Source organism: Solanum pennellii, chromosome 7 (genome assembly GCF_001406875.1).
Source record: "Solanum pennellii chromosome 7, SPENNV200".
Taxonomy (NCBI): Eukaryota; Viridiplantae; Streptophyta; class Magnoliopsida; order Solanales; family Solanaceae; genus Solanum; species Solanum pennellii.
Genome location: NC_028643.1, coordinates 44,573,010 through 44,645,098, shown reverse-complemented (window position 1 = coordinate 44,645,098; position 72,089 = coordinate 44,573,010). Strand labels below are relative to the sequence as shown.

Genomic DNA, 72,089 nt, shown 5'->3' with positions numbered 1-72,089 from the left:
TGCACTTTCTCTCCTTTTGGCTATTTATAATTTCTCCAAAAATTAGTCTGAAATTGCATGTGCGGCCTAATTTACAACATTAGTCGAGCCCTTGTTCATGATTCAATAGATTGTCGTTCTATTCTCAACACACCCTTTCTTGGCCTCAGCTTCAGGTGTTCGAACTTCAATAGAAAAGTCATCAATTAAAAACTCTCTTACCCATTCAGTCTTCAATTTAACTAAGCAGTCTCTCACCTTCGGTGCTGGAAATTTAGCCCAACCAACTGTTTCGGTGATTCACAATTTTCATTTTGTTTAGCTGACCTGCTTTAGACATTTTTAGAGTTTCCCACAATCAGTTTAGGTGAGGTACCTATTGGATGATCCACGCACCCATTGTGCTATGAGTTACTCAACCAAGATTTTTACACTTTTTCATTATTTTATTTTACCTTTTTCCATAGATTAACTTTTTTCTTGTCCTTTAGCCATCATATATACAGAATAACAATAGATAAGAACATAAATAGGCATCAAAACTACTATTTTCTGAAATAAAAAGACCTAAAATGAGTCAAACCTCAGACTTTTCTGCACTCAATCAGCACGTCTTAACATAGATTATTTCAGTGCTAGTAGGAACGGAATATTTTAATTCACAAGTTTTATTAAGATAGTTTTTATTTGACATATGTATTAGCAAAAGCTCATTAGTATCGAATAAAGGAATTTTTGGTTTAAAATATTTACTTATATGGTATAGCTTAGTTTAAAGTCCTAATTAATCTTCTTTGGTAATGGTTAAGCTTAGAGTTAAAATAATCAAATTGACAACACACACGTTTATACATAAAGTCGATATAGGGATTTTTAATATTAATATAATCATAATATTCATATAAACACATAGACTATATTTAGAAATATATATAACCTCCCACAAGTGGACATATAATTTCTTTGAAAAGTATATAAAATTGTTTAATGAAAACAAATGATATTTATTTATTAAAGATCAAGTTTTAAAATACAATAACAGGAGGAGATCAAATAGTCCAACTGGATTTTTTAAATATGCTCACGCAGTGACTTTAGTCCACCTATTATATTCGATCAAGCTATTGAAACAAAGCCTGAAATGATTCAGAATCATCACTGGAAGCAATCTTCTTTCTAATTCCTTCAGGTTACTGCTTCAACAGTAGAGCTGATTCAAATTTTGATACTCTTCAACATCTATACCCTCCAGCCAAAAATGCAAACTAATCTTCTGTGGGGTCGATGATGATTTCAACCCCAAAGATCCGGCAGAAACAACAAAATAAACATCAGAAGTAGAATCATGGAAATTCATCCCTGATGTTGATCATATAGTGCAAATAGTTCTAGGAAAACGCCTTCTGATAGCAGAGTTAATGTCTCCATAAGCATAAGGTGTTTTAGTAGATGAAAACACAATAGAAGACACTGTATAACTTCTTAGGGTTTCAAGTTCTTCAATTTTTTTGAAAAGTCCTATCTTTCTTTTGGAAAATGTATACATTCTAGTTGTTTTGTCTTCAATATTTTCAATCCTATTTTCTTCTTCCTTTTGCCCATTCTTCTGAATTTTAATTCTTCTTTGCGAAGAAGAATTTCCTTTGGAATATTTTTATGCTTTTTAGGATTAGAGGGGAAATAATATACCATTTATCTAAGGATTAGTAAAGCTATAAGAATTGATACTTTCCTTTTGGAAATTGATAGAGTCGAATCAAAAGATGGTAGTTACCTAAAATACGTGAGTGAATATGCAAATAATCTAATCTAAAAAAGTGAAATTGACTAATTTGTTTTTTGATGCTTGACATGTGTGAATTGTGATTATATAGTAATTGAAAGTATGTATGAGTAATGTGTTACTTTTATTCTCAATATACTTTGCTTGATGAAAATAGTCTTTAATGAATTAAACAAAAAATATTCATTCTTGTCCATTACCATAAACCAAATAGAATTATAAAAAAAAGTTTTAGTTTAATTATATTCCCATGTGACTGACAAAATCCACCATTATTTCCTTGCTTGTTAACTTCAAAGAAAATCTTCATGATATCTAATATCATTATCTGTAATCCTCTAATCATATTGAATTACTTATCTTGCTTTAAATTTAGTAATAAAATTTAAGAGTAAGATATCATTTTGGTTTATTTTAATTTTAAGCTAGAAGAGGTTAAATACCAATAAGCATTAATGGTGAAGTAGTAGTATTTTATTCTCAAACTTTAGGTGTTTCACAAAAGTATGAAATGCAGTTTTAATGACTTAACACGGATTTAAAAATTAGATTTAATTTTGAGAAAAATAGAGCTAATTAGTCATACCAAATTTTTATCGTTTTTATACACTATTACATAAAAGTATGTTTATGTTTTTTAAAATGGATACTTTTTGTGTAGGTTAAACTTAATTGACAAAAAAAACTTAAATATAAAAATAATATAAGTTACGAAAAACTTCTATACCAAGAAATTTATAGTGGTCAGCAAATTACGCCCTCCTTCAAAAGGTGAGACAAAATATTTGCAGTTGTCATCTAACTCCAGATGAGCTTTTAAAGCAATTTTGAATTGAGGATGACTTGGTGATATTGTTTGTCTTCTATCCTCTCATTGCATTCAAAATTTACAAAGCCAGAGATGATTAATTTAAGTGGCATCCATAGGCAACAAAGAAATTACAAAGATGATCCATCGCATGTTTATACGATCATTTCATGAACCTTGTTTATAGCTACGACTTGTTCACAACTTTTTCACATTTCTTATCAAGCTCCTCATACACAGTAGAGGAGGTCACTCCCAAAGTACCCTCAGCTCCCGACACATTCCAATCATAGCTCGTTCTAAAATGTTCTCTAACAACACCTTTTAACTTCCAAGAGATTAATTCATAAGTGGTTTTCCTGTCAAACCATTAATGTTCTGTTTGTTTTGAGGGCTTAAAAATAGAAAAATTAATGCAATAGGAATGTCTGTGATAGGTCATGTCTCAAACGCATTGACACCTTCTACATAAATCTCAACCACACCTCATGAATGTTAAGGGTCCAGCCCATTGATGGGTGGCCCATATATTTTGGGCCTTGTTGACTCCTTCTAGAAGTCTTTGGCAGCTGATGTTAAGGGGCTGGGGTTTTGTTTTGGACGTGCAGAGAGAGAAAGAGAGAGAGAGGAGATAAAAAAAAAAAGCAGATTTTTGAGAGAGGGTTGGAGTGCAGACTTTCTGGACAGCCTTGACAAAATTTCAGTTTTCCGGAGATCCGACCGTTGGATCGTTCTGAAATTTTCACAGCTGGTTCACAACACATAGCACTACATCTTGACCGTTCAGATCGTCAATCGGAGTTCTTGATCGTCTGTTATTGCTGCTGGCGTAACCTGCGTTTTTCTTGGTGATATTTCCCAATTTCTCTTCTCTTTTGTGTTGGCTCTTATGTATGTTGTTGTTGGTGGGCTGTGACATCCTTGTAGACTGAGTTGGGTGTTTTTACCCTCAATTTGCATAATAAGAGAAGAAGAAGGGTGGACTCCTTCAAGTCCCGTGGTTTTTATCCTTCATACCGAAGGGGTTTTCCACGTATAAATCTTGTGTGTCACTTGCGTATTTATAATTCATATTTGCTTGTGATTCAATTGATGTGTTGCTGATTTGAGCTTGGTTAATATAGTGGTGAATTTCTTTTGGTAAATTGGTGAAGTATATTTGGTTGATTGTCTTGAAGTCGATCCTTGTAGGTGTTGTATCCTACTTGTGTTGTTTTGTGCCTCCCCCTACATTTGGTATCAGAGCTGAGTGTTAAACCATAGACATGGAGCATGGAAATAACTCTATGGTTAAACTGACATCAACCAATTATTCCATTTGGCGTCCGATGATGGAAGATTTGCTATATTGCAAGGATTTGTTTGATCCAATTGATGTGGATAAAACAAAGAAAGATGACCAGCCCACTAAGCCAGAGAAGATGACAGATAAAGAATGGGAAAAGCTGAAGAGAAAGACCTTGGGGACAATCAGACAGTGGATTGATATTAGCATATTCAATCATGTATCCCAGGAGACTGAGCCGCTTGAGCTATGGAGAAAATTGGAGGGTCTTTATGAGAGGAAGACCGCTCATAACAAGGCCTCGTTGATTAAGAGGCTTGTTAATCTCAAGTTGAAGCCAGGGAAGTCTGTTTCTGAGCATCTTAGCGACTTTCAAGATATTATTAACAAGTTGACTGTTATGAAAATTGTCCTTGATGATGAGTTGCAGGCTTTATTCCTCTTGAGTTCTTTGCCAGACAGTTGGGAAACTTTGGTTGTGTCCATCAGCAACTCAGCTCCAGATGGTACGCTTTCATTGGATGTCATCAAAGAGAGCATGTTCAATGAAGAGCTTAGAAGAAAGGAGATGGGTGTTGATATTTCGCAGGCACTTGTGGTAGAGAATAGAGGAAGAAGCAAGAGTAGAGGTCCCAAAGGGCGTGGCAAGTCAAAGTATAGGTCAAAGTCCAAGGATGGGAGAGAACCTACGATATGCCACTATTGTAGCAAGCCTGGCCACATTCAAAAGTTTTGCTACAAGTTGAAAAGAGACCAGCAAAATAAGAAAAATGACCATCATAAAGAGGGTGATGACAAGAATACAGCTGCTACAACTTCTAGTTCTGATGATCGTGTTTCTTTGATATGTGCTATTGGAGAATGTTGTCATGTTGATAGTTCTGACACTGAATGGCTTATTGATACAGGAGCTTCCTATCATTGTGTTCCTAATAAGGAGTACTTTATTGACTACCGAGCTGGAGATTTTGGTAGTGTGAAGATGGGGAACCAGAGCTCAGCAAGTATTGTTGGCATTGGAGATATTCGAGTCCAAACCAATGTTGGGTGCTATTTGACGTTGAGAGATGTTCGCCACATTCCAGATTTACGCCTCAATTTATTGTCTGCTAACGTACTTGATGAAGACGGTTACAAGCACACTTTTGGTGAGGGTAAATGGAAATTGTCTAAGGGTTCCTTGACTGTTGCTCGTGGCAAGCTTTGTTGCACATTGTATAAGACACATTTGAAAGTGTGTAGTGGTGAGTTGAATGCTATTGAGGAGAAAACTTCTCCTAACTTATGGCACCGAAGATTGGGGCATGTTAGTGAGAAGGGTATAAAGCTGTTGGCCGGTAAGTCTCTTATTCCTGCTGATGTTACTATTTCACTTGACCCTTGTGATCATTGTTTAGCAGGAAAGCAACACAGAGTTTCTTTTCCGAGGACATCTACAAGAAAGAAAGTGAAGTTAGAGTTGGTTTACTCTGATGTGTGTGGTCCCATAGAGGTGGAATCACTTGGTGGTAACAAATACTTTGTTACTTTTATTGATGATGCTACTCGGAGAACTTGGGTTTATATGATGAAGCACAAAAGTGAGGTGTTCGGTATCTTCCAGAAGTTTCATGCAATGGTTGAAAGGGAGACAGATTGCAAACTGAAGCGTCTTCGAACTGATAATGGAGGTGAATACACTTCAAATGAGTTTAAAGCATATTGCTCAAGATATGGCATTCGACATGAGAGAACAGAACCGGGTACCCCACAACACAATGGCGTTGCCGAGAGGATGAACAGAACCATTATTGAGAAAGTGAGATGCATGCTTAGAATGTCCAATCTTCCTAAGTCATTTTGGGGTGAAACAGTTGGAACTGCTGTATATTTGATAAATAGAGCACCATCAGTTCCTTTGGAGTTTGATATTCCCGAGAGAGTTTGGTTTGGGAAAGACCCCTCTTATTCTCACTTGAGGGTGTTTGGATGCAAGGCTTTTATGCATGTGCCGAAGGAACATAGATTGAAGCTTGATTTCAAGACTTCTCCTTGTGTGTTTGTTGGATATGGTGATGAAGAGTTTGGTTACAGACTTTATGATCCAGCAAAGCAAAAAGTTGTGAGAAGTAGAGATGTTGTCTTTTATGAGCACGAGATGGGTTTTCATCTCTTGGGTGCTGATAAGACTTATTATTCTAATTTCTCTCATGATGTTATTGATATGCCCATGCCTCATGTTTCTGCTTCAGATGATCAATTAACAGGTGATGCTCCAGAGGATGGTCATGAAATTGCTCATGAACATGACCATATTGAAGAGGTACAACCTGATGTTGTTGTACCACAACCTGATGATGAAGCTGTAGATGTTCAACATGGAGAGTCTTCTAATCAGGGGGAGAAATCCAGCCCACAGGTAGAAGAGCCAACACTTAGAAAATCGACCAGAGTTCGTCAACCTTCAAGACTTTATCCAAGTTCAGAATACATCCTAATCACTGATGAGGGGGAGCCTGAAAGCCTTCAAGAGGTCTTGTCACATTCAGACAAAGACCATTGGCTCAAGGCTATGCAAGAGGAGATGGATTCTTTGAAGAAGAATGAAACCTATGACTTGGTGAAGCCTCCAAAAGGGAAGAAAGTCTTGAAGAACAGGTGGTTGTTTAAGAACAAGAAAGTTGACAACAAGCTAGTGAAGCGGAAGGCAAGATTAGTGGTGAAGGGATGCCATCAGAAAAAGGGCATCGACTTCGATGAGATTTTTGCACCGGTGGTGAAGATGACTTCCATTCGTATGATTTTGGGACTAGCTGCCTGTTTGAATCTTGAACTTGAAGAACTTGATGTTAAAACTGCTTTCTTACATGGTGATTTGCATGAGGAGATTTACATGGAGCAGCCGGAAGGATTTGAAGTTAAGGGAAAAGAGAATTTTGTCTGCAAGTTGAAAAAGAGTCTCTATGGACTCAAGCAAGCACCAAGGCAATGGTATCACAAGTTTGATTCCTTCATGAATAGTAATGAGTACAAGCGGACTACTGCAGATCCTTGTGTATATTTTAGAAAATTCTCTGAAGGTAACTTCATTATCCTTTGCTTGTATGTTGATGATATGTTGATTGTGGGACAAGATGTTGAGATGATTTGCAGGTTGAAAGAGGATTTGTCAAAGTCCTTTGATATGAAAGATTTGGGTCCTGCGAAGCAAATTCTTGGTATGGAAATTGCTCGTGATAGAAAAGCTGGTAAGCTTTGGTTGTCACAAGAAAAGTATATTGAACGAGTGCTTGAAAGGTTCAATATGAAGAATGCCAAGCCAGTTAATACACCACTTGCAGCCCATTTCAAGTTGAGCAAGCGTTGTTGTCCTACAACCGATAAAGAAAAGGAAAGTATGTCTCATATTCCTTACTCCTCTGCTGTTGGTTCATTGATGTATGCCATGGTGTGTACAAGACCGGATATAGCACATGCTGTTGGATTGGTTAGCAGATACTTGGCAAATCCGAGCAAGGTTCATTGGGAAGCTGTAAAGAGGATCTTAAGATATTTGCGAGGCACATCAAATCTGAGTTTGTGTTTTGGAGGTGGTGAGCCTATTCTTGAGGGATTTACGGATGCTGACATGGCTGGAGATCTTGATAACCGGAAGTCTACCTCGGGTTACTTGTTCAAATTTGCAGGGGGAGCCATTTCATGGCAATCCAAGCTACAGAAGTGTGTAGCGTTGTCTACAACCGAGGCAGAATATATAGCAGCAGTGGAAGCAAGCAAAGAAATGCTTTGGTTAAAGCGTTTCCTTCAAGAGTTAGGTTTGAAGCAAAGCGAGTATGTTGTGTTTTGTGATAGTCAAAGTGCTATGGACTTGAGCAAAAACAGCATGTACCATGCTCGCACAAAGCATATTGATGTGAGATATCATTGGTTGCGTGTTGTCATTGAAGAGCAACTAATGAAGTTGAAGAAGATTCACACCAACAAGAATGGTGCTGATATGTTGACAAAGGTGGTCCCTCGAAGCAAGCTTGAATTTTGTTCCAAGCTTGCAGGTATGTCTTCTTGATGACCTTTTATGTTTGGTCTCCCCGAACTGGGCTGGAGGGGGAGATTGTTAAGGGTCCAGCCCATTGATGGGTGGCCCATATATTTTGGGCCTTGTTGACTCCTTCTAGAAGTCTTTGGCAGCTGATGTTAAGGGGCTGGGGTTTTGTTTTGGACGTGCAGAGAGAGAAAGAGAGAGAGAGGAGATAGAAAAAACAGATTTTGAGAGAGAGGGTTTGAGAGAAGAGTTGCTGGTTTTTTCTGGACAGCGAGACAAAATTTCAGCTTGCAAGAGATCCGACCGTTGGATCGTTCTGAAATTTTCACAGCTGGTTCACAACACATAGCACTACTTCTTGACCGTTCAGATCGTCAATCGGAGTTCTTGATCGTCTGTTATTGCAGCTGGCGTAACCTGCGTTTTTTTTTGATGATATTTCCCAATTTCTCTTCTCTTTTGTGTTGGCTCTTATGTATGTTGTTGTTGGTGGGCTGTGACATCCTTGTAGACTGATTTGGGTGTTTTTACCCTCAATTTGCATAATAAGAGAAGAAGAAGGGTGGACTCCTTCAAGTCCCGTGGTTTTTATCCTTCATACCGAAGGGGTTTTCCACGTATAAATCTTGTGTGTCACTTGCGTATTTATAATTCATATTTGCTTATGATTCAATTGATGTGTTGCTGATTTGAGCTTGGTTAATATAGTGGTGAATTTCTTTTGGTAAATTGGTGAAGTATATTTGGTTGATTGTCTTGAAGTCGATCCTTGTAGGTGTTGTATCCTACTTGTGTTGTTTTGTGCCTCCCCCTACAATGAAGATGTTCTTCTAGCTTTTTCCAAAAGATCGTGATTTCATCCCGCAGTTTGAACACAAGAGAAATCCCAAAGTATCTCTCAACGATATCCTTATTTGATGCAGTGCAAGACGTTATTTACCTTTGGTGAAATTCCACAAGCCATGAGTTGTCTTCTTCAGTTAGTGACAAAGGGGACATCCTTAGCTAGATAGACTATTGGATAATGATCTGCATTGAATAAGGGTGACAAACATCCACAAAAATTTTCAAGTGAGGTAGATCAAGAATTCAACCTGTCACATGAAATACAACATTCTCTCCCACTGGTGGTAGGTGAATTTCTCTTGCCATAGCCAAATCCATGGTTTCCTCATCATAAAGATTGTCGGAAATTAGGCACACTTTCATCTTAATCTGATTGTTTTAAAGTGCCCAATTATTAGCAATAATCAACACAAAACAGAAAGTAATAATATTACAATATGCATGCGAGTTCGAATCTACAAATTTTTTTAAAAAGAGATAACCAACTACACTTCAAAATTTGATAACACTCAACTACACATCAAATTTAGAAATATAGGTTGTCATATGTGACAACTTATATGTGTCCATACCAAGTCAACAGACCAAGTCGCTTAAATCACCGCGTACAGTGTTCAACGTAAAAACTTTAAAGTAATGAACATATAAAGCATACGTAGAAATCCTCTAACTCAAGGGGCAAAATACCATGACATTGACATTGTAAAATTTCGAGAAGATTAGACTATTAGAATTGAACTAAAATTTCTCTTTTGAGAAACTACAAAAGTAAAACAATGTTTGAAAGCATTAATTTATCTACCCATTTTAATTAATATCCCTCAAGCATCAATCAAAGATCTAATCTAAAATTTAGTTTGCAACCTTAACCAGTAAACAACCCCATAGAAAATATCTCAAATACATGAATGAACAACTAAAAAATATAGCCATACACTAGACCCACTAAATTAAATCAACACCCAACTTCATATTAAGACCCCTAGAATTGGGGGTTAAGACAAGAATCATAAAAGGGAAAGAAATACAACCAATTACATTTTTTGCAATTTAAGTGTTCATAATCAACAATAATCTCGAACAACCAAAAAAAATTTTACCCTCAATAGTCAATTTTGAAGATTGCTCTAAACCAAAAAACTCGGAGAAGATCTCGAAAGTAAAAGTTCTTCTCTTCAAAGACAAAAAGATCAAAGATAGTCAAAATCTGAAAAAAGATTAAAAATAGTCTGAAGTTGCATTTTCTCTCCTTGTCGCTATTTATGATTTCTCAAAAATTAGTCCAAAATTATATGTGCGACCGTATTGACAACATTAGTCGATCCCTTCTTCATGATTTGGTAGATTACCGTTCTGTTCTCAACTAATCCTTTCGTCGCCTCAGGCTTCATGTGTTAAAACATCAATAGAAAATCATTAAATACAACCTTACTTACCCATTCAACCATCAATTTAACTAAGAAGTCTCTCACCTTCAGTGATGGAACTTTTAGCTCGCCCGACTGTTTCGAAGAATCGTCATTTGCATTTGCTCCGCTGACATGCCTTAAATAAATTTAAAAGTGAGAACTATTACTTTAGGCGAGGTCTAGACCTATTAGGAGATCCGCCTTTTGTGTTGTGCGTTACTCAACCAGGATTTTTACACTTCTTTAATATTTTTTACCCTTTTTCATAGATTAATATTTTTCTTGTCTTTCAACCTTAATAAATGCAAAATATAATCAGATAAGAACAAAACTAGGCTTAAAGATACTATTTGTTTAAGTAAAAAGACATGAAATTAGTTAACTAGACTTATCAGCACTCAATTAGCCGGTCTTAACATAGATTATTTTAGGGCTGGTAGGAATGGAAATTTCACTATTAAGTTCTATAAAGATTATTTTTATTTGATATATGTATTAAGAAAATATCATTAAAATTGAATAAAGGCCTTTTTTGGCTTAAATTATTTACTTGTATGGTATAACTTAGTTTAAAGTCCTAAGAATTTTCTTTGGTGATGGTTAAGTTTAGTGTTACAATAATCAAATTAACGTAGGCACACGTTTAGACGTATAGCCAATGTAGGGATTTTTAATATTCATATATTCATAATATTCATGTCGACACGCATAGACTATTTTTGACAATATATATATATATAATAACCTCCCACATGTGGACATATAGTTTCTTTGAAAAGTGAACTATTTAAATATGAAATTGGTTAGTAAAAAGAAAATGGTATTCATTGAAGAAACATCAATTTTAAAATACAATAACAAAATAGCTTATCTATGAAATTCAGTCATTCTCATTCATATAGTAAATCTAATTATTAAAAATAATAATGAAGGAGTTCTAAAAGTGCAACTGGATTTTTTAAAATATGCTTATGCATTGTCCTTAGTTCACCTATTATATTCAATCAGGCTACCCAAAGAAAGCCTGAAACAATTTAGAATCATCGGTGCAAATAATTTTCTTTCTTGTTCCTTCAAGTTGCTCCTTCAACATTAAGAGCTGATTCAAATTTTGACATTCTTCAACATCTATACCCTCCACCCAATCGTGCAGACTATTCTTCTCTGGGGTCGATGATGATTTCAATCCCAAAGATCCGCCAGAAACAACAACATCAACATCAGAACTAGAATCTTGGTAATACATCCCTGATGTTGATAGTTTAGTGCAAATAATGCTAGGAAAATACCTTCTGATAGGAGAGTTAACATCTCCATAAGTATAAGGTTTTTTAGTAGTTGAAAAAACGAAACAGGCCATTGGATAAACTGTAAGGGATTCAAGATCTTCAATTCTCTTGAAAAGTACTTTCTTTCTTTTTGGAGAATGTGTACATTTTTACTCTCTTGTCTTTGATTTTCTAAATCTTTATTTTCTTTTTCCCTGTGCCCATTCTTCTGAATCTCACTTCTTCATTGAGATTAGAATTTTCTTTGGAATTTTTTATGCTTTTTAGGTTTGGTGTAGTTACTTATATACAGGGGAAATCACATACCATTTAGGTAAGGATTACTAAAGCTATAAAAATTGGTACTTTCCTTTTGGAAATTGGTAGGTTCCAATCAAAATATGGTAGGTGCCTAAAATATTTTGAGTAAATGTGCTCTATACTCTAATCTTATAAAACTAAAGTTGACTAATTTATTTTTTTGATGTTTGAATTTTGTAAATTGTGATTATACGATTATTGGAAGTATATATGAGTAATGCATTAGTTTTATTCTTAATATATTTTACCTGATGAAAATATTTTCTAATGAATAAATAAATAAAAAATATTTATTCTTGTCCTTTACCATAAACCAAATAGATTTATAAAAAAAAAGTTTTACTTTAATTAACTACGAAAATACCCTGAATTGCCAACAAAATTATCCGTCGGCATATTAATGAAATTGGTTAGTAAATGATTTTTCCAATCGAATACCAACTAATGTTAATATGTTTTTAAAAATGTTCTTGGTGAATTTTACCAATCCATTTCAGTTAGTTGGTACAATTACCTACTCGAAATCAGGTGGTAATTCTTGAAACGTGGCCTTAGATTTTTCATTGATAAATTCACTAACTAATTTTTGATTGACAATTTTTTGGTAAGTTAACTAACAAAAAAGAAAAAGAGTTAGTAAATTTGATTCTTCATTATTCAATTTTGTTAGTGATATGTTGGCAAATATAGTTAAAACATAAAATATTGTTAGTATTCTGTTAGCAGTTCTCTAACAGGTAACAACTTAGTTGCTAAGTTCATTAGTAAATTCACCAAAATACATTGATAATCAATTAGCGCTTTCAATTAAGAAAAAATGTATTGGCATTTCGTTGGAAAATTTCCGATGGATGTTAAATCAATTAGTAAGTATGACTATATACTTTTTCAACTAATATTACTAATTGGTTAGTAATTTTTTAAACATAAAAATCTCATTAGTTATTCGTTAGGAAGCTTACTAAAGTTGAACAAATTTATACTATTTAATTACTCATCATAGCTATAGTTTGATATAATACCAGTCGCGACTAACATTATACATTAATTATAAGGGTCGACATCAAGTATGTATAATTAGCTACGTTTTTATATGCATAATCCGTCAAAAATATAAATACATATGTATAATATACAGTTATCTAATAGATATACATATACAATTCACATCTCTCCCACTCTTTTCCCTCTCTCGCTCGTCTCTCTCCTTCCTTTCCCAATATCTGCCGTCGCTCGCCTCTATCCTCACTCTCTCAATCTCGCTCGTCTCTCTTTTCCCTATCCTAATCTCTCTTGACACATATACGGATGCATATGTATAATATATAATTATCTAATTGATATACATATACAATTCGCCTCTCTCTCACACTCTGCCCTCTCTCACTCACCTCTCTCGCCTCTCGCCTCCCTCTCCCAATTTCTCTTGCCATATATACAAATACATATATAAAATGTACAATTATCTAACGGATATACATATACAATTTACCTCTCTCCCCTAGTCTCGCTCGTCTATCTCCTCCCTATAACATGTAGCTATGAATTGTAATTATCGAAATATAGCTATGGAGAGTAGTTAGGCTATCTATGAGTGGCTATATGTGAAAATTCCTCATAATTAAATTGTTATTCAACTAAGCCCAAAAAATTACTGCACAATTGTTCCTCCCTAACACAAAACTGAAAAATTAGATCAAAATGATTAACATGAGTCGTTTGGGAATTGTTGCTGGTATTGTTCTAATTTACATTCAGAAAAGGTGATGATCATAACTACTTTTCTAGAATCAGGATGATCATTAGTGATGTGCATTCTATAAAAATAGTAACACGCCTAAGTAAATCTAAAAAGTTTCATCAGTTAAACATTCTAAAATCTTCGCATCAATGCAAAGACCTTCACCCAACATTACAGGTATACAATTATTTAATTGCATTCTATTACCTACAGGCAAAAGTTTCAACAATATGAAATCCAATTGTTGGTTTCATTGGTAATAATGAAATATTGCATTAAAGATAAGCGTTCACATAAAATTTGTTAATATTGTGAGTAACACAAAGAAACGAGCTCCATTGCATAGACAAATGTTAACACCTTTTGATATAATTTATTCATTTTGTCCCCTCTTTATGAACAGTATTATCCGCAAAAGTTTTTGTTTCAGGTTCATCTTTCATAGAATTATGTAATTAGGCTTTAAAAACCTTGCGCACGCATATTTCACCATTCCCTTGAGAATTGTAGTTGCTTCTATTACTGCAAGTTGTGAACAATATGAAACTTAATGTCGCCAATCAAGAGTATACTAAAGAAAAATAATCAACTATTACTCTGCAAAATAGTTATTAGATTGTCAAACAATCACAAAATTGTGAAGTACAATAGAAGAAAATTTAAAAAAAAAGGCAAATGGATAGTATAACTAAGTACATTTGTAAAATTCTCATGTCACTATATCAAGCTCAAAAGAACCATACCTTTTTGACATATAAAAACAGAGATAAAGGAGTGTGAGTAAAATGTTTTGACTTACTTCTTTTTACCCCATCTCACAGAAAGTTTAAAATCAATTGCCTACTTCACTTGTAAGAGAAGATGTTTTCAACAAAGAATGTTTTAGAAAACTGTGTTCATTTGTTACAGATTTATCTGAGCAATTAGTCTTAAAAGGACCTTCACCCAAGTGCAACGACTACTATTCATGCGCATTTCACTTTCTTTTTCATAAAAAACAACATCCTTTCTAATGTTCTATTTTTGTTACCATTCTTATAAGTTTACTTGATTCACACGCCAAAAAAGAAAGATCTTATAGCAACAATACATATTACCAATGGAGATATAGTAGCATATACTTACTTCAAATAGATGTATGATTCTAAAATCATCATGTCCTTTTCAAGTCTTACTTTCTCTTTTTGATTGCGAAGAGGCTGAGCAACTTAAAACCTAAAAATACATTTCAAGTTATTTTTCAGCTGGTCTTGTAATAAGCTCTCAAACAAGTCAAACGAATATGCCCTTCTACTCTATAAAAATTGGTAGGAAAAGAGAAAGTGTAAAAACATCTTGGTACATAAAAAAATGCTCATTATTTTATCAAGAGTACATAAAAATAACTAATGCTCAATTTTTTGTGGTAGATTACATGGTTACTTTGTATGTCATTTATCAAGACTTCATAATATCATATCATATTAGGTATTTCTGATCAAGCATTTTCTCTGGTTACAACAATAGCTTCTTCGCTCACGTAATAAACTCTTCTTCACTGTGAGAAAGATACAGTAAACACTGAGAAAATTTATGTTTTTTTTAAAAAAAAAATACCTAAGTCTTTCCTTCATTATTAAGGCAAGGTCCGAAAGTAAATTGAACTTTTTAATCTCTTCCGACTATGATTTTCATAGTAGCTAGAAAATGTTCAAGATTCTACTTCCTGGTGGTTTAGTAAGGACTTCAGGAAAAGGTATAACTGCTAGTCGGGAAGGCAGGCCTCCTATACTATATCGTAAAGATAGAAAACAAAATAGAGTTTTATTACTACGTGGAAAATGCTAACCTGTATGAATTTGTGCAGGGAGTTTCAGCAATAAAAGCTTTCTATGAGCTTCTCAGTCTGTCCAGTTTAAATGTTTTGCATCTTGATGAAAATTATAAACAAACATGTAGCTCCTGTTGAACTTTGTCCTTTGTTGAAGACATTGTACAAAATACTAATAATGAGGTACATAAACTTATTGCCCTGCTTCCATCTTATGTTTGCAGTTCTTTTATAAGTAAGAATGTAATAATTCGACTGTTGTTGCATTGAAACATACAGGGCGATTTCATCAGAGGCAATTCTTCAGGACGTAAGAGACGAAAATATGAATGATCCATGTGATCATATTAATATTGCACAAAGCCATGCCATCAGACCTTCATCACTTGGGCAGTAGCACAACAACATCACATACTATTCAAGTTCTTCCCTTGGCAGTGACGTGAAGTTGCTATTGAAATTAGGTGTTGTTTGTTCAGCCAATTTTGTAACACGGTCTTTAGAAATATGACAATTGGACGAGCTATCTTGTAGCATGAGAATTGATGTTGTATAATCTTCTTCAATTGATGCAATCTTCCACACAGTACAATTAAATAGTATTATAGTAATATATTTTCACTATTCATTTCATAATCTCATAAAAATAGTATGAAGTAACAAAAGCATCCACTTTCACTTATGCTTAGGGTTTACCTATGTTGCTCGGACTCTTCAAAATGTCAACGGGTGCGTGTTGGATTCGTCAAAAATAGTGTATTTTTGAAAAATTCGATACGGGTGCGGCATCAAAAGTGAAGAGTCCATGAAACTAAAGGTTTTACCACTTAAAGAAGATTGTCTTTTGTCGTTTACATCTTCAGCATCACATTTATTTCTTTTTGCACACCTCAATTTTTGTGATTTCTTAATTTGGTATTCATAGTTTTACATGTGTTCGGTCAACAAGTTATTTTTTACTTGCACATAGTTTCCAAGTTAATTGACATTTTATTTTTCGTCCAGAGTTGTTGATACTTGATAGTAAAGTAAGAAAAGTCTTATTAACGTAACCTATTCCTAGGGAACCCTTTCAGTTCATTGTCACCAAAACATAAAGATCATCTAGAGTATCTCACAACTATCTCTATCTTTGCACATTAATGTTTGACACAGACATATATTTACCTTGCTACTCAAAGCAAAAGCTCATGTGCAACACAAAATACTTTTTATTTTAGGTAGATCAAGTATGTGAAAGAAATTAACAGAAGAACAAAATATTATGTGATTATAAGCAAAATATACACTGATTTAAAGTGATAAACACAAATATCTTTAAGTTACAGACTCTAAATTCAAGGAAATTTGTGCAAAAAAAAGATAGAGAAAATAAGACTTGTTGATATATTTTAGTAACCTGCAAATTAATAGTCCAAAGATTCCAAATTTTCTTGGAAACTCTTGCTCCCATTGGACCACTTGTATTTATATGCATCAGGATCTCGATTAGAGAAATCAAAATAAGAGGCTCGAACCTTTTTAGCTTTACTTCCCAACAAATCCCAAAATAGCATAGTAGAATGCAGGCAATCATCAATTTTTAAAATTGAAAACCCAATAGAAAAAAGTGCTAAATGAAAGACGAATTACACGTTTCATATATATTAACCTTTTCATAAATTCATAGAAAAATCAAATGGAGTTGGGCAATAAATATACTCACAAACCCCAAATATGAGCGGAAAAGGTACACAAGACGAAAATAATTTATTAAAATGATTAGTACCAATTAAACCAAAATTCTCGGTTCAATTAAACGACATATTACTTACTAATATAGTCTAGTAGTTCTCAATAAGATAGAAGCCCTGTTTTAATAACAAAAAAAAAGGAAAAGAAAGAAAAACTTCTTTAGTTACATTAGGAATATCAAACATAAAATTAATTCATAAGAAGTGTTTAAAAACAATTAATCTCCTGTGAGTAATTAACAAAGAAGCATGACGTAAGATAAAAAAAATATATGTATCATCCATTAAAATTATTAACTGATAGATTTGATTGAATGAAAAATAAGAAGAACAGCTCAAATATCTGAACCGATATAGTTTGAGTACTTTTAGAGATTTTCGAACAAAATATAAGCAAGAATTGATAAAACACTTACACGCAGTAACTTTGAATAGCCATTTCATAATCTGAGTCTCCTGAAAAATACCTAATTAAAGAAACTTCAAACTGTAAGAGGCCATGAAAAATGGAGATACATTAATAACAATGAGAGAAGTGCTAATTTATCAACAAAAAAAATGTTCCATTACCCTTATACGGAGCGAAGTACTCTCATCACATCCTCCATCAACTTCAAAACATAACCAAAAAGTTGATTTATATCCATTATCAATATAAAATTGGAGAGACGGAAGAATTCATTGTCGGAGAGAAAAGATACGACCTAGTGAGGGAATAAGAGAGAAGTTGGAAGAAGAGTATTTGGGGTTTAAGTGAAAAAGAATGTGGAGACCAGTTGTTGCCCACAAAGGTAAAAACAAATACGTGTCTGCGAAAAAAGGGATAGTAAATTCAAATGCATACACGTGGTTAAGTAGAAAATAAAAAAAAAATAAGTTCAAATTTATGTACAACTTACGGAACGTTTGGTACAATTATTTCATGTTGTGTTCGTCCTTCTGACTGTCACTTATTTATATATATATATATATATATATCATTTATTTTTTATATTCGGTCAGTGATTGATTGATAATGTCTTTTGTCATATTACTGATTAAATGGTAATTGGATACTATGGTTTCACTTGATATATTTATATTAATCACTTGCTTTCATGAATCTTTAAAAAAAAATTGATAAATTATAACTTGAAATAAAACAATGCAAATCCTAAAATAAAGAGTTCAAAGTATATCCAAATACGAAAACAAAAAATTAAAGCTCTTCCAAAGATGCTTCGGAAATTTTGAATAACATTATTTATTATGAATCATGTCTTAGAAAATCTGGTGCATCAGTGCGAGGTTTACCAGGGGATGGATTAGGTAGGCCAACTATGAGGATAGACAGACGTTCTTGGAGAATCTTATCAACATGCTCTTTCATTTATAGCTGCATTTCAAGTTTCATTTATTCATGTAATTCAGGTCTTATCTCTTTTCCCATCTCCTCCTTCATTTATTTAACGTATTCCTCAACTCAAGCATCAAAATCACAATCTTGAGGTTGAGATGTTGAAGCAGATGATGAGTCAATGTTCTCATAGAAAGTTGCTTATGAGAACCAACACCATATATACATGCCTTCTGAACCCCACTAACTTCATATATGTGAATCATTGAAAAATCAATTGTCGGAGACTCACCAGATTCATCTACAAGTTGAGATGCAGATGTGATCTTAGACATTGAAGCAACCAGAAAAAAAATATATGATATTACGTGAATGAAAAAATGTCTAGCAATTATAAAGAGACAACACGGTTGTTATTAGCGAACAATATAATTGGTATAAGACATTTTAAACAAACATTAATCATAAGAGGCATGATGAGTCCCTAAATTTGACTCATTTAGGGTTATATTTTGATAGAAATAGTGTCATTAATTGCTTGTTTTATCTTAATTACTAATGAACAACCACAAGTTTCAGGTATTTTGAGTTTGAAACAAGGCATGGACACTACTTGGCAAAAAGGAGCAAAAAAGATGAAACGAATGAAGAAATGAAAGCTTGAAGTTCGCCGAGTCAACTTGGAGACTCGCCGATAGATCTTAAGATCGCCTTTTGTTCCAGTGTCCTGAGCCTTGAAAGAAATGATCAAATCAGTGGTAAAAAAAAACATTTGGTGCATCACCAAGAAGATCCCGAAGCAGTTCCTTATCACCCATTGATCCAAAACATGAAGATGCTTAATTACGCACAAGACAACGATAAGGGTGAATCCTGATTTTTTCGGCGATTTCGACTAATCCCGTCGGGCATCCCACTACAACATTATTTTGTGAAAACTATAAATACTTCTGGAGTGATTTATCTTAGATATTGGATTATTTTTGTTAGAATACATTATTATCATTTTTTTCCAGTTTTTATCTTCGTTTATGAGGTCTAATTTTTTGAGGGTTTTGGTAGAAGAACTTGAAGACCAAAAGGGTTTCAACTCTAAGGATTTGGACTTAGGTCTTTTGATTTCTTCATACTTGGGTTTTAACAGGACTCAAATCTTCATACACACTTGAATGTAGGTTCTATTTGGTATAGTTTTCTACCTCCTGTATATGTCTAGCTAAAACCTAAATTCTTGGTGTGTGATTTTATGAATATGAGTTAAGATTGTAGTTGGGTCTTGGTAGCTGATAGAAAAATTGTAGTTTGATTGTGATTTTGTTTAGTAGTTGTGGATGAATCTAATGAATTTGTAGTTGAAAATACAAGTTTATTTATGTGTTTTCGTCTTGCTCGAGAGAGAAGTCAATAAACTAAGACTACTATTTTGATGGTTGGTGGAAGTGGGTTGACATGAGACTCTGCTCGAAAGAGTGAGCCCTAGTCTCATTCCCACACACTTAGCTCGAGAGACTGATTGAGTTAAGGTGTAGGCTGGTCTTCATGAGGCAAATGAGTTTTGGAGAGGAACGTTTTTGAAATGGGGTAAGTTGCTTGAGGGAGAGCTTATCCCCTTTAAAGCTTATCCTAGTGACAATTATTCTATTAATCCCCTATTGAAAGCATGTACCCAACAATTTAGGTTACCTCGTATTCTTATACATATCCCAGAAATTCCCTCTCTCATTGCTTAGATTCTCTTGTTCATTTTGTTATTTTTACCACTTGTGATAAAAATCCTTATTGATATTTGAGCTTGCATCACCCTATCTTTAATTTATAATGCTTTTATTCGTTAATGTCTTTAGCTACGACTAGTTAGAACGTAGTTTTACTTTTTCTATAAATTCTCACTACCGGTCCTTTGGGACACGATCACAAACCTTGGTTGGGTTATTATACTATTGCACGATCGTAGACACTCATACCGGAATTTTTGTTGTTGATTACACAAGCATGAAAACGACACCGCTGCCGGGAAGTGGTTTCACTTGAGAAGATGTAGTGAGTAGAGTTTTCGTTCTTAATTAGTTGTAGTTTTACTAACTTTGCTTTTAGTTTTGTTTTATCTTGAATTGTCATTGTATGCAGGAACCCTGAGAATGGGTGAGGGAAGTAGTGACAAGAAGGATGAGACGAATCAAGAAGCCGAGAGTGGCATCAAGTTATCTGCATTGGTAACCCAGCTGAACGACTTGACCACCAAACTCACAGAGGTGGAAAACAAGTGCAAGATCCAAGGGAGGTACATACATCTTTATGAGCGAGTAAGGTTTAGGACTAATTAACATAAACGTAATGAGGATACGCTATTGGTCATCCTCCAAAATCTTCATGAGCAAGATAAAATGCTAAAAACCATGAAGGAAAGTGTGGAGGAACTGAGTTAGATGAGTGGCTCTCACTCAATATCAATCAAGTTAATCGAAAAACTCTTAGACCACACGTTACCTCATCTCTACCCTATAAGTAAAAGGGGTTTACCTAACAACATTAGGTCTAACCTTAGAGACGAAAATTAACTGATAGCTCACGTCGAGCCACGACATTTAATAAGGCTCTTTTTGGGATGCAACCAAGGTTTTCACACTTTAAATTAGTATGTACGAATAACGGTGTGTTAATTTTGTAGGTTAATACGAGGAAGGAGTTGAAAAGTGCAGGTTGGAGAACTGAGGATCCGGTTAACGCATCGCAGAATTGGTCGGTGATCTCACCATTTTTTGCCGTTTGGACCTCCATATAAACTAGAGGACCTGTAAAACTTGGCGAGGTAAAAGAACATTCGGCATATCACCAATTACATCGGCGAACCATATTAACGTCGCCAAATGGACACGAATTGGGCAGTTTATATTGGCCAAAAGACTTGGAGTTTGAAACTCTTCACCTTCCCTCACTTTTAGACTTCACAAATTCACACCAAGGTAGTATTTTGTATTTTTGGCTTTCAACATGTATTTTAGTTGGTGATTGGTGCTCAAGACTAGGATTTCTTAGCTGCCTAGCATTTCAATCATATTTCAATCAGTGTTGAAGGTTAGTTCCTAAAACCCCAAATTCATTGTCAAACATTTTGAACTCCTTTGCAATATTAGTATTGTATTGACGAGTGTTGAGCCTCTCTACTAGGATTAGAATTCTTACATGTATATTTTAATTTGAAAACATTGCCCCATATTGTTCTGATCGTCAAATGGCCGTAATGTTTGGGCTTTAAATTGAATAATATCTCACTAGGTTGTGCTTGTGTGTCGGTTAGATCGTTTGGGGTGAAGTCTTAGTAGCCATTGTTTGTGGCAAACGATGAAAATTACTTAATGATAGAGCGGGGAAACCCCATTATTAAGAGCAAATATCATCAAATGGCCAAATTTGGTAAAATATGGAGAAATCTGAGTATTCCGGAGTGATGGGCACTATGGGTCTGTTTTTTCAATTGTAGTTTTGCATGATTCAATTTTGTTTTCGGAATATGGAGGGTCAAATTGGAAAAGGTTTATGGAATATAGGCACGTTGGGCAGTTCAGTAAACTGGGTCGGGCTCGCCGAGCCACTTAGTGGTTCGCCTAATACCTACATTTTTCCCTTAATGGCGTGTTAAGTTAGATGCGTGAATCTATAAATTCCCACAGGATAACTTAAGCTTTCCAAAAGTAGTCGGCGTAGTAACAGAACCTTTACCATTGCCAACTTTCTCTAATTTGAAGGCAACCTCTTCGGTGAGCACGATTTACCTCGCCAAAGAAGTTGGACAATTCTCCGATCTAGTTGGCAAGACTGTTTGTAAAAGATTTTTTGTGCGTATGTTTGATTTTATTTTAACTATTTCTGATCTTTTGCATATAAATTACATACAGATTTCAACATGCCACCCAAGAAAACAACACATCGCATTAAAATCAACGAAGGGGGGGAGTCAAATCCTCCAAAGAGGGGAAGAGAAGAACTCCCACTAGGAGACAATGGCGAGAGGAAGAAACATTAAGCAAAGAAAGAAGTAGTTTTGGAGTTTGATGTTAAGTTGTTTGAGCCTGAAGATGATCAACCCTTCATTCACCGACAAAATAGGCTCCGAGATAGAGCTCAACCCTGATCCACCGGGGTTTCATCAGCTACAATCTAATTCCCTAAAACGAACTAAGGTGAACTAGAGCTTCGTAAATGTTTCATGAGTTAATTTTGTTTTAAGTTGGTTTACAATGATGTTCTTAGGCAGTGTGTGAAGTATGGTGACGTTCGGAGGTCAAAATTCCATGACTTTCGAAAGGTGTGCCTTAGAAAGTGATACTGTGTCTTCATGTGTTTTAGTGAGTTTTACGTGTTTCTTTTAATCAAAATTGATGTGGGATGTTCTTAAGACCTAGATTACTTTGTATAGGGGTTTAAAGTTCGGTTACGACCCCACCTAGGACCCACGAGGGGCCTTAGAAGAGGACCCCATCCATTTGGCAGGATGCTGCCAGGCAGTGACCATCGACGGCCACAAGGGACGGACCGCTGGTCAACCAACAGCCCGTCGACCTTGGGCATCGACTGGCCCTGCAAGGCTAGCAAAGCCTGCACCAATTATAGACTCAGACCTAATCGACGCACCCCATTTAAGGGACGTCGATTGGGCAACGACCCATCTGTGAAGGGCGTAGGTGGCCTGCCAAAAAGATGTAATTTTTCTACCTTGGCTTGGGGTGTTTGGTAAATTCACCCCAAGTTTTTTATGAACCATGTATGAATATTTTAGGGTCTTTTAGGTATATTAATAGGGTTCAAACACTAAAACCTAATTTTATACGTCTTTTCCTAAAACTCAAAACCCTCTCTCAAGAAAGACTCTCTCAAAACTAAATGAAAGCTTGCACTCAAAGAAGGGCTTGGAGGCCTGGTGGTGGACGTTTCTTCATAAAAAATTACTGGGTTTCCTTCTCATTGAGGTATGGTAGTCATCCTTGAACCTTCTTTCATTCAACGAGCCACATGAAAGAGATTTCTGAAAGGGTTTTAAACTTCAAACTTTTTCATTCCTTGACTCTAAATATGGGTCTTTTTATGAAAACATTTTAATGGTTAAAATGAGTTGTTTTTAGTATTAAATGATTATTTAATGTCAAAACCCCAATGAAAACATGTTTATGCTTTTTATCAACTTTTAGCTTATAAAATGGGTTTAATGAGCATGATTAGTAAATGTTAGGGTTATGGTTTCTTGATGGTTTAAATGTAGTTTAGATACTGCCCTAAGGGCTATTTTATGATGAATTGTTGGATAAATTATGAATAGGTGTGGGAAGTTTTGATGAATAGTAAGTCGGTTACATTGTTTATCTCTTATTATGAAATGCTCTTGAGTGGTATGGTCCACCTTTGGTGGCGGTGTTTACTTGAATATATGAATGTGAATTTACATGTGTATTGTGAATAAGGCCATGAAGGCATATTATGTAAAGTATGATGATAACGATGTTGTACTTGTTGATGTGCTTTATGAAGCTTGTTATGTGAAGTATGCTAGAAATAATGTCTAAAGGAACTACATGAATATGTGAAGCATGTTTAAATGTGAAATATGATGAATACAGATGTAAGCATGTTTAAATTCGATGTTAATGAAAATCGTGATTATGTGAAAGGTGTTCTCACATGTACACCCACACTCACACTTAGAGTGAATGAATGAATGAAGCTAAAGAATGTGAATGAAAAGGGGAGTTTTGGGGTGAACACTTCGTGAGTTGAGATGGACGTGTTTAGTAGCAACCTCACTATTGCCAAGATATTTCTACCATAATTTGGAGGTTGGATACTGTTCGTGAGTTGAGATGTGGTATTCCAATGTGACATCTAGGGATAAGTACCCTTCGTGAGTTGAGATGTAGTGCTAATTAGATATACCTTAGCCTATAGTTAAGAATGTTTAAGACTCAGTGGGGGAGTTATGCCTAGCATCGATAGGATATGAAGAAGAGGTGGTTACACTTCATGAGTTGAGATGTTGTATTTCAATGTACCTATTGATATGAGTACTCCTCTTTAGTAGAGAATGAGTTACTCAGTAGCAACATCCTTATCCCTTAAATATGCGCCCATATAGGTGTATCTATTGGAAAAGCCATATAAAAGCTAAGAAAATGACCCTACCCTAGGCATGTGGGGAACCCTCGTCCGATAAGGGCAGTATCAAGATTCCATGTCTAGCTCTCATGGTCTATGTTGGTTAAAGCTATTCCACCACAAAAGAAAAAATGAACTAAGTCTCCTAAAAGAACGTACTACTTAGGGTAGGTGGTGGTATGGGACGCTATCTATCCATTGCACTAAGTAGACCTTTCAAAAATGGAGCCTTGGTGTGTTTTATATGAAGTGTATGAACTAAGTCTCCTAAAAAAAGGTACTACTTAGGGTAGGTGGTGGTATGGAACGCTATCTATCCATTACACTAAGTAGACCTTCCGAAATGGGAGTCTTGGTGTGTTTTATATGAAGTGTATGAATAAGATATCATGTGTTGCAAATGAAGTTAGATGACTTAAGGTCTAATGTTAAATACGCATGTTAAAGTTAAGTTTTATATTATGAAGTTATTAATGACTAATGTAGTGTGCTTGATCCAAGGGAATCCTCAAGGAGAACTAAGTGGGAGTTGCAGTATGAGATGCTACTATCACATTTCACTTAGTGTAACTTACAAGTCCCATTGGAGTAGGGCCCTCACATAAAGTTCTTAATGTATGAATGTTATTCTAATGTCTAATCTAGAGTGTGGACTTGCTTCCAGTGTGAGGTAAGCCTATGGTTTGTAGTCTTAAGTGTCACTTAGGTGTGTATTAAAGGGGGTGTATGGCGGTTCCTTCATGTCTTACTTTAGTGAATCTTATGATAACTTGGTTAAGAAAACTTCAAAGGAAATGAATTGACTATGTTGTGGTTTGATTGAGTTCACTGTAAAGTTGGGTTCATTGTAATGTTTTTGGAACTTACTGTAAAATGGTCTTCTATGCTAAATATCCCAAAGTTCAGGACACCATGTGCTACCATGAGTTCGAGCAATTCATGAAGTCCCGAGGCCACTATATTCCTCCTGGGTTAGGGAATTTTACACAGTTTATGGGGAGTTGGTTTCGAAGAACCAGAAGAAAGCGAGCAAGTTTAGACCGGTAAAGTTGGTCATGGTCAGAGGTAAGGAGGTGAAGTTCCCAACGAGTATATTAACGACGTATACGTCCTTATAAGGGGTTTTCTATTGTTCCATCCATAGATGACTTGTAGGGTTCGTTGAACCCTATGATTTCTGCCGCTACTCCGAGGTAGTAGCTCTTTGAGAAAAGAGGCATGAACATCGCTGTCAGGTTCACGTTTGGATTTATCAGGAGCAGTATTATGCCATCCCAAAATGAATACATCTTGCATCTTCCCAAAGTATCTTGTCTTGGTTTCATCATTTCTAGGAGATGTATCAACCTGGGCTGTTGATTTCAGAAGAGATGGTCATGAGGGATAAATAAAAGCTGAATTCTCTGCCTATACAAATATTGGTGACTAAGTGTTGTGTCAGCATGTTGGAGTACCTTCGAACACCACTAGGGATAGTGAGGTCATCCCATCTTCCTCCACTGACATCCGGCGTATAGAAACTGAATACACACGAGAGGAGGTTGATAGGAGGAGAGCAGCTCCAGCGGACAGTACTCTAGAGGTCGATCTAGACCCGCTACCATTAGAGAAACCTTTACCCACTCCGACCTCTAAGCCTTCAGGTACATCTACTCCGTCCTCTTCTTCACAGGTCCCAGGTGCCTCTTTTTCCTCCCAGCAGACCAAGATTACTAAGGTCATGATTGTGAATATGGGGCACTTAGAGCAATCAGTTGATGCATGGGCATCTAGACTAGAGAGATCAAGTCTAGGAAAAATCCTGAGTTCCATTCATTTTTCCCTCATACCCCTTTAGTCTGCTATTGATACCTAGGCTTTGAGAGTCAAAACCTGTGAAAACATACAAGGGATATTCTTCGAGGTAGCGTCTTTGAAAGTCGAACTCACAAACCCGAGGAATCACGTAGACTACCTAAAGTCTACCAACATCAGTTCTCTATTAGAGAATATAGATGAATTTGACGCGCCTGAGACCTCAGAGATTCCTTTGGTTCCCACGAAGATGTGCAGATTGATGGCACAACTGATGAAGAATTGGAGGCAGAGACAGGCGAGAAGATGATAGCAGTACAAGAGATGGAGATCAAATTTGGTAATTTGACAAATCTGGTGGAGACTATTGTGCAACAGGTACCCAGAAATTAGTAGTCGGGACATCCACAACAACCACTAGAGGGTTTTACACTGCTATTTCTTTTAAGGATACTCTTGGCTCTGATCCCCAAGTACCAAATGCTACAGCATCCACTAAGGCCCAAACCACAGGAAGATACTACTTGCACATGATCTTTCTTTACCTCCCTCTCTATCTTATTATATATTTACTCTGGGATACTTTTATTAGCATTTAAGCACAAAACATTTTGATTGTGGTGGGGTGAGGCTATAATACCTCGGAAATGAATAAGGTGAAGCTAGAGTCTAACATGATTTTCATGAGTGTCTAAGGTCCTAAATTTATCTATAATGTGGTATTGAGGCAGTGTCTATAGTTTTAGGTAATTTGGAAGTGAAACGTCAAGGGACGAATAAGACGTTCAACCACTAAGTCACCTATGCACCTCATGTATGGTTATATGCCTATATGTGTGTTTCATGAGTTAACGAGGAAATTATATGATTTATTATTGTGTTTATAGGTAGTCTTTCAAGTTTAGTGATGTTTGGAGGTCAAACGTCCAAGAACGTCCATGACGTTCGAAAGGTTAGCCTTGAAATGACATTGTGTGTTTTGGCATGTTTTGTCAAGCATTACGTGTTTGTTTTTGATGAAATTGATATGGAAGGTCCTAAACTCGTATACAAACATATTCAGGTTGGAAACGTCAGGTAAAACATCCCCAAGGAACATCCAAGGGTCCTTGAGGAAGGATCCGACCCAAGAGCCAAAGCTATCAAAACCAGCCCAATCTACGGATGGCAGTCGACAACTCGTGGGTCAATTGATGCCCCGTAGGTGGGGGCGTAGTTTTATACTTATGCGTGGGAGGAGATCAGCTAAGGACCAGCCTAATTCCCAAACCACGGACCAATAGGACGATCCGTTGGTTGGGAAATGGCCAATCGTTTGGCAACCATCAATGAGATGTTTTCCTGCGCAGTTCACTGTAAGTGAAAGGGGTGAAATGGTAATTTCATCCCATGTCCAAATAAGATAAATAGCGTTTACTTAGGATACTTTGGGTATTTTAAACATGTTTATAAGTCTTAAACACTTAGGAGAATTCATTCTTCAAAAATCAAAACCCAAACATATCCTAAGAAATCCTCTAGAACTCCATTGAAGCCAAAACTCAAGGAAGAGTTTGGATTGGATATTTGAGTGGTGATTCTTCATCAATTTCGTGCATTAACATCATTAAGGTATGGATTTTGATCCATGAAACTCTATTCATCAAGGATCCAATCTTCAAAGTGATTTTCAAAGGCTAATCAAAAGATGAGTTTCAAAATTGAAATCTATCCATGGGTTCTTGGACTAAAGGTTTTAAAGCATTGAATATTGATTGAATTGTTGGTAATTAGATGATTTTAACTCAATTAACCTATGAACCCATGTAATTGATGAACCCTAGTTTTTGACTACTTTATGGGTTAAGTGATATTGACTTAATGCTTATGAATTCTAGTGTAGTTTTCTACGGGATATTGAATAATGTAAGAATTTTATTCAATTGATGTCTAATTGGTCTTAGATTGATAAATCTATATTGAGTTGACTTAGATTCATATAGTATTATGATAATTGTATTGAATTGATGTTCATGGTCATGGTAAGGGTCTTATGATATTGAATTGGATGACTTAGCTATGGATTGAAGGGGTGAGAATGTATTGGTGGTACTCTTCCATAATTATCTTTATTTTATGTTAAATTAGTTTTAAATTATGTTGTGATTGGTATGATCCACTTATGGTGGTGGTGCTATGTTCTTTACTTGCAATTGATGTGGCCTTGTGGGCGTTACTTTATGTATTATGATGATCATGGCCTTCTCGTTACTACTTAAAGTATTATGATGATTTGTGTAGTTGATTATGTGAATTATGATCATATCTACCTGCATGTTAGTAATGTGAAAGTATGTGTTCTTCTATTGATGTTGTTAGGTAATCATGTTAGACTATCAATAGATGTCTTTGTATGTGTAGTCTTAGAGTTGATGCATTATTATTCCTAATTGGTTATATTAGTATATAATGGTTATATTGATGATGTTATAGTAATGTATAGTATGGCATAAAGATGATAAGGGTCATTGATAAGTGCTTCAAAGAATGATATGCTATATGTAATAAAGTAAAGTATGTTGTGTCTTGTTTTGGTAGACTTGTGTCCCATACTTGATACGTGTATGAATTTTATGTGAATATGATATATCTTGACTAGGTAAGATTAGTTAAACCTTGTCATGTATGAATGAATGATATGTGATCCCCTAAATGATGTTAAGAAGGTCATGTACGTGGAACCTTAAACCTAGTGGTAAGGTTATGAACCTTGAAGTCGAGACCCGTAATGGTATTCTTCATGTAATGAATGATGGACTTAAGTGTGATTGGCTGAAACAGTATGATATCATCTTTAGGAAAGTCATGATGAGCTATCTTTGTCTCCATTGTAAGGTAGCTCTAGAGGACCTCTTTGGTAGGGTGAATGTGGTTGGGTTGTGAACTACATATAGAACCTCTTCATGTGATCTTTTAATGTCAATTACTCTATGAGAACAAAGGTTAGCATCGAGTGAGTATGTTATGGGAAGTAGCTATACTTGAGATGGAGACTAGAGTACAATGTATATCTACTTGAGAATGAGACTAGAGTACATAAAATTCCTTCATATTCCTTAACCATGTGCCTATATGGGATGTGACCTAGTTCTACCCTTGGCAAGTAGAACACCCTCATCGGAGTAGGTTAGAACTCCAGATTCCATGTTTATCTATCATGGTCTATGTCATTCATTGCCTATTCTCATCATGTGGGATACCTACTAGCATTAGAGAAATTCTATGAAGTTTAGGTGGTGGTATGGGACACTATCTAGACATTGCACAATAGGCTTTGAAGATGTTAGTGAGAGTCCTTAGGTCTTGTCAAGGACCATTACTTGAATGTCCTTATGTGATGAATGAGTCTTAAATGAACTAATGAATGTAATGACTTATTAAGAAAGTAGGTTAAATGAATAAGTACTTATCTTGAGTAGTTAAGGGTTGTCTAGTTCAGGTGTGAAGGGGGAATAGGAATGGTCACTTCGTATCTTACCTAGATAAGTTTTAAGAATGACTGTAGTTTGGGTATTTGGTTTATTATGTAGACATGATCTAAGTCTTAGGTAGTCTTAAAGATTATTTAGGTAATCTTGAAGAGGTCAATCATGGACGTTATCTTCTTGATTTACTTGTGTAAGTCTTTTGATGACCTTTGGAAAGAGAATGTCATATCATCTATATATTGTTGTATTAAGTGATAATGGTTCTATATTAGTTAGTCTATACGATCTCTTAAGTGTGTGTGTAAGGGATTGTATGGGCGGTCGCTTCACAACTCACTCAAGTGAACCTTAGGATCACCTTTGGTTGGAGGATCTCATGTTCATGTGGTTGTTGTATTGTCAGTGTGTATCTCATTATGGGTGGTCTTAAGGATCATTTAGGTATTCCTAGATAGGGTGTATGAGTGGTCTCTCTTTGTCTTACTTAAGTGAGTCTTAGAATAACTTTTAGTGAGAGAATTACATGCTATAAAGTGTCTATGGTGAAGCTAAGAAACTTTATTGTATAGTGAAGGAGCTTCACTGTAACAGTGACATAGTTCACTGTAAGGTTTCCTTAAAAATTTCATAAATTGTTTAAGTGATTTAATTTCTTATGTGTCTCTAAGGTGTTAAATGTTGTTGTTATGACTATATTATGATATTTAAATCAATAGATGCATAGTTCCAATATATGTCCGTTTTCATGATATTTATGAATTATGTCATACTTAGTACATGTGTTTGTACGAATTTCATGCTTTCATCTATCTCTAAAGTGATTCATTGGTGATGATGCTTTTGGAGAACTAACCTTGGATAAGAAGATTGTTCAAGCAATATGAAGTATGTCCTCATTTGACTCGAGGGCATAGATGTCTTTTTCTCTTATTGAAGTATTGTAATAGACTTAGTAGTACTTATTTCTATTGTGTATGGGTCGTGTCCCAAAGTACTCTTGTGTCTATGATTTGATGAAATGAGACTTAGTATTTCCTATGAGTTTTATATAAAAGATATTTTAAAAACTTATAGAATGTTTGCGAAAATTTTTAATCCTGCACTACTGTTTATATGTTTATACGCGATGAACGATACGGAAGGTCTTGTACAAGACCTCTAAGAGGCCAAGTACGCCGGTTGCACTCTCAGAGTGTCATATCTTCTAGGGTGTGGTCTCAGGATGTGACAGAGGCACACACTGTTTGCGTTAATATTTGTGTTTTGTGTTCACATTTGGGCTTTTCTGTTTTTCAAATTGTGTTTTACCTGTTTTTTGTTGATGATTGAGCTTATGGATCCCTTTTGGTTATTATTGCAAAATGATTTTTACCCTTCCAAAAATTTTTAAATTTTTCATAAATTTTCGCCACCTCTTAGATGAACTTGAATCGTGGTTGTTGTTAGGAAAATTTAAGTCTCGTTTAGATCAATACTGATGACTTGAATAGATATCACAATTGAAAGAACATGAATGTACGACTACCACGAGGCCAAATTTAGTTGCATAGAAAATATGTGACTAAATATTGCATTTCATTGTGATTGGTCAATTGTCAAATCAATTCTCTTATAATGACCATTGCACACCAGCAAAAGTGTGGAGTCTTGTTTGACTTTAGTGTCGATGTCTTGTGTGATAAGCTTACCTTGAATCATGCATTACAACACCTAGAATTTTGCCCCTTTTGTTTTATTAACTAAGTTAAGCATTCTCTTGATATGATCTTATACAACTTCACAACGTGTGAACTAATTTGACCTACACCTCTTTTTTCTGACTTACCTTCTGAGTGTGTGTACATCTCCTGAACACTCTTGAGCCACACCTTTCTTTGGAAGAAACTTGACAACACCATTATATATGTACCCTTTACCCATAATCCTCTAGATTGGTGCTTAATAGCATAGCTAACATAGGCCAAAATCCTATGTTGGGGGTGTGTTGAAAAGAGAAAGCAAGTCAAGAAAGTGCAAGAAATTAAAGATCCCGTCTACCCATTGTGTTTAGAAAAAAGGGACGCCTCCATATTAAAAAAAAAAAGAGAATAGAATGAAAAATAAAAGTTGTGAAATAAATTTGAAAATTACAAAAAGAAAAAGGGGGTTCCCAACAAATTATGGGAAAGTGAATAAAGGGATGACTTGTAAACACTAATGAATTTGATGAGAGGAAAGGAAAGGAAGTGTTGTGAGCAACACATCTTATGTTGATCATGGTCACTGAGCCTAAATGACCATACATTTGCATTCAAACCCATTATAAGCCTTAAAAAAAGACCTTTTTGATCTTGAGAAACCTGAAACAAAAGTGGATAGGAAAATACGGGCAAACCTATGGGTGAAAGCATGCATTGTGTTCTTCTTTTTGAGAGTGAGTGTTGTATTTGATTCCCTAATCTTAAATAATTGTGCATCATGTATATGAGAATGGAATCATCAGTTGTGTGAGAGCATGCGAATGCTTTTGTTGAGCTTGAACTTGCATTTGAAGAAAGGATTGCGAGCTTGAAAATATTTGATATTGGTGTATCGCAACTTGAATCATTAGGTACATGATTGATCCTTGCATAAGAAACTTGAATTTTGTTGTATAGATTCATGATTTTATCTTGTATAGATCTGTTTAAGACATACTTTTAAACTGTTGACCATAAGTTTTATTTTAGGACAATCAAAAGTTTAAGTTGGGAGTGTTGGTGAGTCCCCAGATTGGACTCAATTAGGCTATATTTTGATAGAAATAGTGTCCTTAATTACTTGTTTTATGTCATTTATTAATGAATAACCATGAGTTTCAGCTATTTTGAATTTGAGACAAAGTATCAACACTACTTGGCAAAAAATAGGATGAAATAGAGAAGAAATGAAGGTCTAAAGATAACATTTTGTTCCAGTATGCTGAGCCCTAAAGGAAAGGATCAAATCGACTGTAGAAAGGAGAAGTTGGTGCATAAGCGAGAAGTTCGCAAAGCAGTGCCTTATTGCCCTATGATCCAAAACACAGAAATGATTGACTACGCAGAAGACGACGATGAAGAGATTAAAGGACGAATCGCCGATTCTGATTAATGCAGACGAGCATCCCGTATCAACACTATTCTGTGAAAAATATAAATACTTATTGAGTGTTTTAGATTAGATATCGAACTATTATTGTTAGAATACATTATTATCATATTTTTCTAGTTTTATGTTAGTTTTTGAGCTTGAAGACCAAAAGGGTGTTCTCGGAGAAGAACTTGAACACCAAAAGGGTTTCAATTCTAAGGATTTGGATTTGGGTGTTTTGATTTCTTAATCCTTGGGTTGTAACAAAACTCAAATCTTCGCACTTACTTGAATGAATGTTCAATTTGGTATAAATTTCTACCTCTTGTTTATGTCTAGCTAAAACCCTAATTCTTGGGGTGTGATTTTGTGAATATGGGTTAAGATTGTTGGGTCTGGCTAGTTGATAGATTAATTGTAGTTTTATTGTAATTCGTTTAATAGTTGTGGATGAATCTAATGAATCTGTAGTTGCAAATACAAGTTTATTTATGTGTTTTCGGTTTGCTCGAGAGAGAAGTTTCTAAACTAACACTACTAATAATGGTCGGTGGGAGTGGGTCGACATGAGACTCAACTCGAGAGAGTGTGCCCTAGTCTCATTCCCATAGACTCAGCTCGAGAGAGTGAGTGGGTTAAGGTGTAGGCTGGTCTTCATGCGACAAATGGGTATCCAAGAGAAACGCATTTGAAACGGGGTAAGTTGCTTGAGAGAGAGACTATCCATCTTGAAGCTTAGCCTAGTCAAGATTATTCTATAAATATCCTATTGAAAGCATGTACCCAACAATTTAGCTTAAATTGTATTCTTATTATATCCCAATAATTCCCCTCTCATTGCTTAGTTTCTCTTGTTCATTTCGTTATTTTTTCCATTTGTGACGAAACCCTTCTTGATATTTGACGCTTGAGTCACCCCCATCTTTAATTTAAAATGTTTTTATTCGTTGATGTATTTAGCTATAACTAGTTAGAACGTAGTTTTGCTTTTCTATAAATTCTCACTACCACTCCCTTGTGACACGACTCCAACCCTTGGTTGGATTACTATACTATAGCACGATTGTAGACACTTGTACTAGAAGTTTTGTCATTGATTACTCAAACATCAAGGCAGCAGTCAAACAAGACACTATATCACTAGGATATTTTCATACAATACTACATGGCTAAAATGGTATAACTGTTAGATGTAAATTTATGATTTAGAATCCTTATAATTATTTTATAGTACCAAATGTCCATATGGACTCAAACGAATTTGACTATGCGATAGGAACATCGATTTCCTTCATTTTTTTGTTGACTGCACACAAACTAGAAAACATAAAAATATTGGCCTCATAAAGTGTCTCAAAATGCAACTTCAAGCTGGAGATTTTTTTATCAAGTATTTTATTCATCTTCCAAAAAGATATGGATAGTGTTGGGAAAATAATACAATATTGATATTAGATTGGAATTATAAAGTAATAAATAACTTATCACAAATATTATGTTGTGGCAAGCCACTGCCTTGAAAGAGATTTCGGCTCGACTACGGTGCAAATCGTTGTAGCCGGTCGCTCTTCAAGGTTCCACAGTTACTCTCAAACACGTGAACTCGTAGCTGAGAGTTTGGAGGTTGCTCAAATTCAATCCCCCAAAATAATTCTAAGGATAAGAAGAGAGGAGGAAAATATTTTGTTTTCCCTTTTGTTGGGTGTCTGGTAATGTTCACAAGATCATGCTTATATAGGATTTGTCAAAGAGGAGTTTCAAAGTGAAAAATTAATTTGTATAACTCATATTGAATGTTAATGACATTAAAATCCATTACATCACATTCTACAGAAACTCTTCTTATGTTTTGGAATGAAAAAATTAATCTCTTTGTAACGTAGTTACATTCTATTCTTTGCATTACACAAAAAATGAATAAAGGTAGAATTAATCACAATCCCCCACTAATGCAAAGATAAAGAGTAAGAACAGATTTTGGACAAAAGGAAGAAACATGTACTTAAGGGTCATTAGCTTTCCATTTGAATTGACACGTAGTGATATGAGACAACATTTTCTTATTCACAAAATGAATTACTTTAGAACTGAGCGAATATGAATTGAGACCCTCATAACACATGCAATATCCTTAAATTTAAGTAACCTCCGCGATACAAAGTGATTTTATGGTCATGCACACACACCTTGGGTCTTATGAATGCTCTAGAAAGACGACCAAGTCTTCTATAAAAGGCGACCACACCTTTACACTCACGTAGGTGATTCCATCAAGTCTATCTCAAATAGACCACATTACGACTATAAAATCATTAAGAGAAATATAAGCTCAACCTTATAAAACACTATTTCACGCCATAGGGATAGAAAATGTGGTGTATATTGAGGTGTAACAGGTCGACCACATTACCTCAATCAATGGGCGTTAGCCCCATCACCCTCGACGTTTCAAGGATTATTTTCCTTGTCAATCCCTTGGTCATAAGATCTGTCAAATTTCTTTCGGATCTTACACATTTCAAGAAAATAATACCCAATTTCAACAACTATTTAATTGCACCATGTCTGATGCGAATATGTCTTTTTTTTATTTTACACACTAGTTTTGGCAATTTCAATTGGTGCTTGTGAGTCACAGTGAAAGAGAGACTGGTGATGCTTGTCTTCCCCACAGTGGCATATCCGCCAAAGGATTTCTCAACCACTCAGCTTTTTGCCCTGTCAATTTGAGAGCAATGAATTCAATTCAATGGTAGAACGTGCTGTACAAGTCTGTTTGGAAGACATTCACGAAATAGCACCATTACTTATATAGCCCATACAAGAACTTTCTCTATTTGCATACTTTATCCTCTTGTCCTTGAACCACGAAACCCTCAGGTTGAGTAACATAGATCATTTCCTCTAAATCACCATTTAGAAATGTTGTTTTCACATTCATTTGATGTACCACTAAATCATGAATTGCAACTAAAGCAATAAGCGTCCTAATGGTCGTTATTTTAGTCACATGAGAATAAGTATCAAAGTAATCAACACCTTTCTTTTGGTTAAAATCTCGAATCACAAGTCTAGTCTTATATTTATCAATTGTATCATCAGATTTCAATTTCTTCTTAAATATACATTTGCTACTTATGGGTTTACAACCTTTAGGTAAATCATACAAGTTCGAAGTGTGATTAGAAACTATAGAGTCTAATTCACTTTTAATAGCTTCTTTCCAAACAATAACATCTATTGCTTGCATTGCTTCATCACAAGTTTTAGGGTCTTCTTTTATTAAATAGATAGACACGAATTCATCATTTAAAACATTAACATAAAAATTTTCAATTAAGAAAGTAGTGATAAAATTAGGACAAAAAACCGTCTTTTACTTTTTCTACGTTCATTTTCATGCTCAGTTGAAATAATGTTAACACCAAATTTTGGTCTGATTGTTCTAAAGTTAATACTTTTTGAGTATTTTAATTCAAATACTTCAAAATACATGTTTTGTCATTTTAATGCAATTTGTTGATAATCACCCTTTTTCTTAAAGTATTGAGATTTTTATCGGTTGTTCTGTTTATATTATTTTGTCTCAACTGGACGTTCAAATATTTTTTCAGTTTTTATAAAATCATTATTTCTGTAAAATTACATTTTTTACATGTCATTGTTACGTCTATTACGTTTTTATATTATTAATTTTATTATACATTGTTAATATTCATTTTGACATTCTGCACAGTTTAAGAATTCATTCTTGCATACAGAAATATTTTATCAATCAACAATAATGGACAACGAATCCAAACCCATAACTTAGACCCATTTTTAACAATTCTCTATATTATATATATAGAATATTTGGCTTGTTAAGTTAAGATGATGGATAAAATTTAAGAGTATTTTTAGATTTATAGGGTTTGAGGGATTTTTTATTGTTAATTATTTTTCCGGTGAGAAGCCACTGAAGCTCCGCCAAATTCCGGCGAGTCCACCACCCAAAACTCCATTCATTTTATTTTTTTTCTCTTTCCAGCATTAGCCAGGAAACAACCAGACTTATCATCTTCTTCCTTCTTCTCCTCCCTTTTCCGATCAGCCGCCTCAAACCCAACCAGCAAGCTCCACCGTAAGAGCAAACAAACATCAGCCGTTCCTTTCCTCTTTTCCATCAACAAAGCAATAGATCCATCCGACCACTATTGATAAAACCCCTTTCCCATTCTCCTTCTCGCTTCGGCAAAACCAAAGGACACCCATTTCTTTGTCCCAACCACCAGCAAACAACGATCTCCGACCAGACCCACCTTTTTCCAGCAACCAACAGCAGGAAGCAATGACCAGAATCAACCCCCGCTACGTTCTCCATTTTTCCTGCTGGCTCCAAGATGAAACAACATTGCTGCGACCAACAGCTCGTACAGACCCGTTCCCCTTTCCCTTTTACGTTTTTTTTTCCTGTTATTTTGCAGGTCCAACAGCTCCCACACGCTGCTATACCTCCAAACTCCATCCTCTTCACCAGCAACTCCAAGCTCAGGCGAAGCAACACGAATCAGCACAACCCCGAACTTCGAACTCCATTTCCGGCGGTGTTCCTTTGTCTCCATTTCAGATCTGATCGGAGTTGATCTCTTGTAACAAACTTCACGATTTTTAACCCATAACCGATGTTCTTGCATTTCTCTTGGGTAGGTTTTGTTTGATGCGTATTTACTGTGTATTATTATGTTTATAATTGTTATTATTTTGTTCACTATTACTGATGACTTGTTAATGATTTTTGAATAAGCATTACTTTTCTGGTCCCATTTATGTTTCTTTCTGATTAATTGTTTCTACCGCTCTTTGAATTTTTGGTAGTGATTTATTCTTATCTTTATTGATGATAAGGGGTTGCTTCATTTAGTAATAGTGGTTACTCTATTTATTTATTTTATTTAAAATTAGTGGTTGCATTTATTCTTAACATTAAGAATTTGCCAGTTACCAGGTTCCTTGGTTTGTTTTTAGTTTAATGTAATTCTAAAAGTTAATTAATATATATGTTTAGTGTATTTTTAATATTAGTTGTTTGATATTTATCAATTTATTGTTATTATTTTAAAATTCTTAGTCAACTATTTGTTGCCTTAACTTTGATGGGTTATTGTTAGGAAAAATTACATAAACTAATATATTTTAAAAAATAATTACTGATTTAAGTGATAATTTTTGTTTATTATTATTTATAGCAATGCTTTGTTAAATATGTAATATGTATTAAAAGTGAATTATGTATACAATATATATGAATTATAATTGTTTTTTGAAATATATAATGTTTGTTTGGTAAAAAATTGTCATATTGTATTATAAGTGTATTAAAATGTGTGATAAATATATTATTCAGCATTAAAATTTGTATTATATGTGAATGATAAATTGTTCTTTATAATATGTATTAAACTTGTATTATAAATGAATTAAACTGATCAAGTGAAAAAAAATATTATTGCTATAAATGGTGAATATTTTTTTATTATAGTATATTTATGTAAGTTTCCTTTATTGTTATTATTATTTTTTAGTTACTTTTAATTGGGAAAATTACACAACAAAGCAAACTTATACTATTTAAGTACTCATCATAGTTATAGTTTGCTATAATTATCACTCGCGATTAATATTATACATTAATTACGTGGGTTGACTTCGAATTTGTATAATTAGTCATGTTTGTATATGTATAATTTGCCAGAATATACAAATACATATGTGCAATACATAATTATTTAACATATATACATATACAATTCACCTCTCTCCCACTCTCTACGCTCTTTCGTTCGCCTCTCTTTTCTCTATCCTAATCTCGCTCGCCTTTCTCCTTTAGGGGTGGACCCACGTTGGGTTCAAGATGTTCACCTAAACACCCTCAGCAAAAAATACACGATATATATAAGATAAATTTTCTGTATATATATATATATATATATATATATTTTGAACCCCCTCAACAACAAATAAAAATAGATAGCTCAATGGTAAACCCCTAAATTTTATGCTGCATGCCCCATGTTCAAATCCCTACAATAACATTTATTTATTTTCTTTTATAGTTTCAGTTTATTTTTGTTTAAAAATCAATTCTGTTTTTCAAGCATTTTTTATTTTAAAAACGAGCCAAAAATGTGGTTTTAAATTCAAAAAATTCAAAGGGGCGCATTTCGATAGACTTATTTACATGTTTAAATTTTTATTTTTCGAACCTCCTGAACGAAAATCCTAGGTCCACCACTGCTCTCCTCCCTCTCCCAATCTTGTTTGCCCTATATACAAATGTATATATGTATAATATACAATTATATACATATACAATTCACCTCTCTCCCACTCTCTTTCCTTGCTCGCCTCTCTCCTCCCTCTCCCAATCTCGCTTCGCCTCTCTCCTCCCTCTCCCAATCTCTCTTGCCATATATACAAATACATATGTATAATATAAAATTATCTAAGCAATATACATATACAATTCACCTTTCTCCCACTCTTTTCACCCTCTCTCGCCTCTCTCCTCTCTCTCTCCCAATTTCGATCGCCTCTCTGCTCTATATAACATGCAACCACAAATTATAATTATCAAAATATAATATGGAGAGTAATTTATTATTTTTAAGTGGCTAGATGTGAAAGTTTCCCTTTTTAATTTTGTTTATTATGCTATTGTTGTTTCCATTTCCAATTATTTTGTTTTAGTTTTGTTGATTGCCTTATGAATTACGGGTTGTTGTTTTCCATGATTTCTTGGAATAACTTGTTATGTTTTGTTGATGTTAGGTCATATTAAATAGAAATCGTTAGAGTTAGCCGATGAAGAATTAGCGTTGGTTTCCAAGGTCTTCCATGTTTATAAGAGAAATTTTTATCTTTAAGTTATTATTTGGTTTGTTCATTTTTATTCATATTTATTTTTTACTAACACTTTTACTACGTGTTTATAGGTACACGGAGTTGCTTCCCAAAGAAGTTGTTCGAATCATATCTTATTCATTATTTATATTATTGACAATGGGCAAAACTTAGGTCGTTTCTTATATTATTGCTTTATTTTATTATTCATATATCGCATATTCATTATACTTGTATATTATTTTTGTCACCTCAGGTTGAAAAAATGAATCAGTCGGGTGCCACAGTTGTGGATTTCGAAGGATGTCTAACTCCTTCTATTCGAAATAATTTAAACTCCTTACCTTGAATCAAATTAGTTTCTTAAACTTTCTTTTAAGTTAATTTGTTAATTGATTTCCTAGTTTTCCTAAAAATTAGGTGGCTCCCTTTAATTCCTTTTTCCTTTAACCTTTTTTACCCTTTTAAAATTCTTTTAACTCCTTTTAAATTGAGTCACCGCGACGTTATGCCCTCTCTCGGAATGTCAACAAATAACATTCAAAGAAGGCACACCATGAGAATAACTGATGTAGATGTAGAAACACTGTTTTGCACATCACTTGACACATAAATTTTTACAGGAAAAATATGCTCAAAAATTTCTACATCGCTAGATTCACAAATAGAATGGTTACTTAGTGACATAAATCTATATGCAACACTGTTTTGAACATAACCAATAAAGAAAGTATCAAAAAATAACCAATAAAGAAAGTATCAAAAGTCTTAGATCCAACATTTACTCGTTTAAATCAGGTAGACCAACCTTAGCCAAACACCCCCACACTTCCAGAAATTTCATGTTAGGAGTAAACCCTTTCCACAATTCATATGAGGTTTTGTCTAACTTCTTATGCGGGACTCTATTAAGAATATAACATGCAGACAAAACTGCTTCTCCCCACATATTGTCAGATAGAGCAGAGCTTAAAAGCATAGAGTTCATAATTTCTTTAAGGGTTCTATTTTTCCGTTCAGCTACACCATTTTGTTGGGGAGCATAGGGAGCACTAATCTCATTTATAATACCATTTTTCTCACAAAAAATTTCTAGTGTTTTAGTACTATATTCACCCCCTATCAGATCTAAATCTCTTGATTTCCTGTCTAATTTATTTTTCACTTCTGCTTTGAATTTCAAAAACATGCTTTCAATGTCATCTTTTGACTTAAGAAGATATACCTTAGTGTATTTAGAAAAGTCATCAACAAAAGTAATGTAATACTTTTTTCCACCTTTTCTAACAGTGTACTTGAAATCTGCTAAATCTAAATGTATAAGTTCAAGTAATTCAGTCTTTCTACTAATAATATATTTGAAAGGTTTCTTGGTATGCTTTGCTTCTACATACACAGGACATTTAGAAAGCTCGTCAATTTTTATCAGAAGAATTAATTTCATTTTTCTTAGTCTTTTAATAGAAGCAATATTAACATGACCTAGTCTACCAATTAATAGACTCAAAAATATAAGCAGAACTTGAAATACTTACATTATTGACAATCTCTTGAACAATGTTCATTACAAATGATCATCCACTAAGATATCTCTTCCCTACAAAGTCCCCTCCACGAAAAATAATTATTTTATCAGCTTCAAAAACAAGTTTAAGGCCTACTTTGTTGAGGAGTGCTGCGGGAACTAAGTTCCTACGGAGGAGAGGAACATACAAAACATTGTTCAAGGATAATGTCTTTCCAGAAATTAATTGAAGTAAATTTTTTCCTTTATCCATTACTACAACAGTAGTGGAGTTACCCATATATACACACACTCTCCATCAGTGGACTCCTCAAAGTCATGTAATAACTCTTTATTGACATAGAAATGTCTTGAGGAGCCCGTATTTAGAACTCAGTCAATTTTGTTAGTCACTAGATTTGCCTCAACGACAACAATCACTTTATCCTCAGAAAGATTAGCTTGTATATCACTTTGTCCTTCTTTGAGTTCTGCCCTTTTATTTTTATAGCATTTGACAGCTCTTTGACCAACTTTTTCATAAACAAAAGAAGAAACCTTAAATTTTTGAATTTGACTCTCCAGCTTGTTGAATTGATTTTTGTTCTTCATATTTTCCTTTTTCGATACTTTCTTTTGTTTGCCTTTGAACCCATCTTTCACAATAGTACCAAAAGATTCAACAAGATTAGCTTTAGAAAAATTAAGAGAAAGTTCTTCCATCTTACATTGAGACGGTTCGCCTCTTCAGTCCTCATATGACTAATAAGTTCTTGGAGTTAAATTCTTTTCTTATGTTTGAATTGATTTCTATAATCACTCCAAGATGGTGAAAATTTTTCAAGCAGAACATTAGCCTAAAATATCTTACACATCTTCATATCCTTGTTGAGAACATCACCTGTCAAGTTCTCATATTTGCGAACTTGTTCCATTATGGGCTTATTATATACCATTTGAAATTTAATCCACTGACTGACACCATTTTTTTTTTTTTGCATCATCAGCACCATATTTATTTTTTAAACTATCTCATACTTCTTTAGCAAATTTATAGGTTGAAAATAAATAAAAAAAAAAGGATTACTCATATGATTTAGCAAATGTCCTCTCTCAAGTTTGTTATCCTTTTCAAACTTCTTTTTGACAACATCATCAACAACCAAAACATTGCTAGAATTAGTAGTGGTGTTAGAACCACTCATACAAAGTTCTTTAAATAAAACATAATCAACTTCTAATTGTTCAAAGAAAATTAAAAGTTCTTGTGACCATCGTTTAAAATTATTTCCATTCAAAGGCTCAAGTTTTTGACAAATCATTAAAAATTTTGTTCAAAGAAATAGTCATTTATAAATATTGTATGTTGGTAAATCGCTTTCAAATTGTTGGAAAAAATAATACAATATTGATATTCATTTAAAATTATAAATTAATAAATAACTTATCACAAACATCGTATCGTGACAAACAACTGTCTTGAAAGCGATTTCGGTTCGATTACGGTGCAAATTGTTATAGTCGGTCGCTCTCCAAGGTTCTACAGTTACTCTCAAACACGTGCAGCCGTAGGTGAGAGTTTGGAGGTTTCTTAAAACCAATCACCCAAAAATATTCTAAGGATAAGAAGAGAGGAGGGAAATGTTTTGTTTTCCCTTTAGTTGGGTGTCTACTAATGTTCACAAATGTCATGCTTATATAGGAGTTTCAAAGTGAAGAATTAATTTGTATATCTCATACTAGATGTTAATGGCATTAAAAGTCATTACATCACATTCTACAAAAACTCTTCTTATGTTTTGACACGGAAAAATTAATCTCTTTGTAAGGTAATTTACTTTCTATTATTTGCATTACATAAAAAATTGAATAAAGGTAGAATTGATATCACCTATACAATGATCTTTGAGATCCCCTTGCAACTAATGTCATTCTTAGTAAGATTTGAAGATAATAAAATTTTCATAATTACAAGGAGAGATGAGATAAAAATCATTGATAAGGGGATAGAGAGGCCTACATTAGTGACTACCAACAAATTAGAAGATTTAAAGTGGATCAAAATATGATATCCGCATTATTAATTTTTACTATATGAGTGGTTGGTTACACCACAACAAAAATGACCATTAGCGATAGTTAATTCTTAATTGCCACTACATATATATATATATTTTAGTGGCAATTGTCACTCTTTGTATATGTCCCTAAAGCCTTTAGCAGTATTGCTTCTAATGGCACTTAACTAATGCTGGTAAAGACTTTAGCACTCTTTATTAGTGTCAATATTTAATGCCGCTAAAAGTTGTTTTTGTTTTAGTGTTAGTTTCATCTATCCATGTTCATGTAGGCCTTCAGTTGGATATAGAGCTCATTCAAGGTATGACTATTGAAACCATTAATAAATTAAATTAAAAGAAAGTCTAAGAAACCATGTAAACATGTTAAGCTTCTTAATGTCTTCATTAACTTCCATGTTACTCCAAGGAGCCTACATTTACCCTTAACTTGCCTTAATTAGATGCTTATAATCACTTTCAGGATTGAATCCATTATCTACACACCTATTGATACGAAAGAGAAAAATAGAGCCCTCAACCCACTTTTTAGTACCCCCTCCACCAAACTTATCATTTCTATAAGTGAAATTAGCATGTATTTGACAAATACCTATATGTTGGATTCAGTGTACAAAATAGTCTTATCAATCCTAATGTTTATGTCCAAGTTTCAAGTTATCTCCTCCCAATTGGGTCTCAAGTTGATCTTCTGGAACTACCATTTTTCTACTTCATTTAGAGTAAAAAGTTATAGACTTGTTGACATACATCTTTTGAGTACTATAATTCATCCCACATCTTACTCTCCAAATTTCCCAAGTATTAATTATTGATAGGGATAATACTAGAGATCAAAGCAATCATAGAATTCTGACTCCTGAATTTCTATCAGTTAACTGAAATTTGTATATAGGATACATTTACCAATGAATACTAAACATGTTTCTTGGAAAGCACACCATCATAGAACAGATCCTCCTTTCAATAGCAGGTGAGGAGGAGCAACAACAACATCTGGCACATTGGATAATATTCATCTAGATAATCCTATTATTTGTGGGTTATCTGTCCCTCAAAAATTTCTAAACAATAACATACACTTTGAAAGGCACCCTCTTTTGTTAGGTCATGCAGTAAATTCGTGTTTGCTAACACGTTCTCCTAAGAAGCTATCAGGTTGAGATGCAGACCAGTGATAAAGAACCTTTCGCATTTGTGAAACAAATACAAATATCAAGCCTAGTAGGATTCAAGAATATTTATAAATTAAAATATTATGCGAGTTTGACAAACAAAGAGGGTTCTTGAGAAGGTACTTAAGGAGGACACACGAAAAGCAGTTTAAAATAAAGCCAGTGGAAGCTACATATGGGAACCTATTGTCTATGAACAAACTCAAAAGGCTAGAATATAACTTTTAATAAGTAAATTGTAAATACGGAAGAAAGTGCGCACATATTAGTCCTTAATATATTTTTATGATTCACAGTAACATATTTCTATACAATTTTCTGTAATAATAAAGATACCCTTTATTACTTATATATAGACATGCAAGGATCTCAGATTCAATTTCATATAACCACAACATTAAACTTCCTCGTTGTTGACCTCCAATATTATAATATGTGCTTGATGATTGGGATAAATACGACAAATAATTAAGCAAATCATCAACAAAAATTGAGAAAGATAATCAACAATGTTTGACATTACTTACATATGTGCTCTTAGACTTCAGATCCACAAACTCATCGTTTCCTTTTGTATGTGTCCTTTTCAAAAGTTTGTGTGGATGAGGTAGCCGTCCAAGTACAATTGCCTAACATTGAGATCACATCTATCAAAGTTATTATATAGGGATTAACTTTGAAAAAACTATAACTTGACAAAATGAAGATGATTGTACCATTTGTCTTGCATGTTCTCGGTGAGTCCGGGAGCCTCCAATACGGCGTGAGGGACCAGATCCTTCACCACACTTCTCAATTCTCGATTATTTGAACATTTTGTAGATTTATCTTTAAAATCGTTAGTATCGTAGAGAGGCTTCCAGCTGTCCCTAATAGATTTTGGGATATTTTTTCGTTTCACCTCAGAGGATCTTGCTTCATATAACATACCTTTGTATTGTATTGAACTTCTTTTTAAATAAAATGATCCTCTATGGAACCATCATTGCAGTATATATTCCAATAGAATCACCTTTGTTTAAAAAGAAAAAGAAAATATCACATGAATTGATATTGCAAAAATTCAGGATGAATAAATTCATTAAAAATGATAGTAAAAGAGAATTTATAGGTAAAATGGGTACGCGAATAATATAGTAGAAGGAGGAGATTAATTGGAATGGGGGATACTCTCAAAACTTAATTTGCACAATAGCCACTTAGTTTCTTTTTTATTTAATATTTAGGGTTAGGTAAAAAAAAGTGAAAAAGTGGGGTTGAGTTGTGGGGTCAAAGACCTTTTCTTTACTTTTAGAAATTGGGGGATAAATACAAGTTAATAAAAATACAATGAAGGCCCTTTTTATATTTTATCAAACATTTTCATTTTTTAAATTCATTTAACTATTCAACAATTTTTCTTTCTTTTCTTCAACCTCTCTTCTTCCTTATTTTTTTGAGTATCTCAAATAGTTGAATTATTTTTTCTCCGATCTTCTTTCCCAAGTTGAAGCGTTCATCCTCTTGTGCTCAGGTAAGTTCATTTATCTTTTTTCGACAGTTTTAGATCCATTTTACTCTATTTTTGTTGCATTTTAGTTTAATGAATTTTGAACTTTTTTGAAAATTTGATTGTTCTTGATTAAAATTGTTAAAAATTAATATATGTTGAGTTCGTGTTCTTGATTTCATATCTTTAATTGTGTTTTGTTGTGAATAATGGTTATATTTTTTTGAACTTTTATGTTTATATTGTTTATCGATTTTAAATTATTATTTTTTGCGTTTAAGTCGACGATAGTGGTGTTCTCGTTGCTTTCTTTTGCATTATTTTAGTCTAGAATTATTGTACCTTGTTTTGCCTGTTTAATATGTACTATTCTGTTTTAGTTAATACACTAGTGATCAATAAATTAATCACTACAAATTTATTTTTGCTTATAGATTGTAAAATTAGAAAATCATTAAAGAATATGTTTATACTGCTTGCAGCACTAAGTAAAATAAAGTTGATCACTAAGGATTTTTTTTTTGTAATAGTAAGGATGACGGTTTATCGTGACCATTTTTGAAAAAATTTAATTGATCAAAATATTATGTTGATTCCAAGCAAATATGTTTTGAACACTTGAGAAATTTGCTGAAACACTTAAAATTCAATGAATAAATGATCTATTATATGTTGTTGCAATGTGCTAAGAATAAAAAAAGGATAAAAGTCTTTCAATATTGTGATTTTTTTATATCTCAAGGTGATCAAGAATAAGAAAATCACTATTGAAAGGGTGATAAGCTTGATCAAATGAAGTCAATTGAGAAAGGAGCCAAAGTTGCAGTGCAATTTAGTTTAGCTCGTGCCCTCAGTGCTACTGGCAAGAGATTCTTTGGAGAAAGCGGATTCAAACCAAATTTAAAAAAAGTGGTTGATTATAATTCCTTTAAAATTTATTCATTAGAAAAAGAGTCTTTTGGACTAGCATAGAGCTATTTGAAGAAGAAGATCGTTTCGAACAAACAGAAAAGTGGATATTTATATTGTATTGTAGTTATTTAATATTAAGTGTTCGACACATTGTAGTTATCTAAAATTGAATATATATATATATATATATATATATACACACACACACACACACATAGAGAGAGAGATAACTTAGATATTACAATTGAATTTAATTTGATTTGTACTTTACTACGTTGCAAAAGTGGATATTTAAATTTTGTTAATCCTACACCATAAATATAATTAATTTTTCTCATGTGGTTGGTAGATGATGGAACGTATAGATTCACATTCCATCATTTGTAAGGAATATGATGATTGGTGCAATGATAAACAAAATATTAGTATATAACAAAAAAATAAATAACAACAAAGATATATTATATTGAGGACCATCAACTGAATTAATTGTATATCTATACTTCACGACTCACGCTTTATTAATAACATACCGTATGAATTTATAACTCTTACGAGCATAATGTCAAAAAAGATAATAATTAGTAATTAATGAAAATATAGATTAATAAAATTTTACGCAGCTAAATGAGCTTAAACAAATTATATGGTCATAGAAGAGTTCAAGTAAATTAGAAAAGACGATCATGTATCTACGAGAATGGATAGTGGTTATACATTTAATATCCTCAAAATAATGTTTATTAAAGTGCAAGTATGTTTTGTTAGGATTTCATTAGTTCAACCACAATTCATCGTCATATTTATTTTATCGTTATTTTCAATATATGTACACTTTTATATGATTTATGACTTGTTTAACTTACTTATTTGTATAAATTTTTAATAGTTTATTTTTTATTAATTAATTATTCTCTTTTTAAAGTTCTACTAGTTATAATCTAAACATATGTATCCTAATCTAGTTAGTTAATTATGGATGAAGGTCTTATGATAGGTTAGACTATAAGAAGTTGAGGACTAAACTAAGTATAATCTAGCCTATACTAAGACCTTCATCGGTAATAAACTTACTAGACTATTACACATGTATAGACTTTAACTAGTAGAATTTTAAAAAGAGAATAATTAACTAATAAAAAATAAATTATTGCAGTTTACATCATAAATGAGTTTAAACAAATCATATGATCATACATGAGTCTGCGTAAATTGGGTATAATAATAAGAGATTTATGAGAATGAACTGTGGTTGAACAAATAAGATCCTTATAACATACTTGTGTTTGGTTAACCTTATTGTGAGGATACTAATTGTATAACCATTACTCATCCTCACACATCCCGATATAATTATAGACCCCAATGTATGTAAACTCTTATATGATCTTATGACTTGTTTAAGCTCATTTAATCATGTAAATTTCTATAATTTAGTTTTTACTTGATTATTTTCTTTTTTTATTACAATAATTGTCTCAGTCGAGCATAGGCCCTGGAGACCATTTAATTTGTTTAGTATCATTCATCTAATCGTATAGAATTGTCAATACATTATGTAGTATAGTACATAAATCAAACATACGGTATGCACAATATATATTTGTCTTAGTCTTTTAAATATAGAAAGGGACCAAAAACATCAAAATTAACATGCTGCTAATTATACTAAACTGATGAGTCTCAAATTAGATACATTACCTTGGGTTACAAAAAAAAAAGTGGGACAAGTTTATCTAAAATTTATCGTTATTACATGTGGTTCTCTTGTGTGTGGATATATTACACACTATATACTTATTCTTCCTCTTGATTTTGAAAGTCTCGCCAACATCCTTATTTTCTTTCTTTCTTCCAAGCTTGATATCGACAAGGATACTTGAAAGAATATAGACATCTAACAATTCATGTGGCAAACAATATTGGAACTCTACAACGATTCCATTGGGATGACCATCCATATCAATGAGCACCAAAACTTTTATCTTCAATCTAATCATTGTCATCGATTGTAGGGTGGGTGATAGGAGCATCAAAGACCTCATGAAAATATTTATCTTCAATATTGTCCTAGTGTGATCGGCGGTGACATCCAACATATACAGGGACACTTAATTGTCATTTTGTATGAATGTGGGGTGTATTTTTTTCCCTTTCATTCATTAGATAAATAATCATTACTTTTCTTGGCTGACAATCTAATTTTCGATATCTCAATTATGATACAAACCATGTTGTGTATAAATCATTGCAACGAAATGGGATGACCATTGTCACTTTACTAGATAATTTTCAAATCCAACATTTAGGACCTCCTTCAACACACATTCATATAATCACCGTTAACAATAATTACTGTAACTACTGACATTATTGACCATAATAATCGATCATAGATTATGGTATCAGTCTATAACTGGGCAAAGACTGACAGGTCGTTCTCCAAAAAATGTCAATAAATGAAATCGAATGTAATCGGCACTCTTCTAAAGTCTAGCTAGAAAATAGGAAGCACTAAACTAAAATTAGTAAAAAAAAAGTAAAAATAATAAGCTGGAAAAAATGTCACCTGTCTAACACTCCTCCTTAACACTTTTGTGGCGAACACCAATTCTTTGCATCAATATTCAAACCTTTCCTTTGGCAATGACTTATGAAAATGTCAGCTAGCTGGTTCTCAAATGAACAATGAAAAAGCAACACTTCGTTAGATTGTTGTACTTCTCTAATGAAATGAAACTTGATCTTTATATGCTTAGTTTGACCATGAAACACTGGATTTTTGAGATTGAAACTGTTGAAATGTTGTCACATATGATCTTGGTAGCTTCTGTTGGTTCATGGCCTAAGTCCTTCATCATCTTTCTTAGCCAGATAGCTTTATGCAAGGTAGATGCAACAGCTATATACTTAGCTTCTGTTTTTGATTGACCTACATTTTCTTGTTTTTTAGAGGTCCAACTAAAACAACTTGTCCCTAAAAAAAAGATATCCAGAGGTGCTTCTGGAATCATCAACTCCGCCACCCCAATCACTATAGAGTACCCAATCAGGTTCATAGTTACTTTGGCAGATCTTGGGAAAAAATGCCAAACTTGTTGGTTCCTTTAATATACCTTAACAATCTTTTAGCCGCTGTGAAGCGTGTCTCTATAGGTGAATGCATGAACATAGAGAGCAAACTAACAACAAATAGAATGTCAGGTCTGCTTGCAGTTAGATATAGAAGACTGCCAATTAAGCTTCTATACATACTATCATCCACTTTTTCGGATTCCTCATACTTTCCAAGCTTCACACCAGTAGATATTGGAGTACTCACAGGTTTGCAGTCTTGCATTTTGAACCTTTTTAGATAATCCGAAATGTATTTGTGATGACATATGAAAATTTCGTCACTAAACTGCAACACTTCCAGTCCAAGAAAGTACTTCATGAATCCAAGATCACTCATTTCAAAGATTTTCTCCATTTCATGCTTGAACCTTTGTATTAGTTTAATTTTGCTTCCTGTCATAAGCATGTCATACACATAAATTGAGACAATCAAAGACTCACCTGCAGTGTCTTTCACATATAAAGTAGCTTCTCTTTGACTTCCAACAAAGCCAAGTTGGATAAGATGATTGTCCATCCTCTCATACCATACCCTTGGGTCTTGTTTTAGGCCATACAAGGCCTCCGTTAAGAGATAAACTTGATCCTTTTTTCCAGGAGTTGAGAAACCATCAGGTTGCTCTACATAGATCTCTTCAGCAAGCAAACCATTCAAGAAAGTCAATTTTATATCAACTTGATGAATTTGCCAGAAACTATGAGATGCAAATGCAATAATGAGCTTGATTGTGTCACACCTTGCTACAGGAGCAAATGTTTCCTAGTAATCCACACCATATTCTTGTATGTATCCCTTCACCACAAATCTATCCTTATGTTTGCACATTGTTCCATCAGGATTTAGTTTTGTCTTGAAAATCCATTTTACACCAATCATCTTACGATTTCTAGGTCTATCAACAAGCTGCCAGGTTCCATTCTTACCGATCATGTTTAGTTCATCTTGCATAACTCTCCTCCTTGCCTGAGAGTCTTGTGCTTTTGTATAGCTGGTTGGTTCAGAGATAACCAAGTTACACCGTTGATATACATTTTTTAAGAATCGAACTCCCCTCATTGGTCTTCTAATTTTTCCAATCCCAACCAGATGCTACATAAAACTTCACTTCTCGGCTGAGAATTAGTTTTTCTGATTTCAAATAGAAAATCTTGTAACCTTTGGATGAACTATAGCCCATAATATGTCTTTATAAGCCTTGTTACCCAACTTACTGCTCTTTGTTTTTGGAACTCGATAATAACATATACACCTAAGGATTCTGAGATGGTGTACAGATGGTTTGTTCCCACACCAAGCTTCATATGGAGTCATGTCCTACAAGGCCTTAGTAGGCAATCTGTTTAGCAAATATGCAGAGGTATTGATTGCCTTCGCCTGAAACTTATTTGAGATATTTCTTTCAAGCAAAAGACATCTAGCCATCTCCATTATTGTCCTGTTCTTCCTTTCAGACACACCATTTTGTCGTGGAGTGTATGATAATGTCAATTTGTGCCTAATACGTGTGCTATTACAAAACTCCACAAATTGAGAAGAAGTATATTGCCCTCCATTGTCAGACCTTAAAGCCTTAATACTAAGATTACATTGCTTTTCTACTAAAGCTTTAAATTGTTTAAAAATATAAAAGACTTCAGTGTTCATTCTTATGAAATAAACTCAACACATTCTGGTGTAGTCATCAATAAAGAGAAGAGAGTATTTGTTACCACTCAGCGAAACTATTTTCATTGGGCTGCAAACATCCGTATGTATAAGCTGAAGTTTCTGGTTAGCTCTCCATACTTGATTTTCTTAAAATGGCAATTTTGTTTGCTTTCCTTGTTAGCAAATTCCACAAACATGAGCATTAGAAAGAAATTCAGGAATATTTTCCACTATCTCCTTCTTTTTCATCTCCGCGATGCTACTAAGATTGAAGTGACCAAACCTTTTATGTCATTGGTTTGTGAAGTAATTGTGTAATCCTGCTTAGTTATTTTCTCCCAATCAACTGAAAACATTCTGTTGCTCATCTTGACATAAAACAACTCTACTCCAGAAGGGTTACAAACAACACATTCACGATTCTTAAAATGTAGATAATAATTATTTTGAAGCATTTGTCCAAAACTCAACAAATTTTAACTCATATCAGGTGTGTACAAAACATCAGGAATAGTATTGATACCTAATATTGTTGAGATAGACACTGTACCTATGCCTTTTAATTCTACTGCCTCACTGTTTCCTATCGAGGAATTAGGACAGTTCAACATCATTGCACCAAGTGATGTGTGCAACCACAATCAAGAAGCCATGAATCAGAGGATTCATTGATTAAAAAGTATGAAACTGCAAAGAGTTACTCCTCATGTGCATCTGCAACTTTTGCTACTTGTGCTTCCAAAGCACCAAAGGCCTTTGATCATGATTTGCAGACCTTGGATATGTGTCCCCTTTGCTTACATTTGTTAATTATAACATCGACTCTCCACAACAGTACTTCTCCATATGTGTATTTCTTTTACAATGTGTGCACGGAGGGAACTTGTGCTTCACATCTCCACTATTGTTTCATCCATCATGCTTGCCCTGATTCTTTGGGTTGAACTGTTTTTTTCCTTTTTGATTTTGTACAGAGAAAGCTCCTTCAGTGAGTTTTTCCCGTCTCATAGTCTTTATTTGTTCTTGTGCTTGAAGACCACTCATTAGTTCACCTAATGAAAGTTTTCCCAGGTACTTGGATTTTCCACGAGAGGAAATCTTATATTGAAACTTCTCATGAAGAGTCACAAGAACTTTCTCCATAATTCTTCTATCTGTATATTCTTCACCAAGAAGTCTAATGTTTTTGACAATTAAGGAGATTTGATCAGCATAGTTACTGATAGTTTCATCCTCCTGCATATTCAAGGACTCAAACTCTCTTTTCAGGTTCAACACTTGCATTTGACGTGTTCTATCGCTGCCTTGATGTTCTTCTTTCAACCTTCCCAAGGCTCTTTTTCATTTTTGCAAGCCATGATTATGTAAAACACAGAATCTTCCACAATATTCTGTATAAGCGACATCAGTTTGAGGACAATAGTCCTGCTTTACATGTTAGTCTATACATTCAGTTTATGCAGTTTCGTTAGAGTTAGTTGGGACATGTCCCAGCAACTCGACTCATTTAGAGGCTTTTCATACATAGTAGTATATTAAATTGTTGTTAAGTGGTTGTTTCAATTACCACTAAACTCTTATTATTGTATATATACTTACTGTAATAGGGTTTTTCCTATTTTCAGATATCCACTATTTTTAGCTTACACATACTATATGCTTTACTTGCTTATTTTTAGTATGCTTGATATATGCCAAACTCAGGGCTAGCTTGGGGTCTCTCGTGATCCTAGGTATCGTATTATATCTAGGGGGTAGCCTCAAGGTGTGACAGATCAGGTAAACCCACTTGGGTGATCCACCCTTTTGGTTAGGTGAGTCCTAGTTGGGAGTTTGTATTCCTTTTAATGTTTTTGGCCTCTTTTTTCATGTATTCATCCTTGCATATTACTTTTAGCCTTCATAGCTGAAAAACATCAAAATATCATCAGAATATGACATAATTAAGCATTAAGGACACTAATTGTTGAATTAAAAAGGCCCCAAAAGAGTGAAAATCTACCACTCATAAAAAATCTACTTGAGAAGAAAAAATTGTTTGATGGTGGTGGAAAGCGAAAAGGAGATGGATCTAAAATGAGATTATGGTGGTGTCGAGACTGGATTTAAGATTTCTTCCACTTTTTTGGTCTTAGGATTGTGTATTTGGTGGAAAACCTACCCAACATCCCTTGTATTCTCCCTTCTCATATCCCTAAGCTCTATTTTTGCTCTAAAATTTATATGCAATATTCATATCGGATTTTTGATAATTTTAATTTATGAGATATAGTGTAAACATTAATGATTGGGTTATGTTGTATATATCTTCAACGCCAGATGACTTCATCTATGATGACTATATTTGTTAATACAATGAAATTAAGTGAACATAGATAACCTATACAAGTTAGTGACAATTGAATAGTAGCTACAAATAAATATAAGTAAAATTAGAGCGTATAAATACAAGTGATACAAGCTTTTAACAATTGACACAATAGAGCAAATGACTTCATATGAAATTAGCGAGCATGAATATAATTAAGTGATGCAAGTTATTAACAGTTGATATAGTAAAGTGAATGAATACAAGTGAAATTAGAATGAATGAATGTAGGTCCTTCTAGTTGTTTGTGTCATTGTTTACATGCTATATTTGTTGCACAAGCAAATACAGTCGACACATATTGTAATATTTGCGCAAATGAATAAACTAAATATAGGGGCTTGGAAACCAAATTATGTTGCGAATGGTAATTACTAAAATAACACTTAAATTTGATAATTAGCTCCCTCCCATACTATAGTGGTTTCTATAAGTTGCCCTAATCGAATCAAGTATTATTAAATTACTGAAGTTCGACTTTGCTCATGAGTTTTGTTTTTTAGTGAGTCTGGACGAACAAGGTATATAATATAAGAAGCGTTTATAAAGCTGAACTTACTAAAGCTCTAGAATGTTTTTTCTTCGAAGATCACAAAGAAAGAAGAGACTCATTATTTCTAATGATTATCATGTATAATATTAAGGATTATATGACTTACAATCAAGATATTATTAATAATGCTAAATCACATAAATGATCTGATATGATGAAGTGCATGTATGGTAATTATGTCTGGGATATTGTTGTGTCCAACCTGAAGATAAAACATTGTGGAGATATTGATTGATATAAGGCCTATTCATGGTAAAAAAATTTATCTAGGAAAAAAAATAATAGACCATTTCACCGTTGGCCATTAAAAATGCCTTCAAAATCATTACAACACTGGTGATTAATTTTGATGTCGTGCTTCACCAGATGAATGTTAAGACCATTTTTCTCAATGGAGAACTGTCCACCTTGAAGGTTTCAATGAATAAGTCCATTATGGACTGAAGCAAGATTTTCTATGTGGTATCGAAAGTCTGAAAGGTTATGCCTTATGAGATATATTTGGTTTAATGGAGGATAAGTTCGATGAATATATATAATGGGACACCATATAAATTGTATCTTTATGCATATGTAATTCTCTTCGGCTTAACTTAAATGTATAATAGGGAACTATTTGTTCTGTTGTTACAGTACTTGTTTAATGCACACATATCTATTTCAGAGAGAGTTTGTTCTTGAAACCTGAGTTAGCTCCTAACCACTTCACCATTCCTCGTCTGTCAATGGATTCTCCACTTAACTCTCACTACTTGAATCATCGTTATCTGCAATTGAGGACTGGCTTTTTAAACCAGAATTTTCATGAAGTCTATACTTGAGAAACTTCACCCTGCTTTTTTGTTCTGAATCTTTTCCTTTGCGCTTTCGTCTTTCAGGTTCTGCTGATTCCATTGTATGGGCTGCAGAAACAAAGGTAGCACCAGCAGATTCATTCATCTTTTCATCACCTTCTTCCTCGTCTTCTTCTCCTTTGTCGTCTATGTAGAACAAAATATCATTCTCCAATTTTTTCTTACCATCTTTCAAAGCAGGTTGTTCAAAGCCCTCTGTCATACTATCGAGCAACAATTTAGCTCGTATTTTTAATATGTTATTGTCAAAGATTCTTATCCAACCATTTTCAATATTAGGAATCCACCCTGTAATATTCAAGTTAATAGAAACTCTGATTCATGTTTACCAGTAGAGAATAAATGGCCAACCTATCTTGGTAGTTAGTGCAGAAATGTGTGATACAAAGGTATTCAATTTACTAACTCAAGAATGTAGCAGGGGATGAACTACTTGGTTCACCTCTTTGTCTTCTGCACCAATCTTACTTCTGACCCACTTGATTATATGAGGAGGGAAACTAAAACCAGAAAAGGCATTTGTGTAAGAAGTTGCTTTCGTCTGTTCCTTCTGTTTTCTGAAAACAAAGAAACAGAATTATATTTCAGCATCTCAAAAAATATTTAGAGCATGATGCTCGAGCTCTCATGCCTATTCAATTCTATATCTTCACCAGTAACTAACAGTCTTGCCATGATAATATTTTTCACATTCTTGGCAGATAACTGATCCATTTGCTCGGGATTTAAGAAAGAATATTCCACTAGTACCACAGCATCATAGAGAATTTTTCTTAAGCACTTCTCATCGTTTGAATTCTGCAGCAGAATAGGAGGTGAAAATATGAGAATCCTCAAACTATAACAAAAGCATAATTACGAGAACTTCTACTTAAAGCCTATCTACACACACGAGCCATCAAATGAGAAATTTAAAAGCATTTAGTAAATTCAAAACATTATTCTACAAAGTATTTTCTGCCAAAAGAAACTAAAAACAATCCAAAGAATTCTTCCCCAAAGACAGTGGGGCTCAATGGCCAAGTTAGCTAAAATAGAGATTTAGTTGTGTAGTCCATTTTAAAGTGACTTTTAGTTATATCTCTCTTCTCCTACGAGAGATCAGAAAAAAATAACATAAGAAATGTAAAAATAACATGAGATCTTTGTATTGTCATTTCCTTTTAGTCAAATTGAGTGTAGATATTTTTGGGAAAACGCGGACAAGCATAAAAATATATATGGTAAAAGTAATGGAAATAAAATGAGAAAATAATGACACCAAAAATTTTATGTGGAAAGCATTCTAAATAAGGGAAAAAACCACGGGCCAAGAGGAGCAACTGATATTACTATAGTAAGGAATTTTACAGTGTAGTCACGAGTACAATACTCAAAGTGACTACTATCCTCTCAAAAATAACAAACTCTTTTGGATTCCCCCTTACTAAAATATCGCTCAAACTCTATTTTTCTTCACAGACAATTTTTCTTCTATAGTCAATGGATTACCTCACTTTGCTTTCAAAATGGTTTTTCTCTCTAACTTGGTGTGTTCTACAAATGAGCAAGAATTCTCTATTTATAGAAGAAATTTACAACTAATGATGTCACCAATGACATCATGAAAATACTTATGTTTCAAACTTTGCAACTTAAGTAGTTATCTTGGTAGATTTAGTTGGTATGTTGTTGCACCAAATTAAGACTTTCACAATTAATATGGGGCTGGAACCACACAGATGTAGGAGATCATTTCGTCTAGTTAAAACTCTGGCCACGTTACTCAAACCTCTCGAGATGCTAATGGCACATATTATAGCTATTACAATTTGATTAAATCTAAAGAACAGTGGTGAAGTGAGCTCAAAATCTTACCAAGGCCACATGTTCGAACCTCTTGAAAAGCTGTTTTGCACAGGTTTTAACTCTTACTGGTCAAATAGAAAACACTAAAGGACTCAAAGACAGTGGGGCTAAGATGTCTAACCAGTGGGGAGGCTGTTGGTAAAGATAGCTCCAGTAGCATCATTAAAAGGGTCTATCAATTCAACAAATGAGAACTTAGTATAGTTTAAAAATCACAAAATTATATAAAAAAAATGCAATACAGAGATGTCAAACCGGTAAGCATAAAGAATTCATGTAATATGTGTCACGCCCCGAGCTACCCTCGCGACGCGGACACCGAACCTAGGACCACAAGTGATCCCAAGCTAACCCTCTTGGCATGATCATGAGCGTATTAAAGATAATTAACTGATGCGAAAGCTAAATCATAACTTATAATGAAAAGATGGGGAATACCAATATTCTATAACTGAGATATTTGAAAACAATGAATTTAATACAAAAGAAAAATTAACTCAATACTGAGCTGAAACTAACTATATCTTAAATAAGCCTCTAAACTAGACTATAAATACTGGGACAAGCCCCCAGCTAAATCTAGCAAAAACTGAAACTAAATGACTAAAAATTGAAATGTCACTCATGACTGTTGTCCTCGGAGAATGAGGACTCACCACTGAATCTGCTGAACTTGAGATCGAAAATCGATCTATGCGTGATTTGGATGCTGAGAACCTAAACCTACATCACGAGAAGATGTAGCGCACGTATGCGTCAGTACTTGAAAGGTACTTAGCATGAAGGATAGAGTAAAGCTGAAATAAAACATAACTGAACAAGCATAAAAGCAAGTATAATAATTTGACATGATAAATTGAATTCTGATATGACTGGATGCATGAACAACTTATAACATGCTGAAACTGAATATTGAATATACTGATAAATGGTCAACACAGAGAATCTGACTGAACTGTGGGAGCTACTAATAACCGATAATAAAACCACATGAGTAAAATGTGGAGTCCAATGTATAAACCCCATCGAGAGGACTTAATATACCCTTCCAAAGGTATAAAGACATGCTGGCGTGATCACTAAACTGATTGCCCACATAGGGGACTTACTACCTACTTGGCTAGTAGTTCCGGGACTATTGGGTACGTTAAACCCTAGTCCTACTCGGTATTATGCTACTCCCAATGAAATTTGTAAATTTACTGATTATGTCTGAGTTTCTGTAAATACTGGATAGATCGAAACTGAACATGCAAACTGAGAATGCAACAATTATTCTAGTAATTATGCATTTATAACTGAGGCATGTGTATCTGAAGTGTCTGAAATATCTGACCTAGCATGTGTATTTCATGAACTAAAGAAATACAAAGCTAGGGTTCTGAAACTCATGCGATAATCTGAATATTAACATGATAATCTGATTTGGAACATATATTTATTAAATTCATGAAGTTCTATCAAAGTTCTAGAAACCCTAAGTTTAATCATGATAATGAAATCAAGAATCTGACTGAAAATTAGGGACCCAATGGGTGAAAGGAACCCACTAGTGAAATCCCACATACCTAGGAATGAAATTCACGGAGAAACACTTAATTTGGGGCTGGAACTGCTGGAAACTTGCTTCGTTCATGAACTAGCGCTCTTCAGCTTTTTCTCCTTTCTTGCTTCTAATTTTCTAACTTTTGATTTAATGATTTGACTTAGATATGTTTTAATAATGTTTATATGCTTAAAATGACTAAAATATGATGATTTAGTGTCAAAACGATGTAACTTAGGGTTTAAAAGACCCCTGGGAAAGTTGCTGTCGGACCAAACAACGGCCAGGACTGACGGTCTGTCGTCTGACCAACGCCCCATCGTTGGGTCTGTAGACTGGACCTGTTTGACAGGCCTTTACTAAAATGGGCATAACTTTTTACAGAGGTCTGATTTTATCAAGGTCGCTGGATATAGAAGAATAATTCAATTATCTATCTGTGGGTAGGTCATGGGACACCTAATACATTTTGTGCTCAGATTTATGACCATTTGAAGTTGACCCAACTGCATTTTCCCTTAACTGTCTGTAAATTTTTCACCTACGGACCGTGCTAGTCATCTGTAGCTCTTGTCATAGAGTGGGTGAATGGGGGTCTCGATCGACAGTCATGGACTATGGATCATCGTCTGACCTACGGACTGTCAGTCCGTCCGTTGATCAAGACTTAGCCAATTTTTCCCTGCTGAATTTTTGGGAGTTTTTGATCCCATCGACGATTATACAGGACGGACCGTCGTCTGTCCTACGGACCATCGATGCCACCGTTGCTTGCACTTGTAATTTTTTTTGGAAAAAACTGATCTTTAGTCTATTTTGTCATTACAATATGGAAGAGTAAAACCAACATAAGGAATTAAATTAAGAGACGAATGGAACACTAATTCAACAATCAACGTGAATGGATCAAGAGAAACTCCATATATGTTCCTTCTCCATTTTATATATTGTATTATGCTTAACGGGTCAATAGAATATGGTAATTATTCCTCTTTGTTACAGAAGCATTAAGCAGGCTAGTAGCAGGAAGATCCATTGGGTGTTTGAAGTAGCAGATGAAGAGAGGTAGAACAGTCACTCTCATCTGATGATACTTTATTACTTTGTGGAAATATGATTTGATTATTTGAGGTTAAGTGCAAACTCTGTATCATCGTTCAAAAGTATGAGAAAACTAGTAAATAAAGTTCTGAAGATTTATACTTCTTCATCGAATATAGCTTTGTAGACTACAGTGACAACAATTATTCAATATCCGTACAATTCTTGGGGCATCACTAGGGGAAATCTTAAAGTTGAATGATTTCTCGCAGCCAGAAGTTAACAAAGTTGTGAAAAGGTTGAGCGGATGAAAAGACAGTATTAATTAAAGAATAGAAGTACCTAATCAAGAACTCTTCAAAGGAAAATAGCATTGCTCAACTCTACATTATTAATATGCATACCCATGCCTCAACTCCAATTTAGGTGGCATAGTTTGACTTGGACGCACTTCAACAGAGGAAGAATTTCAAAATGTATGGTCTTAAATATACCATAACATTTGTGTGGTTATGAGAAGTAATGCCAAATGCGCACATATGTCCGGAAGCAAGGCTCAAAATTCTTAATCTTAAGTATAAATGTTTGAATAAAATATATAATTGAGAGAGAAAAATTATTTCACATAATAACAATACACACCCTCCAAAAGGGAGCATGTGTTGAGTGTTTCTCCTCACTTAATGTGTGATTCAATTTTATCATCAAGGTTCTAAGCGATACTTTTCCTTTCAATTAACCTCTAAACGACTCATATTTCACTTTGTCATAAAAAAATCAATTTGTTTGTTCATATATTTGTTATTCATGCTTATAAACTAGTAGTCTAGGACTAAACATAAATTTTTTTATTTTGTCTCCCTTTGACTTTTCTTATTTAAATTTAAAGCCCATGTTTCATTTGCGCTTTGCGCATGAAGCCCCAACAAATGTTATACTCTCTCCCCTCTGTCCCAATTTATATGACTCGTTTTCCTTTTTACTCAATCTAAAAAAATGACATATATCTATATTTAGTAATTATTTAACTTTGAAATGTTCATTTTACCATTAAGGATATGATTTACAACCACACAAACATTTATCAATTTTTTAGACCACATATTTCAAGAGTCTTTCTTTCTTAAATTTCGTTCAAAGTCAAACTAACTCGTATAAAATGGGACGGAGGGAGTAACTTTTTTGCACTTAAATCCCCAACAGACCCCAGGACTTCTTTTGTAGATTTTTTTTTTGATAGCAATTGTTACAAGACTTCTGAAACTTATGGTCTTAAACGTGTTGTAACGGTTGTGTGGCCTTAAACATTTCTCATTAGGGATAAAATGATGATTAATGTTAAATTGTTTCAAATTATGGAAATATGTCACTCTTTTTTATATATACCAGTTTTGTCCACACCAACTTGCATGTGCCTCGACGTATTCCATGCAAAACTTATTCCCAACGGCAAAGGCACCAAGGAACTTTATCCACCGAGTTTTGGGAGAAAACACCTAGTGTTTTTTCCTTCATTGGTGAAAATATGTCTTTATTTTTGGAATTAACAAATAAGGAAAGAATGTCCTTACCAAAATCCCACCTTCATAAAACCAACATTTTAATTATGTTTTGAGCTTAAAACCCCAATAAATCTTGGTGCCTGTTAGAATGGGAATAGGCTTATACAATCCTATTAGAATACAAATATGTTTGTACAATCCTATTAGAATAGGAATATGAATAGAAATAGAAATAGGAATACTAAATATTATCCTACTTCATAAAGGATTTTATTCTAGAAATATAAATAGAGATGGTGGAAGCTAATATTATCATGTGTATGGTGGTCAGTCTGGAAAGAGAAATGGAAGATGTTTTGAAGATAGATGGGCGAGTAAGTGGACTTAACGGGAATAAAATGGGCGGAGGTAAGCCTCTGGTAAGGTCAACACAGGAGCGGAGGTAAACCTGTCTTTCAACATTTGGAAGCTTCTTTCACATTTTTCCGACTGCTCGAACTTCACATTCTTTTGGGTCAAGGTAGTCAATGGAGAAGAAAGAGAAGCAAACAACAAACCTTCTATAATAACCCGCAAGAGCCAAGAAGCTCTTAATGTCGGTTGGATCCAAAGGTCTAGGCCAATTCTTAACCGCTTCGGTCATTCTCAGATCCACCTCTACCCCTGCACTAGAGATGATATGTCCAAGAAAAGACACCGACCTCAACCAAAACTCACATTTGATATACTTGGCAAAAAGTTGATGTTCTTTCAGGACTTGCAAAACCACTCTCAAATGGTTTACATGCTCACCCTCATTCTTCGAATATACCAAGATGTCTTCAATGAACAAAATAACAAAGTAATCTAGGTAACTTCGAAACACCTTATTCATAAGGTCCATAAATTCTGCCGGGGCATTAGTAAACCCAAATGACATCACCCTAAACTCTTAGTGACCATATCTTGTTCTAAAGGCTGTTTTGAAAATATCCTCATTTCTCACCCTAAGTTGGTGATATCCTGACCTCAAATCGATCTTAGGAAGGTAGCTTGCCCCTTGGAGTTGATAAAACAACTCGTCAATCCGAGGGTTAGGATACTTATCATTAATGGAAACTTTGTTATGTTTCCAGTAATCGATACACATTCTCAGGGACCCATCCTTCTTATTTACAAACAAAATCGGAGCACCCCATGGGGAAATAGTAGGTTGTATGAAAACCTTGTCTAGTAAATTGTTGATTTGACCCTTCAACTCTTTCAGTTCGGCCCGAGACATCCGATAAGAAGGAATTGAAATGGATTTGTATCCGGTAAGAAGTCAATACCAAAATCAATTTCCTATTCGGGAAGGATTCCAGGAAGATAATTTGGAAAGACCTCCGGAAATTCCCTCACTACGGGGACCATCTCAATGGGAGGAATCTCGGAGTTTAAATTTTTGACTCTTACAATATGGTACAAACACCCTTTAGAGATTATTTTTCAAGCTTTCAAAAAAGAAATGATTTGACCTCTAGGCATGGAATTTCCCCCCTTCACCACCCTTGTTCTACAATCTATAGTAAAAAAGCAAGCATGCAACCAATCCATACCCAATATAACATCAAAATCGAACATATCAAGTCTAAAATAAGTATTTCTGTTGGGCAACATTATGGGACAATTCCTATGTACCCTCTTTGCAACAACCGACTCACCCACCGGGGTAGTCACCATAAAAGGTTCTTTTAGAATGTCGGGCAAAATATCAAACTTTTTAGCTACCAAAGGAGTAACAAAAGATGGGGTATCACCCGGATCAAGTAAAGAATATACATCAATAGAGAAGACTTGTAACATACCGGTCACCACGTCGGGAGAACTCTCTTGTTCACCCCTAGAGCGAAGTGCATAAAAGCGATTATTCTTTGGTGCATCAACATTTGAACCACTAGCTTGAGCTTGCCCACTACCTTTGGCTTTACCCTTCAAGTTTGGGCAATCTCGAACCTTATCCCACTTTTACCACATAACAATTGTCCATTTCAATAAGGCAATCACCATAGTGCTTCTTGCCACATTTTCTACAAGTTGGTTTCTTGCTTGGTGAACTAGTACCTCTTCCCTTTTGAGGCTTAGTGTTTGACACCCTATCATCACGAGTCTTAGGGACATCGGAAGGAACTTTATTAGAAAACCTCTTTTTGAACCTAGGCTTGTATGTATATCAATCTTAACCTTTAAAGAACCACCATCATAGAACCTTGCCCTACTTGTATCTCTACTGTTCCTCTTAACCTTGAATTTTCCACTTGTTAATCATGAACCATAAGAGGAGAAATGTTCATATTATCATGTAGCATATCCGACCGACATTCCTTTTTCAAGTCATCCGACACTCCCATCACAAAGCTGCTCATTTCATCCCTAGGGTCGGAAACCATAGAAGGAGCAATTTTGGACAACTTAGTAAATTTCAAACAGTAGTCAATCACACTCATACCTCCTTGGCGAAGTTTGCTGAAATCTTCCACTTTGGCTTCCCTCTTCTCCCTTGGAAAGAACCTATCAAGAAAAGCCTTCTTGAAAATCTCCCATGTTACTGCACTATCCCTCAAAGGCATATTGTCTCTCCATTGGACGCACCATGTTTGGGTCACGTCCTTGAGTTGGTATGTGCTAACTTGGCCATTTTACTAGTAGTCAACCCCATCGAAAATAGGATTTTGTAGGCTTCATCAATGAACTCTTAGGGGTCTTCCTCCACTTTGGATCAATAGAAAATAGGGGGATTCATCCTTAATCCCTCTAACGGGAGTCCATGGTGCTAACATGTGGGTTTCCTCTAGGTACCACTTCCCAATTTTCTTGGGTCGTCATAGCTTGAGCTTGAGTAGTGACGGCTTGTTCTTGGGTAGTAATGGCTTGAGCCATTTGGAGAAAGGCTGCCCTTATGTCCCCATCTGGCAAGGATGGAGGATTGGCTGGAGCTTGGTCATCATTAGCAACTTCTTCAAGAGAATGATCTTGATTTCCATGGGGAGGAACTCCCGCATTAGCAATCTATTCATCAAGTCTTCGTGCGGCTGACCTTCGAGTGTTCATACCGATAACCACAATACAAGGTTTAGGTGGAAAAGTAGACTGTACAGGCATGACATTGGATTTCCAAGAATATGAGAATTTGCTAAGTATCATATAGCTTCTCACTCATAAGTGTGGCGTGCTTCACAATTATGAATAAGAACCTACATAGACGTGGTTTACTGAGACATCATCCTAATGATATTCAACCTCATGCTCTGATACCAAGTTTGTCACATTCGGTTGATGTAGGTTCTATTTGAATAAAAATACTCAAGAAACTGATTTGAAAAATAAAAATATAGTGAACTTATGAAAATCAAGCTATATATTAATCTGCAAAAAGTCTGAACTAATACAAGGAAAAAATATAAAGATTAAAACTAAATGAGAACATGTTCCTCTAACTACCAAAAAAAAGGCAACTAACAGCCATAAATGGGGCCACTAGCTTCAGAAAGTTGAGCAATAAAGTTGAATAAGTCTATCTATAAAATAGGAAGCACTAAATTGAAATTAGTTAAAAAAGCATAAGCTGGAAAATATGTCAATTGTCTAACACTCCTCCTTGGCATTTTTGTGGCAAACACCAATTCTTTGCCTCAGATATTCAAACCTTTCCTTTGGCAATGACTTATGAAAATGTCATCTAGATGGTTCTCAGATGAACAATGACCAAGCAACATTTCATTAGATTGTTGGACTTCTCTAATAAAATGAAACTTGATCTTTATTTGCTTAGTTTGACCATGAAACACTAGATTTTTTGAGATTGAAACTGTTGAACTGTTGTCACACATGATCTTGGTAACTTCTGTTGGTTCATGGCCTAAGTCCTTCATCATCTTCCTTAGCCAGATATCTTTATTCACGGTAGATGCAACAGCTATATACTCAGCTTCTTCTATTGATTGACCTGTAGTTTCTTGTTTTTTAGAGTTCCAACTAAAAAAACTTGTCCCCAAACAAAAAGATATTCAGAGATGCTTCTGGAATCATCAACTCCGCTAGCCCAATCAGTATTAGAGTACTCAATAAGGTTCATAGTTACTTTGGCAAATCTTGAGAAAAAAATTCCAAACTTGTTGGTTCCTTTAATATACCTTAACACTCTTTTAGCTGCTGTGAAGCGTGTCTCTCTAAGTGAATGCATGAACATAGAGAGCAAACTAACAAAAAATAAAATGTCAGGTATGCTTGCGGTTAGATATAGAAGACTGCCAATTAAGCTTCTATACATACTATCATCCACTTTTTCGGAACCCTCATCCTTGCCAACCTTTACACTAGTAGATATTGGAGCACTCACTGGTTTGCAGTCTTGCATTTTGAACCTATTTAGAATATCCAAAATGTATTTCTAATGAAACATGAAAATTCCATCAATGTACTGCAACACTTCCATGCAAAGAAAGTACTTCATGATTCCAAGATAAGTCATTTCAAAGATTTTCTCCATTTCATGCTTGAAACTTTGGATTAGTTCAAATTGCTTCCTGTCATAATCATGTAATCCACATAAATTGAGAAAATTAAAGAATCGCCTACAGTGTCTTTCACATACAAAGTAGCTTCGCTTCGACTTCCAATAAAGCTAAGTTGGATAAGATGATTGTCCATCCTCTCATACCATACCCTTGGGGCTTGTTTTAGGCCATACAAGGCCTCCGTTAAGAGATACACTTGATCCTTTTTCAGGAGTTGAGAAACCATCAGGTTGCTCTACATTGATCTCTTAAGAAATCAAACCATTCAAGAAAGTAAATTTTATATCAAGTTGATGAATCTGCCAGGAACAATGAGATGCAAATGCAAGAATAAGCTTGATTGTTTCATACCTTGCTACAGGAGCAAATGTTTCCTGGTGATCCACTCCATATTATTGTGTGTATCCCTTCACCACCAATCTATCCTTATGTTTGCTAATTGTTACATCATGATTTAGTTTTGTTGAAAATCCATTTTACACCAATCACCTTACGATTCTAGGTCTGTCAACAAGCTGCCAGGTTCCATTCTTATCGATCATGTCTAGTTCATCTTGCATAGCTCTCCTCCATGCCTGAGAGTCTTGTGTTTTTGTACAGCTTGTTGGTTCAGAGGTAACTAAGTTACAACATTGATATACATTTTTTAAGAATCGAGTTCCCCTAACTAGTACATCATGCACTGGTTCATCTTATGAAAGTTGAACCTGCTCTTTTTCAAATAAATTAGAATAAGAGGTTTTTCTGATTTTTCCAATTCCAGCCAGCTACTACATCAAACTTCACTTCTCAGTTGAGAATTAGTTTTTTTGATTTCAAACATAAAATCTTGTAACCTTTGGATGAACTATAGCCCATAAATATGCCTTTATAAGCCTTGTTCTCTAGCTTACTACTCTTTGTTTTCGGAACTCGATAATAACATACACACCTAAAGATTTTGAGATGGTTTGTTCCCACACCAAGCTTCATATGGAGTCATGTTCGGCAAGGTCTTAGTAGGCAATCTGTTTAGCAAATATACAGAGGTATTGATTGACTCCACCCAAAACTTATTTGGGATCTTTCTTTCGAGCAAAAGACATCTGGCAATCTCCATTATGGTCATGTTCTTCCTTTCAGACACACCATTTTTTTGTGGAGTGTATGGAAATGTAAATTGGTGTTTAATACCTATGCTATTACAAAACTCGACAAATTTAGAAGAAGTATATTGCCCTCCATTGTCAGACCTTAAAGCCTTAATACTAAGATTACATTGATTTTCTACTAAAGCTTTAAATTGTTTAAAAACATTCACTCTTCATTCTTATGAAATAAACCCAACACATTTTGGTGTAGTCATCAATAAAGAGAAGAGAGTATTTGTTACCACTCAGTGCATCTATTTTCATTGGGTCGAAAACATCCGTATGTATGAGCTGAAGTTTCTGGTTAGCTCTTCATACTTGATTTTCTTGAAATGGCAATTTTGTTTGCTTTCCCTGTTGGCAAGTTTCACAAACTTGAGCATTAGAGAGAAATTCAGACATATTTTCCACTAGCTCCTTTTTTATTTCCGCGATGCTTCTCAGATTGAAGTGATCAAACCTTTTATGTCATAGGTTTGTGAAGTAATAGTGTAATCCTGCTCAGTGATTTTCTCCCAATCAACTGAAAATATTCTGTTGCTCATTATGAAATTAAATAACTCTACTCCAGAAGGGTCAGAAACAACATTTACGATTCTTAAAATGCAGAGAATAATTATTTTCAAGCATCTATCCAACACTCAAAATTTTTTAACTTATATCTGGTATACAAAACATCAGGAATAGTTTTGATACTTGATATTGTTGAGATAGACACTGTACCTTTGCCTTTGACATCTACTGCCTCACCGTTTCCCATCGAGGAATTTGAACAGTTCAACATCATTGCACCAAGTGATATGTGCAACCAGTGCTAAGAATCCATGAATCAGAGGATTCATTGATTTAAAAGTATGAAACTGCAAAGAGTTGCTCCTTATGTGCAGCAGCACCTTCTGCTACTTGTGCTTGCAAAGCACCAGAGGCCTTTGCTCTTAATTTGCAAACTTTGAATATGTGTCCCGTCTGCTTACAGTTGTTGCATATAGCATCGACTCTCCACCAACAGTACTTCTCCAGATGTGTATTTCTTTTACAATGTGTGCACGGAGGGAACTTGTGCTTCACATCTCGACTATTGTTTCATCCATCATGCTTTCCCTTATTCTTTGGGTTGAATTGTTGTTTTCCTTTTTGCTTTTGCACAGAGAAAGCTCCTTCAGTGATTTTTTCTCGTCTCGTAGTCCTCATTTTCTCCTGTGCTTGAAGACCACCGATTAGTTCACCTACTGAATGTTTGCCCAGGTCCTTGGATTTTCCATGAGAGGAATTCTTAGATTGAAACCTCTCATGAAGAGTCAGAAGAACTTTCTCCACAATTCGTCTGTCTGTATATTCTTCACCAAGAAGTATAATGTTATTAGCTATTAAGTAAATTAGATCAGCATACTTATTGATAGTTTAATCCTCCTGCATATTCAAGGACTCAAACTCTCTTTTCAGGTTCAACACTTGCATTTGACGTGTTCTATCGCTGCCTTGATATTCCTCTTGCAATCTTCTCAAGACTTTTTTATAGTTTTGCAAGCCATGATTCTATAAAACACAAAATCTGTCATAAAATTCTGCATAAGCGACTTGGCTTTAGATTCCTTTGCCTTTTCTTCATTGTTGGATTTGATCTGAGCCAAGGTAGGATTCGTTGTTAGAGCAGCAAGTTGTTTCTCTTCCGTCTCAGTTTTCTAAAGTTCATTATTTTTCAAATCAATTCTTGAGTATTTTTGTTCTAACAGTGATATCAGAGCCTCTAGTTGATCTAATGGGACAAAAAAGTTTTAACCTACAACACAAATGGCATTCAACAACCTACCATTATATCCACCATTTACTTTCACTGGTGAAAATTACCAACTAAATTTGACTAAGTCTAGCTAGAAAATAGGAAGCACTAAACTTAAATAACTAAAAAACATTAAAAATAATAAGCTCGAAAGAATGTCAATTGTCTAACAGGTTCAGGCACTCAGCTTCCATATCACGCTTAGATCGATTCTCGATTCGACTTGACTAGCTTCAGTGGTGAGTCCTCATACTTCGAGAAAAATAGTCCTGCTTTACATATTAGTCTTTACATACAATTTTTGCAGTTTTGTTAGAGTTAGTTGGGGTATGTCCCAGCAACTTGACTCATTTAAAGGCTTTCCAGACATACTAATATATTCAATTGTTGTTAAGTGGTTGTTTTAGTTACCACTAAACTCTTATTATTGTATATATACTTACGCTAGTTGGGTTTTTCCTATTTTCATATATCCACTATTTTTAGCTTCCGCATAGTACATGTTTTACGTAGTTATTTTCCGGTATGTTTGGTATATGCCAAACTAAGGGTTAGCTTGGGGTCTCTCGTGATCCTAGGTCTCATGTTATATCTAGGGGGTAGCCTCAAGGTGTGACATATGAGGTAAATCCACTTGGGTGATCCACCCCTGTGGTAGGTGAGTCCTAGTTGGGAGTTTGCATTCCTTTTAATGTTTTTAGCCTCTTCTTTCATGTATTCATCCTTGCCTATTACTTTTAGCCTTCATAGCTGCAAAACATCAAAATATCATCAGAATATGACATAATTAAGATTTGAGGACACTAATTGTTGAACTAAAAAGGCCCCAAAAGAGTGAAAATCTACCACTCATAAAAAATCTACCTGAGAAGACAAAATTGTTTGATGGTGGTGGAAGGTGAAAAGGAGATGGATCTAAAATTAAATAATAGTGGTGTCGAGACTGGATTCAAGATGTCATCCACTTTTTTGGTCTTAGGATTGTGTAATTGGTGGAAAACCCACCCAACGTCCATTGTATTCTCCCCTCTCATATGCAAAATCTCTATTTTGCTCTCAAATATATATGCAATATTCATATAGAATTTTGGATAATTTTAATTTATGAGATATAGTTTATACATTAATGATTGGGGTATGTTGTATATATCTTCAACGCCGTATGACCTTCACCTGTCGTGACTATATTTATTGATACAATGAAATTAAGTGAACATAGATAACTATACAAGTTGGTAACAATTGAATGGTAGCTACAAATAAATATAAGTAAAATTAGACCGTATAAATACAAGTGATACAAGCTTTTAACAATTGACACAATAGAGCAAATGGATTCATATGAAATTAGAGAGCGTGAATATAATTTAGTGATGCAAGTTATTAACAGTTATTAACAATTGATATAGCAAAGTGAATAAATACAATTGAAATTAGAATGAACAAATGTAGGTCCTTCTAGTTGTTTGTGTCATTGTTTACATGCTATATTTGTTGCACAAACAAATACAATCGACACATATTGTAACATTTGCGCAAATGAATAAACTGAATATAGGGGCTTGGCAACCAAATTATGCTGCGAATGGTAATTACTAAAACAGTAGTTAAATTTGATAATTAGCTCCTTCCCATACTATAGTGGTTTCTATAAGTTGCCCTAGTCGAATCAGATATTATTAAATTACTAAAGTTCGACTTTGCTCATGAAATTTGTTATTCCCCAATGACAGTGTGGCCCAGCGACCAAGTTAGTTAAAACAGAGATTTAGTTGTGTAATCAATTATAAAGTTACTTTAAGTTATATCTCTCTTCTCCTACGAGAGATGAGAAAAAAATAACAGGAGAAATGTAAAAAATAATAGGAGATTTTTATATTGTCATTTCCTTTTAGTTAAATTGAGTGTAAATTTTGTTGGAAAAACGCGGCAAGCACAAAAATATATATGGTAAAAGTAATAGAAATAAAATGGGAAAATAATTACACCAAGAATTTAACGTGGAAACCCTTCTAAATACGGAAAAAACCACGGGGCAAGAGGAGCACCTGATATTACTATAGTAAGGAATTTTACATTGTGTAGTCACAAATACAATACTCAAAGTGACTACTACACACTCAAAAAGAACAAACTCTTTTGGTTTCCACCATAATAAAATATCGCTCAAACTCTATTTTTCTTCGCAGACTATTTTTCTTCTATAGTCTATGGAATACTCACTTTGCTTTCAAAATCTCTTTTCTCTCTAACTTGGTGTGTTCTACAAATGAGCAAGAATATTCGATTTATAGAAGAAATTTACAAGTAAAATGATGTCATCAATGACATCATGAAAATACTTATGTTTCAATCTTTGCAACTTAAGTAGTTATCTTGGTAGATTTAGTTGGTATGTTGTTGCACCAAATTAAGACTTTGACAATTAATATGGGGCTGGAACTCCACAAATATCCCTCTCCAATCCCATTCAGTGGAAGGGGGTATCTTCATCCTCTTTATATAGAGCTCATACCCACTAGTTCTTTGCATAACTCGAACTTGTCTTTCGGTATCGTCTTGGTCAACATATCTGCAGGATTTTCACTTGTGTGAATCTTTTTGAGATGAATTGATTCACTCTCTACTTACTCACGAATCCAATGATATCTAACGTCAATGTGTTTTGTTCTTTCATGATACATGGAGTTCTTACTCAAGTTTATTGCACTCTTGCTGTCACAATAGACAATATACTCCATTTTATTCAAACCAAGCTCTTGAAGAAATCGATTTAGCCATATCATCTCCTTGCCGGATTCAGTAGCCGCAATATACTCAGCTTCAGTTGTAGATAGTGCAACACACTTCTGCAATTTTGACTTCCATGAAATATCTCCCTATGAAAAAGTAAACAAATATCCAGTGTTGGATTTTCTGTTATTAAGGTCACCTGCCATATAAGCATATGTATAGCCTTTCAAGATTGGATTTGATGCTCCAAAACACAAGCATTCATCTGTGCTTCCTCTAAGATACCTGAGTATCCACTTCACATCTTCCCAATGCTCTTTTCCTGGATTGTCAAGAAATCTGCTGTCAACACCAACTGTGTGAGCAATATCAGGTCTAGTGCATACCATTGCATACATTAGACTTCCGAAGACGGAGGAATATGGAACTTTGGCTATGTTCTCTTTTTCCTCCCTAGCTATAGGACACATCTTCTTGCTCAACTTCATGTGACCAGCAAGTGGTGCGCTAACAGGCTTAGCATTCTTCATATTGAAGCGCTCCAGTACACATTCAATGT

General features: G+C 34.5%; 1 protein-coding gene, 2 long non-coding RNA genes and 1 pseudogene across 6 annotated transcripts; all 4 read right to left on the bottom strand.

The window, feature by feature from the left end:
- Positions 1-8,965: 8,965 nt before the first annotated feature.
- On the bottom strand, positions 8,966-11,624 carry LOC114078000 (annotated as a pseudogene).
- A 1,822-nt stretch (positions 11,625-13,446) lies between these two features.
- LOC107025368 lies at positions 13,447-45,633 on the bottom strand. 4 transcript variants are annotated; one of them, XR_003579156.1, is made up of 8 exons: positions 45,191-45,633; positions 45,002-45,103; positions 18,298-18,641; positions 17,575-17,813; positions 17,421-17,471; positions 15,290-17,121; positions 14,587-14,676; positions 13,447-13,983 (listed from the first exon to the last, which is right to left on the bottom strand). It is a non-coding gene; the product is annotated as an uncharacterized LOC107025368 (long non-coding RNA). The 4 variants fall into 4 exon arrangements; XR_003579157.1 differs by having other exon boundaries at positions 17,575-17,708; XR_003579158.1 differs by having other exon boundaries at positions 17,575-17,615.
- A 4,303-nt stretch (positions 45,634-49,936) lies between these two features.
- Positions 49,937-50,509, bottom strand: LOC114077999 (uncharacterized mitochondrial protein AtMg00810-like). The gene is made up of 2 exons (XM_027918497.1): positions 50,434-50,509; positions 49,937-50,385 (listed from the first exon to the last, which is right to left on the bottom strand). Exons 1-2 carry the CDS (start codon positions 50,507-50,509, stop codon positions 49,937-49,939), a joined length of 525 nt encoding a protein of 174 aa, XP_027774298.1.
- Positions 50,510-50,515: 6 nt separating this feature from the next.
- LOC114077861 lies at positions 50,516-66,290 on the bottom strand. The gene is made up of 3 exons (XR_003579147.1): positions 66,239-66,290; positions 62,480-62,482; positions 50,516-50,625 (listed from the first exon to the last, which is right to left on the bottom strand). It is a non-coding gene; the product is annotated as an uncharacterized LOC114077861 (long non-coding RNA).
- Positions 66,291-72,089: the final 5,799 nt, after the last annotated feature.

Excerpts from the sequence above, each read along its gene's own strand:
- LOC114077999 (XM_027918497.1), bottom strand. The coding sequence starts at position 50,509 with ATGGACAATCATCTTATCCAACTTGGCTTTGTTGGAAGTCAAAGAGAA. Across the intron at positions 50,386-50,433 it reads ATATGTGAAAGACACTGCAG|GAAGCAAAATTAAACTAATA; the intron begins GTGAGTCTTTGA and ends TGCTTATGACAG.